This window comes from Giraffa tippelskirchi, chromosome 6, assembly GCF_054371585.1.
Source record: "Giraffa tippelskirchi isolate mGirTip1 chromosome 6, T2T-mGirTip1v1.2.pri, whole genome shotgun sequence".
NCBI classification, from domain to species: domain Eukaryota; kingdom Metazoa; phylum Chordata; class Mammalia; order Artiodactyla; family Giraffidae; genus Giraffa; species Giraffa tippelskirchi.
In genome coordinates, this window is record NC_137280.1 from 68822000 (window position 1) to 68893163 (window position 71164).

The following is a 71164-nucleotide window of genomic DNA, read 5'->3' on the forward strand; positions in this document are numbered from 1 at the left end:
TATTATTAAAATTCATTTCACTTGTCTCTTTCTACCTTTTTTAATGTGACTACTTGAAGATATGAAGTTACATCAGTGGTTCGCATTGTATTTTTATTGGACAGTGATGCTCTGAAGGATTCCAAAGGTGAGGGGCATGTGGGCAGGAAGCCCCAGGTAAGACCCATCTCAATGCATGATGTCTCAGGTAGGGGAAAAACACACAAGCCACTGCAAAGTTACAAATTTATTGGTCTGGAAATAAATACAAATATCTCATTAAGAAACTCTTCTGGAAAGACTTGTACATAACAGCTTCTTGTTCTGATTCAACCATTTCTGCCTCCCAGGTGGTAGGTGACAGGTAAACTGAGTCATAATCCCCCAAGCTACCTAGAAGGCTTGACTCCTTCCTCCCAGTAACCACTAGGCCCCAGCAGCTGATGCACGCTGTTCCATTCATTCTGATCAAAACTTCCTATACCAAGATCCATGGTTAGCCAAAATGAGATCGAAAGGCAGTAAGTAGTACAGGAACTCGACAGCTATGTTGACATTGCCCAGAAATGTCAGTGGTGCCACCCCGTTCAGGGAGAAGTCAGAGGGGCAGGGAAGAGGGGAAGGCAGGAGAGAGAAGGAAATCCCATGGAATACACATTTCCGAATCTGTACATCTTCTGGGCCACCACTCCCCACGTGAATCCCCACCCCCTAGCTGAAGATCCTGGAAGGTCTCCAGGTCAGAAACCTTTGGCAGTCAAGTTCAGATTCACCCCCTCATTGTCAAAGATTGGAAGCAGGATTTAACTTAATCACACACGATTCCTGGAAACCAGATGGGATCGACTGAAATCACAACGGCACTGGATTCCATCACAACCACAAGGAATTCCTTACATCTAATCACCAAAAATACCACCCCACCCCAACAGCCCTGCCCCGGTGCTACTGCCTGGAGACACATCACAGCCAGGCCCAGCTGTTTGTAATCTTTCCATCTCAGAGAAAACAGCTATAAGTCTACACACTCTTCCCCATGAATGAAATAACCACTCGTTCATGTATTAGGGGTGGGAAGTAGGGGCGATGGAGGGGGAGGCAGGCAGCTGATTCAAAGCTTTAAGCACACAAATACCAAACGCCTGCCAAAACCGTTTCTTTGAAAAACTGGAAGATTTTGTCACCTACTTCTGTTGTCCGTTAAAAAATGCCAGGAAAACAGGTTTGTAGGCGTCGACCATAAAAAGTGTATATATGCACAAACGTTAAAAAAAAAAATCTATTTCTTCAAGTTAACTACACAGATTTGCTTTTTCCAAATACTTCGGAGCCTCTGCGTCAATTCCACCTCTCTCCCTGCTTCCTGTTTGGCTTTTTTTTAAAAAAGAGCTTCCCACCACTCCCTCCTCTCCCCTCCCCAATCAGAAAGGGTTGGTTTCCAGAATCTGGGTCTGTTTTTTCTTTAGTTGGAGAGGAAACAGGAAGTAGGTGGGCTGGGCTTCCAACAAGGTGTCCCTTTGTGCCAGGATGCTCCGGCCAGGCTAGCCTTGGATGGATCAAGTGTTTACTCTGCGCTGGTTTCTGGGAGTTTGGCGTCTCCGAAGGAGGGTAGGAGGGTGGCCTCTCAGCCCCTCGTTCGGGGGGACACTGAGGTGCATCTTTCCCTCTGGTCCACCCTGCCCTGCCCTCACTGGAAAGGGCGACCCCATAAACACCCAATCTCACCGTGTCATCACCAGAGCTCACTTGTACAAAATAAGCTTTGGATTAATACCAAGTTACGAGTTAACGTGCGGCTGGCAGGCAGGGGTGGGGAGGGGGGCCGGAAGAGGGGCAGCTACAGCGATTGATCCCAGAGTCTAGGGGCGGCCGGCCGGCCCTGAGGCTGCCTAGCAGGACACCTCCGTGGAGTTGGGCCCGGTGCTGCTCCCGGGGCCGCCAGAGTTGGGGATGATGTCCAGCCGCGTGCCCTCGCTGGTGTGCGAGCGGCTGCGGGCGCCCTCGCTGGTGTGCGAGCGGCTGCGGGCGCCCTCCAGGGACGTGACGCTGGAGCCTGACGCTGTGCGAGACCTCATCAAGCGGGTCATGCTGGCAGAGGGCACTGGGGAGAGAGGAGAGAGCCCAGTGAGGGGGTGGGCGAAAGCTGGAGGCGCCCGCACCTTGGCAACGCGGCCTGCTGCATGCCCCGCCTGCCTGGGGAACCTTTGCTCCTGTCCGTCCTCACAGCCATCCAGCCGCTGGGCTCCCCATCATTTCCATGCCCACTCACAGAGGTGAAGAGCCAGGCTCAAGCTGGGTGAGGACTGACTGGTCCCACCCTGGTATGAACCCCCCAGCTGGGTCTCGATTGCAGCTGTCTGCTACTCGCTTACCAGCTGTGGGACTCGAGGAGCGTCCCTCTCTGAGATCCCGGCCCCACGTGTAAAATCAGAATACTACCATGGACCCCCGGGTATCAGCGCCCCAGTGCGTGCCCACCACCCTGTAATGTCAACAGTCTCTGGAGTCAAGAGGATGTTCATAGTTGGCCCGGCTAATCCCTGCACGCCACAGGCTGGAAACTGAGGCCACACAGAGCAGTCAGCTGTCACCTCTTCCTGCGGGCAACCTGTGAGCTCCCAGGAGCTCTTAATGGCACTGTCCATTCTGAAGGACTTAAAATGCCCTTAATCGTGGCAGGTGGCTGAGAAGGTGGAATGAAGACCTCCACCTGTACTGGGTTGAATAGCACCCTCCCAAGTTCATGAGCACCACAATCTCTGACCATGACCTTATTAGGAAATAGGGTCTTTGCAGATCTATCTAGATAAGCTGAGTTCATCCTCGGTTAGGGTGAGTGCTAATGCAATGGCTGGTTTTCTCCTAAGAGGAGGAGACAGACGCACACCCAGGGAGCAGCCGTGTGAAGACAGGGCAGAGGTCAGAGTGATGTGGCCACAAGCCAAGAGCTGCTGGCAACCACCAGAAGCTGGAATGAGGGAAAGAAGGATTCTTCTTAGAATCTTTACAGGGAGCATGACCCTGCCTACATATAGGTTTTGGACTTCTAGCCTCTAAAACTGTAGTACCGTGAGAGAATAAATTTCCATTGTTTTAAGCCGTGCAGTGTGTAATTTGTTATGGCCACCCTAGGAAACTACTACATCAGCCGATTGAAGCCTCTTCGTCAAGATCACATTGAATAAAAGATGCCACACACCGAGGCAGTGATAAATACACATGCATGGAGGGGTTATGTTATTGGCTCAGTGGGCATATGTGTTGGCTTTCCGCCACAGACACCGTCAAACAGAATTCATCCTTGCATACTGAGTCTTCTTCTTAAAGAGCTAGCTCCTGAATCCAGGAAAAAAATCGGGATCTATCCCACACCTGTTGCTCACATACTTTCTCTGAGCCCCGCTGTTCCTTGATCCCACATCTGGGGTCTTACTGACCCTGAAGGGCTCTGATAACCCTACCATGGAGTCATGGATGCTAAGGGCTCGTCACACTGGCCCACGGCTGTGAGCAGGCACTTGGGAAATAAACGATTCCTTTCCTCATCTTTGGTGGATGCCGCTAGCTCTTTCTGTTGTCTTTCCCTGTGATCTGCAGGCTGCCTTCTGGAAAGAGAAGCCGACGTAGTGGGTGGGGGGAAACAAGGCTGGCCTCCCACTTCCTTTCTCCTCAGAATGCACTTTCAAAGCAGAAATCCAAACCTATGGCAGGTTCAAGACAAACAAGTTGCAATTCATGCCTGCAAGGTAAACAAAGCCTTTCTAGAGCTACTGCCTTTGCTGCACACTTTCCCAGAGGGGCAAAGACCCACAGGCAGATGTTTTCTGTTGGAAGAGGGCACTTTGGGACATGAATTCTGCCCAGAGCATGAAAATCAGGCTCGTTTGCTCTCAGCTGTGCTAAAAACTAAATGTGGATGAGGCCAATCTGAAAACTGCGGTCAGCAGACCAAACATAACATTACTATTTTAAATGAGCAAACAGTTTAAGACTCAGGAAAAAAAAAAAGGAAGTGACTAGACATTCAGACTTCTTAATTAAGATGGGCACTCAAATTAGAAATCCAGGTAGCAGAGAAAAAGAGCAAAACAAACCACATCAGGGCTGAAACTGTGGCTGACACACCAACATATACCAATGGTGGATGCTGCCCAGGAGTGTGCTTGAACTTGGGGTTGTCTGTCCCGGTCATGGGACTGCATTGCTGAAAAGGGGCTGTGTGTGTCTGTGAATAAACTGAAACCATAATGCAAGAAGCTACAGGTTCTTTAGTTATGCTGCTATTTATCCTTCAGTTCTCAAATCTAATGATTTAGCAGACACACTCTGCCTTGAATATGAGTGACTTCATCACCCATTTGCTCGGAGCTTTGCAGTTTTCGAAGAACTTTCACAGATCCCTACTCTGCTTCTTGCTTAATTTCTCAAAGCCTCAGTTTCGTCATTTGTAAAATGAGGATAAGAGTATCTCCTAGGAGTACTGTGATCATTAAATGAGAAAAAAAAGGACTTAATGATTTTCCACCACCACCATTACCATCACCACCATCACCCCCAACACCACCATCACCATCATTATCATCACCACCATCCATCCTCACGTCACCAGCACCACCACCACCACGACCACCATTACCGTGCTCGCTACAAGTCTCTTAGAGAAGCATGTAATCAAAATTAAAAAAGATTTTCATGGTTTCATGGTTTGTTGTCTTCTTGGTCCTCAGAGGGCTAGTCCTCACCCACACCTTAAAACATTCCCTGGTGTGAAACAGCTTCTGTTCAACAACGGAGGGAGAATGAGCCACTAGGGTATGAGGAGACACTGGAAGCTCTGCACTGCGGCCCACCCTCCACGCATCTAAATACTTCTTCCCTGACATGCCCGGCATGCAAAAAGCTAAAGCTGCCCAAGGTAACCCAGAATCCTCGACCCAATTCATTTCCAGTTCCCACGGCTGCCCCTCGACCCACCCCCTGCTGGGAAAGGCCATACTCACTGTATCCCATGCCCTGCACGAAGTACTTGAAGGCCTCGGCCAGCTTGGCTGGCTGCAAGAGAAAAGAGGGAAAGCGCAGTCAGTCACCGGAGGTCCGGATCATTCATGGCCACCGGGAGCCAGCCTGTGGTCCCCTTCATTAAAGAGCTTGGCAAAAGACGGAAGGCCACCACGTGTTGACAGGACAAAAATACAAAAGGAAAGGAAAGGCTGGGATGATTATGGAGAACAAAATTAGCTTCGGCCAGGAAGAAAAAGTTCAAATTCACTACATAGTTGGGGGAGCTTAGTGAAGTTACATGACCGGTCTGAGCCGGTTTTCTCACCTATATAATATGGGCAAAGTGCTACACCTGCATCTGAGGATTTTTGTGAAGAATCCCTCATTGGATAAACTGATGTGTCCAACTCAGCGTCTAGAAGGTAATGGTCACTCATTGTGCTAAGGGCTTTGTAGCACTCTCTCTTCTTCTTCCAACAATGACTTTACGAGGTTAGTGTCATCTTCATATACATTTCCTAGCTGAACAGATTTAAAGAGATAAACAATCCGTCCAAGGTCTTCTGGTTAATTAGTGGGCCTGCACATTAACCCAGGGTTTTCCAAATCCCATAGCAGCTTACTCTCGCCCCAGTAGCAGGCAGGCTGGTGGCTGGCTGGATGAAAGGATGGTGGATAAATGGATAGATGAAAATGAAAATAAGTGGATGGAAAGAAGGAAGGAAGATGGATAGATGAATAAAAGAAGGATGGATGGTCTTAAAGAAGGAAGGATGCAAGGATAAAAGGAAAGGAAAAATGGAAAAAGAGAAGGATGAGAGGATGGATGGATGGGTGAATAGACAAATCTCTTAATCAACTGGGCTACTTTAAATAAAATGAGTTGGGAGTGCTGCAAACATACCCAGATTGACCAATTACTCTCAAAATTTAACCTAAACCGGGAGGTGAATGTTTGGGTAAGTGTCATATTTGAAGGCTAATTAATTCCAACTCTCAAATGTAATGTCCTGGGTCTATTCGCACACCTTTTCACTTCCTTGGTGAGCCACCATCAGAGTGGCCTTGCCACCTCCACGAACACCTGCCACTGTTCTCAAAGAGCCAGGTGACATTTAAAGAAGAGTCTGTGCTGAAAGTGCCCTCTAGGAGTCGCGGGACGATAAGATAAGAACAAGAGTTGCAAGTTGGAGCTGCAGAAAGCCAAGGGCATCTGTGTTCAGCATGGTGGACAGAAACAAGAGGACAGGCTTGGAAACGAGATCTTGGCCCAAACTCGGCTCCCCTGCGTGCCCATAGGCAATCTCGTCCGTCTGATAGCCTCAATTCCCCTTCTGTGGCTGCAGTAGAAGGCATGTTCTTCCTCTCTCTAAAGCTTATTGCTGGGATTGAATAGAATGAAGGATGGGAATGCCCTTTGTAAACACACCCAACTTGCAAGGGCAGGAGAGGCGGGATTACAGAGCCATTGGTTCTCACTGGGCTGCTCTCCTGAGGGGCTGGGCTAGTTCAGCTCCTGCTAGGACATTTAAAATGTGTTTTGGCCCAGAAGGATGGGATGGGGAGGAAGGTGGGAGGGGGGTTCAGGATGGGGAACACATGTAAATCCATGGCTGATTCACGTCAATGTATGGCAAAAACCACTACAGTATTGTAAAGTAATTAGCCCCCAACTAAAATAAATAAGTTTATTAAAAAAAATTAAAAAAAAATAAATTGTGTTTTGGGACTTCCCTGGCGGTCCAGTGGTTAGGACTCTGTGCTCCCACGGCAGGGGCCACAGATTTGATCCCTGGTTGGGGAACTAAGATCTCACACCAAAATAAAATAAAGCATACTTTAATTATAGCTAGGGTTAGAGTCTTCTCATTTCAAATAGAGAAAGGAATAAAGGAGGGAGAGAGGAAAGAATAACGGTGCCCCTTCTCTCCAGCCAATTTAAGTTGCACTGTCTCAGCAGGGTGTCAAGCAGGCTGCGTGGATAAACAGCCCATCACTAGTGTGCAACTATTGACTCATATTTACATCTAAGCAGGCTCGACTGGGAACCCATCCGTTCCTTCGGAAACTGAACCATCCCATCCTTCTCTGGCTACTCCCAGCTATTAAACAGGCAAAACCCAACAGCAGATATGGACTTGAAAATACTTTGTTCTTTGCCAGTAGAAACAGAGAGGGACACTGGAAAGGGAGGCTAAGAGAGCCACCCAAGGCCACTTGTGCCTGATTGCTGCTGCATGCACACACACACACACACACACACACATGCGCGCGCGCACACACATATACACGTGTGTGCGCACACATACATATACACATGTGTATGCACAGAGACACACACACATGTACACACATGCATGTGCCCGGACACATACATATACACACATGCAAGCACACACACATACATGTGTGTGTACACAGAGATATATGTGCATGCACACACATACATATGCACATGTGCACGCACATGCACACACACACACGTGGGTGCACACAGACACACACATACATATACACATGTGGATGAACACACACACATGTGCACGCACACACACACACACACACACACTTTGGCCTGTCTCCTCTCTCTGCTCCTTGCTCTGGCCTTGGGCTCCAGGAGCCTGTGGCTACGGCCTTTGTTCTTCGGGGTCAGGCACACCTAGATTCTGGTCCATGACTGCCAAGCTGTGTCTGCTCAGCAAATCCCTTCCTGCCTTGAACCCAGTATCATCTGTTCAGGATCTGATACGTCCTGATGTGCAAGCACTTTTACAAACGGTAACAGGTCCACAATGTGTCATTAGTCGTCACGGTGCGGGGGTGGGGGGGGAACAGGCAGTGAGGTTAAAGGGGGTAACAGGTCCCAGAGGCCCATGCCATCCACCTGGGGAGTGGAGACAGGTGTGACTCACCTGAGAGATCTGTGGGAGGCCACCACAATCTGCCATCTAGGGGAGAGAGGGAAGCCAGTTAGTGCAAGGCCTTGGTGGAGGGCATGCTGACTCTGTGGACTGGCTGCAAGTGGGCATCCACTCTGCCCGCTGCCCTACCCCGGGTCCTGCCCTGCTGAGGGGGCCTGGGCACGTTATGGGTGGGGAAACCCCCACCTCACTTGGCCAGGCTGCTTTGATTACTATCTGTGTTGGCACTGAACTCTGCCTTCTCGGCAACCATTACTTGCAGCTTATGAGAAGCCAGGCGCTGTGCTAGGCCCTGTAGGTGGTCTCGCTCTGTCCCTCAAGAACCCTGGATGGCTGTCCCACTTTAGAGGCAGAAACTGGGCCAGAGAGAATTACAGGAACCTGCAAAGTTCCAACTGGGGTGTGTCTGACCCGAAAGCGTTCACTGCACAAGGCCCCATATACATGATCTCTTTAAAGACCCTTTGGAAGAGAAATGCAACATTCAAGCCTTCAGGTCTAATGAGGCTACTGGTTGGCCATCCTTGGTAAATGCTGTCGCTTCTGAAGGTCCTATTAAATTACCAAATCCAAAACCATCACTGCTTAAAGCCATTTCAGGCAAGTGTGAAGATTTATTCAAAGCCTAGGGCTCTGGAGCACGTGGGCAGGGAAATGAGGATGGGATGAGGGTGGGGAAACAGAGCTGGAAGGTCTCCGTGAGAGTGAGTGAAGCTGTGGCCAGCCTACGGTCCAGGCTCAAGGTCAAGGTCAGCTAACCCGGAGAGGCCCTCAGTCTAATGAGGATGTAGTGACAAGGCAGGGAACTGAGCTCCAGGGGCCCATGAAGCAGGGCAGGGTGGTACAGTGGGCAGAGTCTGTTTAGAATCGGGCCCCGCCCACACAATTCCTGTCCATCCCTCTCCAGAGCACCACAGCCAGAAGCCCATAAGCTGCTGGAGTCCCATACATAGATCCTTTCATCTTTGCAGTCTTGGGTTACCAGCCAGCACTCAGTAGATGTTTGTGAACAAACAGCCATCATTTCTGTGGTTTCTGACCACCATTTATACTATAATCAGGCACAACTCAATTCTGCAGAAAATTTTTGGGGTTTCTAAGAGAGAATAAATGCAACCCCTCATCGTTTTCCCTGTACCTTGAGGAGAGTGGTCTTTGTTGGGTCCAGTTTCGAGTTGCACTCCACCTGGATGGGAAGAGGGAGAAGAAATTTCTAATTTCCTACCTGGAGCCAAAGTCATAAACTTTACCCCCTCCCTGCCACTCTGCTACCATCATCAGAAATTCCAATATTCCTACTGGCATGGAAGAAAGAACACAGGCTGTGGCATTAAATAGATGGCTTTAAATTCTAGCCCTGCTATCATGAGCTGTGTGCTCTTGGACAAGTTACTTAACTTCTCTGAGCCTCAATTTCCTCATCAATAAAATAAAGATAGTATCTTTTTCAAAGGGTTGTTATGAAGATTAGCTAAAATGTAGAAGGTGCTACAGAAACAGTCACTAAATGAATGGGCTTCTTTAACCAGCTGCTGCCAGTGATTCTTCAGATTCAACATCCCCAGTCCTGACAACTAGTCTTCAAATGAAACCATATCCACAAAACTGGTTTCTTTCTTCAATTTCTCAGTGATCCTCTTAAAAGTGCATCCAGAAGTGGGCAAAATCCTCGCTTGTGATATCCAGAGTGCCTAAAGTAGAATTATCACCTCTTAATGTGAGCAATGTATCTTTATTGATACATCCTATGATTATGTCCAGTGGACTTAAGGTTAAATGTTAGTTGCTCGTCGTGTCTGACTCTTTGCGACCCCATGGACTATAGCCCTCCAGGCTCCTCTGTCCATGGAATTCTACAGGCAAGAATACTGGAGTGTGTTGCCATTTCCAGTGGACTAGACTGCAATAAATTCATGGTTCACTTGGATACCCCAGGTCTTTACTAAATGAACATTTGCAGACCCTACGTTAGCTCACCTCACAAAGCACATCACCACTCTAGACTCTTCCCAACAGCCCCTAAGTCTCCCATGTCCCCAGCTACAGTGATGTTGGGAAGACAGAGTCCTTGTTTTACCTTCACAACATCACAGGTGGGAATTAAGGGGTGAAATGAGCCAGAAAGCCTTTCCTAAGCTCTGCTCCCCAGGTACCTTTCTGCCCTGCCAGATGATAAGGTTCCAACCAGGTCTGAAAGTGCCACCTGACTCTCAAATGAGCAGAGAGTCTCCTGGCCAGGAATTCGAGTGGCAACATGCCCATATAAACAAGACAGTGGGAGGCAGCTCGGCAGGTGAGGGGGCCTGGGAGAGGAGTTAGAAGGCCCACTGCCAAGTAACTAGAGCTGGCGGTCAGCAGGGAAGGCAGCCAGTGGCTGAGCCCTCTGCCCAAAGTCCAATACGGCATCCAAAAGATGTCACTTTCCCTGATGGGAGCAGAGGAGGGGCAGAGGGTGGGCAGGGAGACTTCATACAAAGTCGATCAGATCTGGACATCGATTTAAGCACAGAAGCTACTGGTGATTTCCACATACCACAGCATCCACAGCAGGAGAACTGTCCCCAACCACCAACAGAGCAGGACACCTGGGGGCAGGGAGAGATGGGGAGTTAACACAAGGTTCATTTAAAGATCCTCATGTCCCCACACCTGCCAGGTTGGGACCAGAATTCTTAAAAAAAAATTATTTTGTTTTCCCCCATACTCTTCGCTCTTTCACTGCCTTCTTTCTCCACCCTCTGCTTTTAGTCTTAGGATAAAATGGGTAAGTAGTCATTTACACTCTAGTATGAATTTAAGCCAGAGAATTTCTATGCCCTGATATTTTACTTTCAAGTACTCCTCAAGGAAGGATGAGCAAGACTTTGCCAGTCATCAAAAACAGAGACAAAAAGGACACACCTAATTAAGGAAATGGCATGTGCCAAATTCAGGTGTCAAATAATATGGTTCATGTAAAGAACTATAATAAGACATAGTCATTACTGGTGGAATCCAATTGGTCATACCCACGACTGTCTTTTCCTTCTAGTTTTATAAAGCACTTAAAGGTGGGTCCTGTGCCTTATTTGTCTCCAGACTCAGTGAAGCAAAGCCTCAAACAGTTGGGCATAGAGTAGGTGTTTCATAAATTCTGTCAGGTGTGGTTATTAGCATGCTTTGTTTGAGATCTGAGGTCCCCCCAACCCTAGGTCTCAGGGACACCCTACAAACCAAACTCCTGCACAAGGAGATGAGTGAGGCTGGGTCATGCCAAATCCCTGGGTAGAATCCACCCAGGTCTTCCCCACTGGGCTGTCTAGCACCAGGCAGCAGTCCTGCCAAGCTCAGGACTAAGACGCTGCCAGCACTGGCCAGCAAAGCTGAAGAGACAGTGCAGGGAGGAAGGGCAACTCACTGCAGGGTGACTGTGTGGGCTCCAGGCATCGGCCGCTCGATCTCTAGGTCCCGCCGGCTGCAGACAAACAACAAACAGATGCACCATTATAACAGCATACCCCCCACTGGAGGAAGCCCCCTTGCACCCAGGCAAGCCCAGGAGTCCTGCACTGGCCACTCTGGCAAACAGCCACCCACATTCCATGCTGTGTGGGGTCCCACCCCAGCCTCTCTGAGTCCATAGAGTGGCTTCAGGGACAGCAGGGCTCATACATTTCCTGTGGACTCCACCTTATTGTCCTCTGTTTTGTTTTGTTTTGTTTTTTCCTTTTATGCACAAATCACATCCTTCTGTGGAGCCTTCCTCATTCCCACCTGTCCCCCAAGCCACAGCCTTCACCTCCCAAATGCTGTCCAGGCTCTTCTTTTAGTCTGAGTCTTACTCTCACACCTAACTTGGAGTCCTCTACACAGTAACCAAACCATCTCTTTAGAACTCAGATCTGATCCTTTCTCTCCCTCCTTTTAAACCCTCCTATGGTTTCTCACTGTATGGATGGCCACCAGCCTCTCCCTGCCTGGCACCTCCCAGCATGAGACACCCTTTCCCAGCCCACAGCCCGGAGCCAGTCCAGCTGGATTCAAATCAGGCTCCTCTGCTTGCTAGCTGTGTGACCTCAGGCAGGGTGCTGAACCTCTCTGTGCCTTCGCTTCCTCAGCAGGAAATGATGGTGAGGGCACCCTCGTCATAGAGTTTTAGGAGGTGAGGCATCAGTTCTTTCCTGCAGCGTGTGGGGCTGCGGGGAGCTGCTATTGGTTTCCTCAGTGCCCACCACCCAGTCAAAAGCCTGCCCACTCCAGTCCTCACTAGTGTTGGCTGAATGAATGGGTGCTCAGCCTCCGTGTCTTTAGCTACTCGCTGTGAGTATTACCTGGCCCTCCATCACTGAGAGGCTGGGAGGAAGGTAGGTGGGAAGGGACACGGATGCCCTTCATGAAGTTGAGTTATTAACATGTGAAGAGACACACAGCCCGGGAGGCTTGTCCCTGACCCGTCCGTGGAGTGGGAGACTGAGTTCCCTGGGGATTCTAGAACCCCTGGCCGACATCAGTGGCCCCGAGCTGTCCCCTTCCCTAGCTGAGCCCCAGACTGTCACCCAGGTATGCTTGAGAGGGCTGCATCCTTGCCAAAAGCCAGGCTCAGTTGCTCCTTACCCTTGGAATGAGTCCCTCACCTCCTAGTAGCCTTTCTGGATTCCCCTCCACGTCCCTCTCAGCTCTCCCCACCTCTGGTCCTTCTTAGGGTCAGTCTCAGCACAGGCACACACTTAAATCCATGTGCAAACCGTTTGCCATGTGACTGTTCCCACTCATGCTTGCACCCTTGGTGATCTGGAGGGGAGTTAAGCTCCTTGCAAAGTCTATGTGTTCTCAGTCGTGTCTGACTCTTTGAGACCCATGGACTGTAGCCCACCAGCCTCCTCTGTCCATGGGATTCTCCAGGCAGGAATACTGGAGTGGGTTGCCATTTCCTACTCCAGGGGATCGTTCCAACCCAGGGATCGAACCCGCGTCTTCTGTGTCTCCTGCACTGGCAAGGTGGATTCTATACCACTGTACCACCTGGGAAGCCCCCTTGCAAAGGATCAATACTCAAAACTCCGGGAGGCACCTGACTTCCCAGGGCCCTTACTGGGCACCCAGGACTGCATCTTATATTAACTTTATGCTCTCCCTTCCCTTGCCCCATCTTAGTTCTGGACCCACAACAGCGGCCATCGTGTGACCCAGCAGCACTGGGTACCTGTTGTAGGCGTTGATGAACAGGTGCAGGTTGCTAGGGTTCATGTCGTTCACAATGTGGTGGCGGTAGGTGTGGACCACCTCCACGTTGTTCTGCATTTCCTCCTGCACAGAGAGAGGAGAGAATGTCATTTGTGGGAACTACGGCGCTGGCTGGTAACCACCTTCACCAATCTTCGTTTTGTTCAGGTACAAAGTGAAGACAGTAATGCCTCATCCACAGGCCTGCTACGGACCCAAGGGAACCTTTGGGAAAGCAGAAGCTATACCCAGAAGCAGACTGATGTCTGAATATCAGCTGGGAGGAGAACAATCGCAAAGCTGGAGGGGCAAGCATGCCTTTCTGGGCTCAGACTTTGGGAGTTTTGATCTGAACTCAGTCCTCCTGGGTCTGAACTTGGCTCCATCACTGTCCTTTTATTGTACAAGTGTTTTACCTCTCTAAGCCTCAGATTCCTTTAAAAAAAAGAGTGGGAGTGACATCACCTACTTCATCAAATTGTAGGATTTAATAAAGGTTGGGCTGTCTGGAAAGCCCACTGTAAACAGTAAATACCGATGCGACTTTAGCAATTACTATTATTTTCTTTTTAATGGAAATAGGTGAAAAGTTTTTCATGTTTGCAAAACAAAACCAACCCATGCAATGGGAAGTTGCCGGAAAGAAGCTCAATCTTGATTCCCTGGAGGACCAACCAGACCTTTGCAGAAGGCCGGCCTCAGCCTTCTCTCTCCCTGGTTTCTTTCTGAATGTGATTTGAGACAAACAAGTTATGAGCTTGTTCTGTTTCTCATTTGTACAACAGAGGATGCTGCAGTTTCATGAAAGGGCCTGATGTAATTGACGACAACCAGATCAAGAGTAGGAGGGAGCAAAGAAGGGCCAGTGTCGGCCCAGAGCTGTGTCAAGACAGTCCACGGTTACTGAAGCAACAGGGACCAACTAGCTGTTCTCCCAGAAAAAGTCGGGAAAGTCACACTCTGAGGAATTGTGCCGGGGTTACAGATCAAAACAACTGTGGTGATTTGGGGGCACCAACAGACACCCCAAGGAATTTCAGGTACAGTCAGGCAGTTCTCACTCTATACTTGACACCCCCCTTCCAAGAAAACACAGACATTGGCTCTGATCTTTCCTATATTCCTATGAGGTTCAGATTATACACTCAAGGTGGAGAAAATGTAATGGAAACTGAAACATAAAAAAAGAGGACTTTGGCGGGCTGAGAGGTTGTCCCAATGATATGTTCACATCACATTCCTGGACCTTGTGAAGTTAACTTATTTGGAAATAAAGGTCTTTGCAGATGTAATTAAGTTAAGGATCCAGAGATGAGGTCATCTTGCACTATCCCGGTAGGTTCTAAATCCAGAGACTTAGAACCAGCGTCCTTGTAAGAGAAAGGCAGAGGGAGATTTGAAACAGATATAGAGAAAGCCGTGCAAAGCTGGAGGCAGAGACTGGAGTGAGGAACCACCTGCCAAGGGATGCCGAGGCTACCGGAAGCCGGAAGAAGCAAGGAAGGACCTTCCCATAGTCCCATTGGAGGACTGTGGCCCGGCTGACACTGATTTCAGACTCCTGGCCTCCAGAAGTGAGAGAGAATATATGTCTGTTATTTTAAGATACCCAGCTTGTGGTACTTTGTTACAGCAGCCACAGAAAACTAACATGAGGATGAAACAAGATGCACACTGCAGCAACCCAGCACACATCTGCTTCCCTGGGTGTCATGTGGTCACTCTCTCCAGCTGGGGAGCAAGCAGTGGTGTGTAGGCCACACACAGGGAACGGAACACATCACTCTAGGCTGGAGGGGCAACGAGGGGCACTTCAGACCCATATCAAAGCCCTCTCCCTCAGCGGGAGGTACAAAGCCAGTCAGGGGCCACATTGGCCGGGGGACAGGGTAGAACCACGCACCACTCCCGAATCAACAGGGGCTTGGCTCAGACCAGCCTCAGTGGGGGACCTGCACGACAGCCCATCTGAGAGCCAGGTACCAGCAGAGGCACAGGTGGCCAGCATCCCGCATCGGTTAAGGAACCCCCGCTGGAGCCAGACTCATGGGTTCCAATCTCAGTCCCTCTCGCTGGCTGTGAGACCTCACACAGGTCACTCAACCTCTCTGGTCTCAGTTTCCTCATCCACCACTGGGGGGAAAAATATCCATAACTGAGAATAAAAAGTCTTTCTCACGCAGATCACAGAGTACCTTAGGACTGAGCCTGACACACTCCATAGATGTGCTTGCTGTTGGTTTTGTCATAGCCCAGAGCTGAAAAGAACCCAACATCCATCAATAGGTGAATGGAGAAGCAACCTCTGGTCCATCCACACCACGGAACACCACTCAGCACGACAAAGGGATGAACTCTCGATATGCTCATCAACACAGATGGCTCGCAAAATGATTACGTGGACTGAAAGGAGCCAGACTGAAAAATTAAGGAGCCCATACCGCGTGATGCTGTTTACATAAAACTCTAGGGAATGCCAGCGAACCTGCAGTGACCCAAAGAGGGTCAGAGGAGGATGGCGAGAAGGAAGACCGGGCGGCCCCGGGGAGGTCCTGGGGGGGAAGGTGTGTTGTTAGTCACCTGGGCTTCAATGATGGTTTTTACTGGTGTATACGAATGCCAAAATCTGTCACATTTTATACTTTCAATATGTGCAGTTACTGTACTTCAATAAAGCTGTTTAAAAAGACTTCTGTTAAAGGGAGAGCGAGAGAGAAGGAATGACCTGACGACTGTGAATGAGTCACGACTGGCTATTTGAGGAGGGTCGGGGGGTCGCCCCTGCTCCGCGCCCTCTGTGCGGGGCAGCACATGACTGAACAACACAACACCAGGTCACACGCTCACCTTCCCGAAGAGGTGCGACACCACCATGTCTGGAAGGGCTTGGGTCCATCCGGAGATCTAGGAGGACAGAGGCAGGCAGGATTAGATTACAGGCGTTCGCAGCTGCCAGACAGGGTCAGCAAACCCCACTGCCCTGGGGCGCAGCAGCGGCGCGGGCTCTTCCGCATTCAAGTCTGGGGTCACCCCCACAATGGAAGGTAGTCACCTGTCTCCAGTTACCTACGGGGCCTGGAGCCCTGGAAGATGCGGCCTGGCCCCCCATCAGTTCCTTACGCTCAGAGCCCCGGGCACAGGAGATGTGGGGAAAATGTGTCTGAACAAAGACCTCACGTGTTCCCAGCCTTCACCAGGCCACAGCTCATCAAGTCCTCAGCAAGGGGCGGCGGGGGGTGTGGGGTAAGGTGTTGTCTGTTGCTTCCAAACACACACTGAGTTGCTGGTCTATACAACAGGATCTGTTTACACCCAACTATCCTTTCAGTGTCATCCTCCAGACTTTTCCCTCTCAAGCTAGTTTCCTCTCTCTGAATATTATGACCTTCTCTTCTCTACCTGCTTCCATTGACAAAGCTAGGTATACAGCAGGAGTTCCATAAATGCTAGGCATACAGCAAGAGCTCCATAAATGCTAGGTATACAGTAGGTGCTCCACAAATGCGGTATACCCAGCATTTATGGAGCGGTATATACAGCTAGGTATAAATGCTAAGTATACAGTAGGAGCTCCATAAATGTGTGTTGACCAACTTCAGTGTCAAGCAGGGACTGGTAGGGGAGAGAAGCTCTAGACCTGGGTGTTCTCCTAGCTGTGTGACCCTGGGTTTGGGGGGCGTGTCACAGAGCCGCTGGACCTCAGACCTCTCATCATAACCAGGGTGCCGGGAAGCTCAGAGTCACGAGGCCAAGGCGAGGGTTACATGAGACAACTACACATGTCCCAGGATCTGACCCCAGTGTCTGACACACACTAGACCCCCGAGAGAGAGCTATTCTACCAGGGCTGTGGCTGAGAAGGAAAGATACAAACAGTAAAACCCACAAACAGCACTCAGGCCCATGTCAGCCAATGGTCAACATCCCAGCCCCATGTCTGGCACAGGACAGCTACCAAGAAGCCAAACTGGCCCACTGCAGTGTCACTCCCTTTGCTGGAAAACAAAATAAAAAACAGGGAGTGTGTTCCGCTCCTGAATATCATGCCGGCGGGAGGAAAGGGCTCCCGTGTCCTGGCAGAATGTTCCAGGAAGAAATGAAATATCGGAGTGGCCAGGGTGGGGTGGGAGGTGTGTGGAAGGGCACGACCCCTTCACACTCCGTCCCTGACAGCCACCCCAACCTTGGCAAAAACACACTTTCCAAATGAGAAGCCAGGATAACCCCAGCTTGAAAGCCTTTGTCCTGTTTCCATTGGAACAGTTTCCCCTTCTCCTTGGCAAATACTGGGGCCTTTATGAAAAAAAACAATAATCATTTTTAAAAGATAAACAAGGAACCCAGCCAGAGCCGAGCTTCCCGAGACAGCGAGGGCCCTTGCCCGGGCAGGGATGTGTCCTGTTCTCTTTGCATTTCCTGCCCTGTGGAGCTTGGCTCTAGGTGGGCACCTGACACCTGCTGATGGAGGGGCAGGGCCCACAGTGAGCCCAGCTCAGAGGCGATCCTAGGACCACAGAGTCCAAGGGGTCCTGCCCAGCCCCAGTTCTCTCACTGCCTGGCTCTGTGCAACCCTGGACAATATCCTAACCCTGCAACCCTCAGTTTCCTCCTCCATAAAATGGTCATGACAATCCCCACTCCTGGGGTGACTGAGGACTGAATGAGGTCATGCGGATATAGCCACGGAGTGTAGAAAGAGAACCTGGTAAGTACTCAACACATGTTAGCTAATTATTATTGGCATAAAACCAAGTGGCATAAAATCAGTGCCAAATACGTATTTTTTTAAAATTAATCATATGTGGGTGACTGGTCTGACAGACATTTGTCTTGTTCATCTTTTTAGTCTCAGCATCTTGATATAAACCCAATGCGTGCTATGTCCCCAGTAGATACGTCTTAACCCAGGCTCTCCTTATCAAAGCTGGCTGGAGACCCACATCCCATTGGTATCACTGACTTGGACAGCAGTGTCTTGTTGAAATCCGAACGGCACATGGCTGAGGTCATGTTCACTGTTCAAAGCCAAGCAGAGGGAAGCTGCCTTCTTTGCTGGGGGGGGGTGGAGGGGTGGGGCAAGGAGAGGTCCCTTGCAGTCTGTCCTCCAGACAGAGTCGGGCACGCCTGGCCCTCTGCAGGTTGGGATACCCCTGGCTGACCCCAGGCCCCCAGGCTCACCTTGGAGGCCGCCCAGTCCATCCAGCCTTCCGCACACGGGTTCACGTTGATGAGCACAAGGCCCTCCACCATCTCGGGGTTGTTGAGCTGCAATTCAAAGCATGAGGTGAGAGAGACAACCCAGCCACAGGAGAGACTGTGAACTTTGAAGTCAAACTAAAGACAGAGAAAAGTCAAGAGGGTTCATGTGGACCCCCAGAGCAGGCTGATGCTCTGGATGTGCCCCCCACTTCCAAAACTGAGGTTCCAGCCTAGTAGACACTACATGGGACTTCTGAGAGAGTGGAAAGAGGAAACTGTAGGAGGAGTAGAAGCACACATGATTGGCAGACCTGCCTGGGACACGTCACTTCACTCTGCTGCCCCTCAGCTTCCCCAGCTGTGAAATGGGTACATTATACTACGGACTTCATAAGTCAGACAAGGTAACTGGCTCTTCAGTAATCAGTAAGAATCCTCTTACTTCTCAGAGATACGGAGATAGATATCTAAGATACAGTTGAGACTGTGTTTTATGGGCTCAGAGCCTAGACAGCCAGACCATTTTGTATTCATGCTAGCATTCTTAACCTCTAGAAAGTCCAGCAAATAATAGGCCGTCAGATTACATATGGTTGAATAAAATGAGCATCACTGCATTTTGAAACAATTGTCTGGTCAGGATACAGAGGACCTGATAGCCCCTGATGTGGACCCCTAGTAATGTCAGTGACATTCATCATGCTAACATGCGCATCTCTGATTAGTTAAGCATCAGTCAGGGTCCAAGACTTTCCTGACTACAAAAACTGTGCACCTGTCACAAAGAAGTGCCATAACAGGACACTCAGTGATGTGAGGACCTGGCCACGATCAGGACGATGATAAAGGAATCTGTTTAGTGCGGCATTTCAGTGAAGGGGAAAGAGACACTGCTATGCACCTAGGTGTACAGCCCTCACATGCCACAGGCAGACACAACTCTGGACCACACACCCCCACGTGAACTGCGGTTCTCCCTTGGGAAATGGAATTACGGTTCATTTTTTTTTTCCTTTTGTGATTTTTTTCTTTATTTGCTGTTTTTACAATTTTCTGCCTTAATCTTGAATTAATTTTATTTAAAACATATTTTTAAAAAAGTTTCTTTTTAACCAACAAGGACCTACTGTACAGCACATGGAACTCTGCTCAACATTATACAGCAGACTGGATGGGAGGGGAGTTTGGGGGAGAATGGATACATGCATATGTATGGCTGAGTCGCTTCACTGTTCACCTGAAACTATTACAACATTGTTCATCGGCTATGCCCGAATGGGGGCTTCCCGAGTGGCTCAGATGGTAAAGAATCTGCCTGCAATGTGGGAAGTTCCCCTGGAAAAGCGAATGGCTACCCACTCCAATATTCTTGCCTGGAAAATCCCTGGACAGAGGAGCTTGGCAGGCTACAGTCCATGATATTGCAAAGAGTCGGGCTTTACTGAGTGACTAACACACTATACTCCAATACAAAATAATAAGGTAAAAAAACAAAAAAACTCACAGCAAATCGAGTGAGGATGTAGGCACCTGCTCCAGTTCCCATTCCAATGATGCTCTTCAGCCTAGAAGCAGAAATAAATATTCACATCCCAGATGAGGGAGCGATGGGAGGCCATGCAATCCTCGCCCTCTGTCTTGAGGAGGCCCGTCTCCCCCAGCGTCTGTCCTGGGCATCCCTGAGCGTGGCTGGCACCATGCCATCTTACATGCCCTGGAGGACCTGCGATGCCAGGTGCTCTGTGGCCTCACAGAAGACCACGACCTTGGGAAGACACGTCCTTTCCCCTCATTCTGCTCCTGACTGTGGTCAGGCTTGGACAGCCCGATGGTCATTTATGGGAAGGCCTAGTCCCTGGACTGCCTCTTCCCACTCTTCAGCTGTATTTTGGGTTCTAAAATTTGGAAGGCAAGTGAACTGGGCAAGAACTCTGAGGCGTTATCATCACATGAAAGGCTCAAAGAAGAAGGAAATGAGCACTGAATAAATAAGGGCCTGGAGGGAGACGTGGAGGGCTTGGGCAACCAGTTCCAGAACATTCCATGGGAAAGAAAAAGCAATAAGAGAAGAGAGGTGAGGAAAGGGTGGGTCGAGTGGCTGCCATCATGGGGTGGATTCACTCAGGAAGAAGAGTCCGATTTGCAAGAAGCACAGCAGAGTAAAGAGTCTGTTTGAAAACCAGTGCAGAGTGTGACAAGCTGATTTCTTCCCTATCTTTAAACATCCACCTCGATTTCAGTGGTGGGGCCAGGTCAAGGCCCCAGGAGAAATAGAAGCTAGAGGTCACTTTTCTCTGCAAGCTCTTACCCAAACTGCTGCAGGACTCCAGGGAGCATCTCAGCCAACTGGTCCATGGACGGATACATGTATCTTGGGGGAAGGCACACAGAGGCAGTTAGCGAGAGCGCGGACCCCGGCAGAAAGAAACAGCGCAAACTGGAACACGCTTGAAGGGCAGGGACAGTGTGGCAACCTGCCTCGTGCACCCAGACCCCTCAGTCTAGTCCCTCCGTGGCCCCCATTCCAGGCACCCCACAGTCTACACAGCCTGTTCCTCTGAGGGAGGATGCTCTCTATCCTAATCCCCTCAACCCTTTACTTTGTAAAGTGGCTCTTTACAAACTGCTTCCTATGTTCCAGGTCCCACACCGAGCATTAAATGAGCATTGTAAACTCATTTGGGCTTCCCAGGTGGCGCGGTGCTGAAGAATTCCGCCTGCCAATGCAGGAGACGTAAGAGATGCAGGTTTGATCCCTGAATCAGGAAGACCCCCTGGAGTAGGAAAAGGGCAACCCACTCCAGTATTCTTGCCTGGAAAATTCCATGGGCAGAGGAGCCTGGTGGGCTACAGTCCATGGGGTCACAAAGAGTCAGACATGAATGACCACAGCACATAAGCTCATTTAATCTTTACAACAAATCTCTAAGGTTGCTATGATTTCCCTTGTATAAAGATTATAAATATCACTGAAGCTAAGAGAAAAGTGATTTGGTTTCGTAGACGAATGGGGACTTGGAGCTATTAGGATTTCAAAGGAGATGCCCTGGCAGCCCTGCCAGGAAGTGTTCCTGATCTTAGGAAAACCTCTCTCTTAACTCCTCTCCCCAAGAGATGCCTGGGACACAAGGTGGAGAACGCAAAACACCCTGATAGGGTGGACACAGTGGGCTAATTCAGCTTCAAGAAAGGAGACCTGGGGGAGTTTAAGGCACAGAGATGCCTCAATTCACACATCCTCTGGGACCACACCTTTCATTTAACAGAGGGCTGGAGGAGCTCCCCTTGGTTCAAAACTGGCCGATGACAGCAGGTACAGTGGAGGGTGATGGTGGTGAGGGCTCACACTGGGGCAGTTAGGGAGCCTGCTCCAATCCTTTGGCCACCTGACACAAAGAGCCAACTCATTGGAAAAGACCTTCATGCTGGGAAACACTGAGGGCAGCAGGAGAAGGGGGCAACAGAGGATGAGATGGATGGATGGCATCACTGACTCAATGGACATGAGTTTGAGCAAACTCCGGGAGATAGTGGAGGACAGGAAAGCCTGGCGTGCTGCAGTCCATGGGGTCACAAAGAGCTGCAGTCCCTGGGGTCACAAAGAGTCAGACACAACTCAGGACTGAGCAACGACAACAACAAGGAGCCTGCCGGCTGCCTGGGTCTGACTTTAGGGCGAGGGCGTCTCCTTTGCCAGATGCAGGAAGCAACAGAGGTTCCCATCACCAGCTCCTTAGCAGGGCCCGGAAGGGGTCTCTTGTTCCCACTGTGCCCGCCTTTTCAACGGGGACACAAGTGGTCCAACCCCTGGTCCCACACAGAGCCACTTCCCAGCCTGGCTCTTTCCCCTCGACCAGCAGCATCCCCTGCCCACCATGTCACCCTGAACCCAGGTTCTCCTTCCGATTATCTCCCATTTCGAGGCTGGCTTTGCCTCCCCAGAGCACTGTGCCCACACCTTCTCAGGGGGCACCCCCGTGTAGGAAGCTGACTCCAGACACAGGAGGGCCAGCCAGGGGCCCCCATCCCTGCTTTGCCAACTCAACCTCGGGATGAAGGGCGTGTACTCTGGAGGGCCGAGGAGACCCCCAACCACAGCAGGCAGAAAGGAGCCAGACCCATCCCCTCACCCCCAAGCCAAAGGCTGGAATCTCATGGTAACTTTGGGGAACAAAGACCCAGCACCTTAACCTCTAGGTCAACTGAATAAAAATTCCTGGGAGTGGAGTCTGGGTTTCAGAATATTTTTAAAATCTCCCCATCGGGAGCTAAGAGCCACTGGATCACCCTAAGTCTTTCAAACAATTTGGCCAAGCAAAGATGGATATGCTGACAGACCTCAGTCTTCATCTGCTGCTGTATTAAGAAGCTTATAACGTGTATGTTATATCTCCGGGTGTCCCTTCCCTTCCTCTCTGAGAAAGATTAATGATTTAAGATAAATCAGTGGATACATGTATATGTATGGCTAAGTCTCTTCACTGTCCACCTGAAACTATCACGACATTGTTAATCGGCTATACCCCAGTACAAAATACATAGTTTAAAATAAAATAGAATAATCTGAAATACGATGAATATATGTAAATGTGTAACTGAATCACTGTATATCTGAAACTAAGTCGCTCAGTCATGTCTGACTCTCTGGGGCCACATGGACTGTGGCCCTCCAGGCTCCTCTGGCCATGGGATTCTCCAGGCAAGAATACTGGAGTGGGTAGCCAATCTCTTCTCCAGGGGATCTTTCCAACCCAGGAATCGAACTCGGGTCTCTTGCAGTACAGGCAGAATCTTTACCATCTAAGCCACCAGGGAAGCCCCGACACAATACCGTAAATCAACTATGCTTAGTTGCTCAATCGTTTCTGACTCTTTGAAACCCCATGGACTGTAGCCCACCAGGCTGCTATGATGGGATTTCCCAGGCAAGAATACTGGAGTGGGTTGCCACTTCTTCTCTGGGGGATCTTGCTGAACCAGGGATCGAATTCATATCTCTAGCATCTCTTGCATTGGCAGGTGTATTCAATAACACTGTGCCACCTGGGAAGACCTGCAAATCAGCTATGCTGCTCCTGCTAAGTCGCATCAGTTGTGTCTGACTCTGTGCGACTCCACAGACTGCAGCCTACCAGGCACCTCTGTCCATGGGATTTTCCAGGCAAGAGTACTGGAGTGGGGTGCCGCTGCCTTCTCCGGCAAATCAACTATACTCCACAAGAAAAGGATAATTCAGAATACTAGTCAAAAAAGGAGATCTCTTCATGGAGACCAAGAAAGCCTCTTCTGGGAGACTTTAAACCCAAGAACCTGCTCCCACCTTGGTTCAATCACACCGTGGCAGGATTCTGCCTCCCCTGTGTGACCCTGACTGTCCAAGGCATTCATTAAGCCTGGCCTCGGTCTCACAGCCAGAACTGAGAGGCCATGCCAGCCACACACCGTGGAGGAGCAGGAAGTGTAGACATCTGGGAACAAGGTAGCCTGATGTTCTGAAGAGGGGATGAGCCTTAGATTCAGCAGACTGGGCTCAAACCTGATCACCCCCTCCTCCAATTAAACTAGCCGCAGAGCCTTGAGCAAGGCAGTCAACCTCTCCATGCCTCAGTTTATCCATCTAGAGAATGGAGCTACCAGCACTGGTTATATAAGGATTAAATGCAAATAACATTTTCAAATAAAGATGTTTAAGCCTGGTCACAGGACGCACTTCATCAATACTACTTCCAACAACGATCTCTCTTTTTCTGCCCAACTTTCTAGATCTTTCTGCTAACCATTTCATCTTGTCATGAACCTCTCCCATTTCAGTCCTGTCTGGGCTACAAACACCTATTAAAAAGTCAGCCTAAACAGGCTGCTGTGAGGCCGGGGGTCAGGGGGCCGACAGGGGTGGGGGATGGGGAGTTAGTGTATGATGCTTGTGGGGCTTCAGTTTAGGCTCATAAAAGAGTCCTGGAGATGATGGTGGAGATGGCTGTACCACAAAGTGAATGTACTTAATGTCAATACACTGAAAAATGGTTAAACATGGTAAACTGTAAGTTATATACATTTTATCATAATAAAAAAGAAAAAAGTTAAAAACCAACCTAAGGCCTCCCCCCACCGCCTGTTTCCACCCTGCACAGCTTTCCTGCCCCTCTCCCGGGGCCCAAGGCTCCCTGCTCTTACCCCGTGGGGAAGGATGCAGCGCCGTCCTGCTGGCCGGGGGCGTCCACGTGGCAGACGGCAAAGTGCTGGGTGATCTCCTGCATGTCCTCGGAGTTGAAGAGAGGGTTGTAGCAGGTTTTGTCTGGAGAAGAGGCAGGTGAGAGAGCAGAGGAAGAAGGTAGGAGAGAATGAAGTCTGCGTCCATTCTGTCTGTTTCACGCCTACACGGCAGTCAGAAGGAACTTTCAAGAATGGTCACCTTTCTTTCCCACTGTCCTCTGCTGATAAAAGGCAAGAAGCCCGCACACCACAGCAAAGAGTAGCCCCACTCTCTGCAACTAGAGAAAGCCTGCAGAGAGCAATGAAGACCCAGCGGAGCCAATAAATAAAATTTTTAAAAAAGGACCTAGTATCGGATCTGGTACAGATGGTTATGGTTATGGGGAGATGTGGGAAAAGAAGAGACTGATAAAAGAGGAATGAGAGCGAAGGAGAAAAACAGTTTTCAGTGACTGACATCATTCCTAGCCTCAAGGTACTAAGAAGTTATAGTGAAAAAAATGTCAGTCGGACAGTCTGCTGATCAAGAATTGAGCAAACACCCAGCTTGCAACACACACTAGACTAGGAAGGCCTATAAGTTCCTTCCTAATCGTCACAGTACCATTTCTGCTTTCTGTAACTGTAATATTAAGTTGATCTTATTCTGGGCCCCCTCCATCAGTAAAAAGCCCACCTTTGGTAACACTTCCTGGTAATTGTAAGAATTCGCGGTCTAAACATTCACAGCAGCAGCATGCAGAACAGTCAAAAGGTGGGAGCAGGGCAAACACTCAACAGCTGAGAACAGATAAGTAATCTGTGATGGGTCCACACCTCGGGGTCTCATTCAGAGAACAGAGTACTAATACATGGTACAATGTAGACAAATCACAAAAAGAGCCAGTCAGAAAGACCACATTTTGTGTGATTCCACTGATAAAAAAATGTCCCAAATAGGCAGATCTTAGAGACAGAAGGTAGACTAGTGGTGGCCAGGGCCTGGAGGGTATGGGAGATTGGGAAGGTGACAGATAGAAGGACAGGCTTCCCTGGGGGCTCAGACAGTAAAGAACTTGCTTGCAATGCAGGAGACCCGGGTTCAATCCCTACATCAGGAAGATCCCCTGGAGAAGAGAATGGCTACCCACTCCAGTATTCTTGCTTGGAGAAATCCATGGACAGAGTGTATAGTCCAGGAGGTCGCAAAGAGTCAGATATGACTGAGCAACTAACACTTTCACTTCACTTTTCAAAACTGCTCTGAAATGGATTGTGTTGGTGGTTGCACAATCCTGTGAAAATACTAAAATCCACTGCATGCTTTCATTAAAAGTAGTCACACAGACTGACAGCGGAGGGCTCCTGAGTCCCCAGCATCTCCACGCCCCCCAGGCAGCGCACTCCAGGCTTGTCCAGTCTGTAGCAAGAATTCTTCCCAGAACATTTCCAGGAAGTCCTCTGCGTTGCTAAGTTGCTTCAGTCGTGTCCAACTCTTTGTGACCTCATGGACTATAGTTCATCAGGCTCCTCTGTCCATGGGATTCTCCAGGCAAGAATACTGGAGTGGGTTGCTATTTCCTGCTCCAGGGAATCTTCCCAACCCACGGACGGTACCTGCATCTCATTAGGTCTCCTGCATTGGCAGGCAGGTTCTTTGTCACTAGCACCACCTTATCGAGAATTCTTCCCAGAACAGTTCCAGGAACTCCCAGCAAAAGAGAAAGAACTGGACACCCCCCCCCCCCCGCCCTTCCTAGCTGACCGTGTCCCTCAACCCTGGTGGGAACTGGCTCACCCAGAATTCCTCGGAACTTACGGTTCATCCCAATGTCATGGTAGGTAAGGATGACGGGCCGGTTCCCCTTGGGGGTCCCACACAGCGTGACGTGAATGGAGCCATGCAAAGTTTCAATGTCCTGCTCCTGGGAAGAGAACAGACAGACGGGCCTGTCACATGGGACCAAAGCCACGTGTGGCTGGAATTACTGCCTGCAGACACCCAGCGTGTCCCACTGTGGTTTGCAGAAGCTTCTCATTTGGTCCTGGGCGTTGAGTGGCAAGTCTCTCTGGTCAGAGAAGTCACTCGTAGAAGCAGAGATGGAAGCGGGGGGGACCATGGAAACCCACCCCTCCCATCCCTTTCGGTCACTGGTTGCCAATCTGAAGACCTTGACTCAAAAATGAAGAAATACACCCCAATTCTCAGGTTCCTCCTCAAGAGCTGAAAAGCTCATTATCTGTGCTTTTAACAAAAACTCTCTCCCTTCTCCATCCATCCCTGGCTGAGTGACGCAAGGACTCACAGGCTTCCACTTTGAAGACACCTGAAACATCTCCTGGGCTGTACCCTGCTTCTGTGAAATGGGAAGAATAATAGAGCCACCTGGGGAAGGGTGAGTGCTTTACAGAGGATGGTCCCGGGTATATCAGGCTCCCTGCTAGTGCCCAGGCCCGCCCTCAGCACAGGGGACCCAGCCTTATGCCCCCCCCCCCAAATGAGTCCCCCATTTCCCCAGCCCTCTCTTCCTCTAAGTGCCTGCATTACAAGCACTGGAAAAATCCACAGAGGATGGAGTATGGTTCCACCCCGAGTGGGGGCCACAGGTCATCTGCCGGGTCCAGCCCTGGCTCTGAAGCCACAATGGGAACAATGGTTCATTGTGGGGGCCGCATTCTCCATTGTCTCTTCAGCAGACCCACACGGTGCCCTCTAAAAATAGGCGAGGCTGGGCAGTGTCCCCACTGGCTTGGGGCATCAGGGTTCAAACGCAAGCTCGGCCTTTTCCCAAGCCCTCTGAGACCTGGAGATCCATCTGTAAGACAGGAGGGAGCCGCCCACCCTGGGTTCCTCAGCAGAGGAGATAACCTTGGATAGGGAAACAGTGCCAGGTGAGAGGGGGCTGTCCCAGACACAGGGCAGAGGAGTTAATGTCCTCTTTCTTGAAGCATCTTCTCCAGGGGCACATATCTGCTTCTTAGCCACCTCCCCAAACAGACTGCAAATTTCCAGGGAGAAAGGGTGACTCCGCCCTGGACAGGGTCTGGCCTGGAGGAGGCACTTAGAGATTTACGCAAAGGAGGTCAAACCAGTCAATTCTAAAGGAAATCAACCCTGAGTATTCATTGGAAGGATTGATGCTGAATCTGAAGCTCCAATACTTTGACCACCTGATGCGAAGAGTTGACACACTGGAAAAGACCCTGATGCTGGGAAAGACGGAGGCTGGGAAAGGGCAGGAGGAGAAGAGGGCGACAGAGGATGAGATGGTTAGATGGCATCACTGACTCAATGGACATGAGTTTGAGCAAACTCCAGGAGATAGAGAAGGACAAGGAAGCTTGACATGCTGCAGTCCATGGGGTCCCAAAGAGTCAGGCATGACTGAGCGACTGAACTGAACTGTAGCCAAGGGTGATCAGAAGATTCAGTTCTGGCTAACAAAATGTCAACAGAAGTTTCTGGAGCTTTGAGGAGAAATTTTTTTAAAGACTCAGACTTGGCCTTTTGAGTTTTTCCTTTCACCCATCTACCTGCTTACTACTTGGAACACGGATGTGATGCTTGGGGATTCAGTAGCCATCTTATGAACATGAGGACAAAAGCTCCATGCTCAGGATGACAGAGCAGGAAGCTGGAAAAAGTCTGAGACTGGGTGACATTTATAGTCTGCTGTACTAGTCCTTCTGGGTCAGCAAAAATATCAAACATTATCCTCTTTAGGGCACTGTGTGTTGGATGATATTAATTCCAATGCTACACTCATCCTGTGACCCTGGCCAAGTTACCAGACTTCTCTGAGAATTCCTTCCCTCAGCTGTAAACTGAAGTCAATAACAAACCCATCTGCTTATGGAGATGCTCCTAAAACTAAAACCGTCATAGGGACTGGTAATTGCAATGTGTCTCTGCAGGCTGGCTGTTCCGGTTGCCTCCCCAGAGACAATTACTGTCAAGCTACAAGGACCAGCTCCCAGGGTTTAAATCAACTGTCCAGATGATCTAGGAGAGCTCTGAGATCTGCTGCTGCCACCTCCCTCCATAATCCGCCTGCTCAGCAGGCCCTGGGGAGACGCTGAGCGCTCTGGACCCTAAGAGGATGACACAGTTACCCAGGCTCTAAGTCAGCTGGCACTCTGGGCTGCCCCTCCCCTGTCTAGCAAGCCTCGGTCAAGGCATGGTCTGTGGATGGAGGGCACCCTTGGGAACAACAGGCAAAGAAAGCTGGTTTGGGGCTCATAAGATGCAGCATTAAGTCAAGGCTTGTTGAGGCAAGAAAGCCAGATCATGAGAACAGAGGCTCAGGAGAAAATGCCAAGCGCTGGCCCTACCAACATCTTTCTGTGAAATAAGGTACCCTCCCCCCATCTTCCTGGTTCCCTGCCTGGGCACACAGTGGGGAAAGGTGGGCCTGGCTGAGCCACTGATCTCGCCCTGCCCATTGAGTAAGGAGCACGTGAGTTATGAAGACTGACAGGGGAGGGGGTGCGTTGTGGAAGGAACGCAATCGTGTTTGCACAGAAGGACACGATCTGCTACTGAGAAAGCTCTAAAAAGCCAGGTCTGGACCCTGTGCTCCTAGGACAGCCGTTTCACAGAGGACAAAAGCCAGTCCCAGGGGCTGAAGCCTAGCACCCAAAGGTATACAGCTGCATGTCACTGAGTGAAGATTCCCAACAGACCCCTGGGCCTCCAAGTCCTGATCTCTGGCCCAGTGGGACATCTGGAAGAGAAGAAGATCTCACAGAGGTCATGCTCCCTCTATTTCTCAGTTTTCTTTAATGTTGTCATCACATCGAGAAACAGTCAAGAAGTTAGTCAGGAAATGATCTGCAGTGGGTGAAAGGGCGACAGCCTGGGAATTCAGTGGGAGTCTCCAAGGAGGACAGCCTCTCTTGGATTACAGAATGAGGAAGAGGGGAAGGAGGGCCATCCATGGAGAGAGGGAGGCAAGGAGGCCCGAGGGACTTCCTTGATGGTCCAGTGGATAAGAACCTGCCTGCCAAAGCAAGGGACAAGCGTTTGACCCCTAGTCCCAGAGGATCCCACATGCCACAGGGCAGAGAAGCCCCTGAGCCAAAACTACAGAAGCCTACAAGGAAGAGCAGCCCCTGCTTGCCTCAACTAGAGTAAGCCTTCGTGCAGCAATGAAGACCGAGTGCAACCAAAAACAAATGATCAGTTCAGTTCAGTCGCTCACGTCCTCTCCAACTCTTTGCGACCCCGTGGACTGCAGCACGCCAGGCTTCCCTGTCCATCACCAACTCCCAGAGCTTGCTCAAACTCATGTCCATCGAGTTGGTGATGCCATCCAACCAGATGATACATACAACAAAAAAGATTCTAATATATCTCCTTTCAAAAACTTTTATAGTCAAACAGAATCCTTGGAGTTGGTTCTTGGACATGAGTCTGCCTCTCTTCAGACTGCTGGTCTCCTGAATAAAGCAACCTTTTCTTTCCAACCAACCCTTGTCTCTCAAGGATTGGCTTTTGAATGGCAAGCAGCCGAACACAGGGTGCTGAACCTGTGTTCAGTAGCAGTATCACAGCAGATTTGTAAAACTTGATTTATTGCTCTGTTGCTCTCCTACTCTCCCCAATATGCAGAAGTTAGAAACATAAATTAATAAAAAAAAAAATAGCTTATGTAGTCACTAAAAAAAAAAAGATTCTAATACATCTTTAAAGAAAAAAAAAGGAGGTGTGCACGCTGAGTCTGAAGCAGTGACAGAGTGCGACAGTCATGACACCTCGGGGACAGTGCGTCTGCCCCATTGTTACAGATTAGAAGACTGAGCCCCTAGGAGGTCAGGCGATGAGCTGAAGACACAGGGCTAGCAGAGGCAGAGCTGACCCGCACCTGCTCTGCCACCACACCTAGTCCTTAGGACCAGGAGATAGGCGTGTACACAAGGTCAGTCTGTTGGCCTGGGCTGGACAGACCTGGCGAGCCGATCCGAGCCCCACCACGGGGCTGCTGGCGGGTGAGGCGCTCCCGACCCCTCCACCGGGACAGCGTTCCTAGGAAACCCGGGAGGAGGGCAGAGAGGTTAAGCCTCACTTGGCGCTGACCCAGATGCGTGCCACTGCCATCTGTCACGCTCAGTCTCAGCGGCTTCCTCGGAAGTGAGGCTGGGGGCAGGCGGGGACGGGAAACCGTGGGTTGAGGATTTCCAAACCTCTGAGTTCTGCCCACCTTCAGTCAGGGGGCAGGAAAACAAGAAGCAATTGTGTGCAAAGAAAGACATTCGTAAAAGGTTTCCATTTTTCCTGTGAGTTGATCTGCTTCCAAGAGATGGGGGGAGAAAAAAAACCAATGCCCCTACAGGCAGGAATCAGACACCCTGCCTCTGCAGGCCCAGCTCCACCAGACCGGGAGCTCCAGAGCAGAAGCGGGACCCCAGGAGACCCTCCAGCCCCCCACCCCTCCTGCCCAGCCCCCTCCATTCCCTCCACCCGCAGGCCCTGTGGGTAACATCAGCTCATTGCCCGGAGATCCCTGGTGATCACACAAACACAGATTCCCATGGAAACCACAGCAAATCAAACCATCCAAATAACTAAAGATCCAGGTGGAAGGAATTAGAAAGAGCAAATCCACCAAGAGGGGCAAAAGGAAGTGACCCAGCCCCTGGGCGGGGGGAGCCACGAGCAGTGAGCTGAGATCTGCCACCCCCACCAACTCGAGGGACTGAGTCAGGCTTTGCCGTCTAGCTCATCATTGTGCGACCCTGGGCAAATCCCTTACACCCTCTCTGACCTTGTCCCTTCAACAAGGATGCCAACAAGACCTCCTGTAAAGGATTGTTTTGAGGGTTAAGTGAGATGATGCAGGAAAAGAGGTCAGCACAGTGTGTGACATATAGCTAGTGATCGAGACATCAGCTCTTACAGCGCCCAAATTGACAGACGGACCACCTTTAAGACTTATTCAGTGGTATCATCTGACCAGTTTCTTAACATCTCCAAACTGGTCTCTTACCTGCAAAGGAAGGGTCACTTCCCACCTTAGCAAGAAAGCCCTGAGACAATGGGCGGACATACCAATACCCCCCCGCCTCGGGGGCTTTCCACAAAGCCTCCCCACCTGCAGCAGAAGGGGTAGGGCTGGATCATTAAGCATCTGCCAGCTCTGATAGTCCTGGATTCTAGAATTCTAGCCAAAGAAAATAAATCAGAACTCAAAATACTTCCACTTTCCCCACTCATCAAATTTGCAAACACTACTGCCTAGGCTGATGCCAGAAAGTTCTCTGCAGAGCCAGATCAAACCACTTCCTTCCTGCAGCCCCAGCACCCCAGGCCAGCAGCCCACCCAGCTCCTCGCTCTGAGGGTATCAAAGCCCCTCTAAGTGAAGGACAGAGCAGGGTCTCAAGAACTGCTGGCAGAACATTACATGCCTGGCCAGGCACCCATCGACCTGCCCTAAAACAGCACCCGGGCCAGAACAAACTGCCCATCGAAGGTGACATCAGCCAGGATGAGATAAGGCCCAGATGCCATCTGCTCTGGTGGCTAAGCCGTCTCCTGAGATAGCAGCCGTGAGGCTATTTGTCACTGAGGACCTCTGGGCTAACGGTGTGTATTTTGATTCGTGCACACACACACACAAAGTTCTTGACCACTTTGGGAAGGGAAACAAGTCTGCCCCCATTTAACTAAAATGCTGAGGCACCAAATATTTCTCGAAAAATAACACTGCTTTGGGACACTCACAGTGAAGAAGTGTAGCCTCCTCCAACTCAACCCCCAAGAACTGCCCAGAAGGGACTCCATTCCATGAGCCTTAGGGACCAACTAAATGAACACATAAAAGTGGACTGCCATTAAGGCACATCAATGCTTCAGTCCTTACATCAGGTCCCCGTCCAGGGTTTAAACATAAACCCACAGGAGCACTGTTTGGATTAGCTACCCGGCCAGATCTTTTCTGATAAAAAATTGCAAAGGTGAACTGGAACCTAGTCCATAAAACGTAGATTGGCCATTCCGGGGTTAGCCCTGCATTAAGCGTCCCGGTTGGCAGAGTCAATTGGGGGCAGAGTTGGGTTCAATGGGGCCCCTTCACAGCTCCTGGCCATGGGAAAGCCTCAGTTTCCTCATCTGTCAGGCAGGCGTGAGGGTGCAAGTCCCAAAAGATTCCAACAAAAGAGCCTGAGAAGGCCTGGGCCTGGCCTGGCTCATCAGAGAAGCTGAAGCCCACCGCACGCAGGAGCCTCTGTGCGGATCTGAGGTCAGGTTGTGCAGGCAAGTGCCTGGGCTGGGACGCCCATCAGCTACCCTTGAGCAAGGCACTGTCAGTCTGCTCCTGGTGCTGTGAGCAGTAACCCATCAGGACCCAGAGAAGAACATCAGCTTTTACAGTGCGATGCATCTTCTGAAGGACGCCCTTCAGAAGTGGCTCACACCCATGGTTTTAGAGACTGCTGGAAATCTGCGGGAAACCTTCATAAACATTGTGAGTCAACTGGATCCAGGAGCCAAATCCAAATGAATATAGTTTTATCCAAAGATCTTTTCGGAAGCAACCCTTGACAAGGTGTCACTTGGTACTCGGATTTAGCTCAAATATTGTGGTTCATTGGTAAGGGGGGCTTCCCTGGTGGTCCAGTGGTAAAGAATCTGCCTGCCAATGTAGGAGACGCAGGTTCAATCCCTGGGTGGGGAAGATCCCCCGGAGAAGGAAATGGCAACTCATTCCAGCATTCTTGCCTGGAGAATCCCATGGACAGAGGAGACTGGTAGGCTACAGTCCATGGGGTCACAAAGAGTTGGACATGACTGAGCAAAAAATTGGTAATGTGGAGTCTATCAGCAGCTGAGAGGAAGAAGACTCAGAATCCAAGCCAAGGGGCCCTCTGCGTGTGCTGTCACCTCTGCACGGCGATCGGTCGCTACTTTCCTGTCACAGGAGTCCACCTTTCCCTCAGGTCACAGTCCAGTGTCACCTGTTCCAAAAGCCTTTCCTGACCCCTCAGCCGAAGTCCTCACCCGAAGTCCTCACCCGAAGTCCTCACCCCATCATGGCAGCCTGTGCCATCGTCCTCCATGCCCTGATGGTAGCCCAATTTGTCATTTCGCTCAATCGATCACGGGTGCCCCACTCCACCCCCTCGGCTTCTAAGGGCTCAGGAGGAGTGGCTGCAATCCCAGCCTTATATCGCTTGCACCCCGTGACCTCAGGCAAGTGACTGAACCTCTGTGCGGTCAGGCTGTCCTTCTGTCAGAGGCAGACGGGGTTCGTTGTGAGCAGTAGGAACGCCAAACGGGCAGCTCACTCAGGATGGTGCTGAGCAATATACTCCTTTAGAACTGACTTCCCTGGAAACAGGGTCACTGCCTGTCACACTCGCCCCTGTATCCCCAGCACCAAAGACGATGCCAGGCACAAAGCAGGCCTTTGCAAAAGGAACAAAGGCAAGCAGTCAGAAAAACGCCTCCAGCTCCCAGGAGAGCTCTGGGATCCAGTGGGAGGGCTCGGCCCAGGCTGATGAACCTCATCCTGCTTCCCTGGCCCCTTGCCCAGGCTTTCTCCCTCTGTGGTCATCAGGTCTTCACTCTGCTGATGTCCAGAGGATGTAGAGCACCCCCTCTGCCACTGTAGCCACCCTCAAGTCCACCGGTGCAGATGGTGGGGCCCACACTCTGGTTCTCCGCTCTGCCTACCACCTGTGCCAGGGACAGGAGCACATGACAGAGCTCCGCAAACTGTCACAAGTGATATAAAAGCGACAAATTATCTTCACAGAGAACAGATAAACTACGTCTTCGAGGTTCCTCCAGTGACCAAAATTTTAGAAATCTATGGCCGGCAAAGAGATCAAACCAGTCCACCCTAAAGGAAATCAACCCTAAACATTCATTGGAAAGACTGATTCCGAAGCTGAAGCTTCAATATTTTGACCATCTGATGCAAAGAGCCAACTCACTGGAAAAGACCCTGATGCTGGGAAAGACTGAGGGCAGGAGGGGAAGGGGGTCACAGAGGATGAGACGGTTGGATGGCATCACTGACTCAATGGACCTGAGTTTGAGCAAACTCCAGGAGATAGTGAAGGACAGGGAAGCCTGGTGTGCTGCAATCCATGGGGTTGCAACGAGTCGGACATAACTGAATGACTGAACAAGAAAAACAACAATACCACAGGACCCAACAATTTCCCTTTTGGGAACGTCCCAATAGGACAGAGTCAGGAATGGCTGCTGGACACCCGTGTTCACAGTGGCACCAATCACGACACCCAAAGGACAGAAGCAACCCAAACGTCCACTGGTGGATGAAAGGAGGAGCAAAATGCAGCCTAGACATACAACAGAGCAGGAGTACCCAAGCTTAAAAAGGGATGGTGTGCTGACACTGGCTACAGTGTGGACGAAACGTGAGGACATTACATTAAGTGAAACAAGCTAATCACAGAGGACAAATACTGTACAATTCCACTTATATGAGGTACTGAGAGTAGCTAAACTCCTAGAAACAGGAAGCAGAATGGTGGCTGTCAGAGGATGCAGGGAGGGGAATGGGGAATCAGTATTTCATGGGGACAGAGTTACAGTTTTGCAAGATGGAAAGAGTTCTGGGGACTTCCCCGGTGGTTCACGGGCTAAGACTCTACACTCCACACTCCCCATACAGGGGGCCTGGGTTTGATACCTGATCGGGGAACTAGACCCCATGTCACAACTAGGAGTTTGCATGCTGCAACTAAGACCCAGCATAGCCAAAGTCCATGGGATTTTCCAGGCAAGAATACTGGGTGGTTTGCCATTTCCTCTTTCAAGGGATCTTCCCAACTCAGGGATCGAACCGATGTCTGCTGCATCTTAAACAAATAAATATTTCAGAAAAGAAAGATGGAAAGAGTTCTGGAGGTTGCCAAGGGGAAGGAGGTGGGGAGAGGGATGGATTGGGAGTTTGGGGTTAGTAGATGTATACAACTGCATATATAATGGATAAACAACAAGGTCCTACAGTATAGCACCAGGAACTACATTCAGTATCCTGAGCGAAACCATAATGGAAAGGGAAAGAAGGTGAAAAGTCACTCAGTCGTGTCCAGCTTTTTGCAACCCCAAGGACTATACAGTCCATGGAATTCTCCAGGCCAGAATACTGGAGTGGGTGGCCTTTCCCTTCTCCAGGGGATCTTCCCAATCCAGGGATTGAAGCCAGGTCTCCCACATTGTAGGCAGATTCTTTACCAGCTGAGCCACAAGGGAAGCCCAAGAATACTGGAGTGGGTAGCCTATCCTTTCTCCAGAGGATCTTCCTGACCCAGGAATCGAACTGGGGTCTCCTTTACTGCAGGTGGATTCTTTACCAGCTGAGCTACCAAGGAAGTCCATAATGGAAAAGAATATATTAATAAAAAAAGAATATATATGTTTATAACTGATTCACTTTGCCGTACAGCATAAATTGACACAACACTGTAAATCAACTATACTTCAATAAAAATATATTTTTTTAATTTTTTAAAAAGAGTTCTGTAGATGAATGGAGGTGATGGTTGCACCATATTATGAATGTACTTCATGTCACTGAAGTGTGTACATTTAAAAGTGGGTTAGGATGGTAACTTTTATATTATCTGTGTGTGCGTGTTCAGTCACTTCAGTCGTGTTCAACTCTTTGCAACGCTATGGACTGTAGCCCACCAGGCTCCTCTGTCCACGGGATTTCCAGGCAAGAATACTGGAGTGGGTTGCCATTTCCTCCTCCAGGGGATCTTCCCAACCCCGCATCTCTTGCATCTCCTGGATTGTAGGAGAAGTCTTTACAGCTAAGCCATCGGAGAATCCCTATGTTATATATGTATTTCAACACAAAAAAAAAAGTTGGAAAAACCGGCTGCATTACTGGGCCAACACTGACTGGGAAACATCACACCAGGTTCCCTCTACACAAGGTGGAGTCTTGGTCCCCATGTGCAGATGGGGAAACTGAGGCCTGAGGGAGGTGAAGCATCTTGCTCTGGGCCATGCAACCAGGAAAGGGCAAACCTGGCTCTCGAATACGCCGAGTCTGGGTGACTCTGTGGCCTTGACCCTAGGGGAGACAGACATCACAAAGCTGCCGTAGGAAGACAAAACCACAGACCTGATGGCGGCTTCCTGCGAAAAGCGGGGCTGTGGACAAGAGCTAATATTTTAGTAACAGAGAAAGTAGATTCATCTTCCTGCCCAGGGCTCCCCAGCCCAGCCCCGAATGATCAGCCAGACCCTGGGACTGCAACTCCAGCTCCACAGCCCTTGGAGCCCACCAGACAGCCAGGGCCACGGCTGCTGTAGCTGTTGCGTCTTTCCAGCCCTTCTGCCCTGTGACCCTATTTTCACGATGGTGGGAAATGACCAGACGAGGATCCGATGCCATCTGTTAGCTCCCACACTGCACAGCACTGCATAAGCGATTCCCCTCTCTCTGTCCTTCAGTTTCTCCAGCTGTAGAAGGAGGGTCTGGATGAGCTAAACCTGGGACGCCTGGAGACAGTCTACTCACCTCCCCCTGTCCACAGTACCCCCACGTGCTCAGTGTCCTGAGACAGAGACCAATGGACGGAGCTCTGGCCCGGGGATGGGGCAGACAGAGACCTCGGCCTGTGAACCACACAGTAAGAGCACAAGCTCCCTCTCTGCTTGGACAGATTTGGGAGTGATGCCCAGTCCCACCCGCCAGCCTGTTTCCCCATCTGAGTGATGGGGATAATGGCACTGCTGCTTATGCTATTGTTGAGGTGTTAAGTGAGATACTGGCTGGGGAGCCCTTAGCAGAGGGCCTGGCTCACAGGAAGCATCGCTAAGCCAGCCTCATCAGGTGATGCAGAACAGGAGGCTCTCAAAGCTGGGAGAGAGAAGGCCCGGGGTCTGGTGCCACCTTCCTGTCATTGAAGGGGGACCTCAGGCAAGCGACTTCCCAGCCCTGATTCTCTTCTTAAACTAGTGCTATAAAGAGCACCACTGGAGGCCATGTCCCATGAGACCATGCGCTCCTTGAGCACCAAGGTCTGTGTACTGGGTACTGAAGCAGCTAGTGAAGTGATGGGTTCAGGTCTCCCCACCCTCTGATGGCCTAGCAGGGGTAGGGAGTCGATAGTCTGAGTCACAGTGGGACAAAAGAACCAGACACGGCGGGTGATGGTGGGGGTGGATGACTAGCCTTTGTCCCAGGGCCTGAGCTACTCACAGCCTCCACTCCTGGCTCAAGTCTCAGATCTCAGACCCTAGGGAGCAGCCCCACCCATCCCAGGGCCCTCTTTCTGTTCCTCTGCACAAAAGGTGGCCTGAGCCCACCAGGTGGCCCGGCTTCCAGCTCTAGAGGGGGTGCAGATTCAGCCAAGACCACCCCGCTGACGTTCCCACCTGCAGTGACCCCAGAGGAGAAAGTATGCCTGGAGGTCTGATCACGTTTCCTCCCACCCCCCTCCCCCAGGGACGTGTGCTGGAGGGAGCTGGTGGCTCAGGAGGTCCCCAGACCCCAGAGTCTAACGGTCACATCCACACATCCATCCATGCCTGTAACCTACATTCTTGCAGAGAGTGTGGCCTCTGCTTCCTGAGCAGTAAACACAGCCATGAACAGCACTGAACAGCACTGGAGTCTGTTCATGGCTGAACTCTCCTGGAGTTACATCCAGGAGAGAGGGGAACATGAAATCCAGGGGGCCTCCCTGGCTGCATGACTTGGAGGCACTGCTCATTTGTAATAAGATGATAGCAGAACCTCCCCCGCCCCACCACCAAGCAGGGCTCATATGAAGAGTAAATGAACATATTTGATTAATAAGGCACTGTGCTTAGAACAGTGCCTGGCACACAGTTAGAACTCAAAAGCATCCATTCTTACTGTTGTGTTACAGATGGCAGGTAACTGGCTCAGAAGTTCTGAGTAACTTGCTCAAGGGCACAAACCTTGAAAAGGTCAGCTAGAATTAAATCCGGCTGACCTGACTCAAAAAGGGTAGGGGGAAAGACGCTTTTGTTCAGGATGCCACGATGTCGCAGCTGTAGCCTGATCATGGCAAGTCTCACTGTCTGGGTGGCTCAGTTTCTTCATTCATAAAATGGGGAGATGCCAGCTCTGGTCTGGGCGCATCCACTGCAGAGGTACCGAGAGGCTGGGATAGCAGCGATGCTGTAAACCCAGGCTGCTAAGTCAGGGAGGTGCTCCTGAAGGATGAGAGGGTATCTCTAGACTCAGCTGCTTTTAACCACAAACTCCTAGGGTGGAAATGACCTGTCCCAGCCCAAGCTGTCCCTGTGGCCTGCCCCAGACACCCGTTGACAGCAAGGGAGGCTCGAGGGCCCCAAGCTGGAAGGACCTCCCTCGGGCAGGGAGCTTCCCTGCCAGCTCACGGAGTCACCCTCAAGCCAAGCCGGTGCCCCTCTGAAGTAAATGGCACATGGTGGCTGCTAACTGTTGCTCAGGCCTCCTGCTCATAGCCCTGACACAGACGCTACCAGGAGGGTGTGAAAGCAGGTTTCACAGTCAAATTGCAAAGAGCACGGTGCTAGCTGTGCAACCACAGACCAGGCACAACTAACCTCTGAGCCTTAGCTTCCTAAACTTTAAGAATGAAGACAGTGGCCCCGGCTGTCTAATGCTATTGGGGTTCAATGGGGTGTGCCTGCAGACTTCAGGGGCCACACGTCTGCCTGGGTGTCCAGGGCCTGGTGCACAATGATAGTGCAATCAGTGTGTTCTGAACAGGGCAATATAACACAGTGGGATGTGCTGGCCTCAGAGGACAAATGGCTGAACGGAAACCAACACCTCGGCTACACCAGGGGTTCCTGGGGCCCAGGGACAGGGTGAGCTGCAGGCACAGCCAGGATGACCTGTAAACACTAAGACCCACGCACCTCACCCGTGCTCTTTGCATTCGCCTCCCTGACTTCACACCAGCCAGTGTTCCCAACCCCACTCCCTCTTTCCCCTTCCTTCCAAAGACAACGCCAAGATTCACAGCCTCTGATGGATGGAGGGCCAATCACTGAAATACGAGATTCAGGAAGACCAGTGAGCTCTTTGCGGGGAGGAAGGAGGTGAATGGTATGATGGAGTCGCAGGACTCAGGACGGGCCAGAAGCTGGGGTACCTGTGTAATGCGCAAGCAGAGGGCCAGGTGAGCGTGCCAGCCTGTGCCCGGCCTGTATGAGGCCCTGTCTTCTCCAGGAAGCCCACATGACCTGGATGTGCTCAGGCTTCTGGCCCCGCCCCCAGGGCCCTGCATAGTGTGGGGGCCTACGCAGCTTTGGAATAAGGAGTCCAAGACTTACAGTTCCTGAGGTTCTGACCCACCCCTTGGCCAAGAGAGGTCAACCCCCTCTCCTGAAAGCTTGTTCCTGGCAAACCTCCAGAGGCACCCCCCCCCTCTTGCTCCATGCCAACCTGGAGCAGAGAGGGAGCCAGAAGACCACAGCGAAACTGGTTTCACTTTCCTAAGTGAAGCCAAGAACATCAAACCTTTGCTTCCCCCATCCCCTCGCATCACAGGGTCCCAAGCCCACCCAACATCTCGCCATTTCCTCTGCACTTGCCTCCCAGCTCTGCCCAGCTCTGCAGGGTCAAAGGGGCTACTGGATCTCTGTCCGGCTTTCACAGAGGCTAACTGGCTCCTGCTTCCTTGGTCAGAACTCAAACCCACTTCTCTCCGGGGAGAAGAAGCTGAGTGCAGGGAACCGGCTGAGACCACTTTGTCTCTCCCCTTAGCCCTAACGTCTGAACACGGATCTAACCCATGGAAGAAAGGGGGAAGAAGACAGAAGAGGGGCAGGGGAAGGGAAGCCTTCTACTTGCCTGAACATCAAACTCTTGCAGGAGGCCGGTGATGGTCTGTGGAGAGACAAGAGAGATGGTCAGTTTCATCACTTTCCCAGGGCTGAGAAGTAATGTCCGAACACACAGACTTCTCCATGCCCTGAGTCTATTATATCGACCCTATGTCCTCTGTGGAGCCTAATTCTTTCCAGAGAGACTTTTTATCTCAAAGAATAGTTAGTCCAACAGAAAAGTAGACACAGTAGATGGATTCCTCTTTGACTAGAGCCTTGGTGAAAAAGATCTGAAGGTCTAAGCTAACCACAACTGCCTATAAACTGGCCTCTGTCTCCACCCATGTGCTACACTTTTAAAGCTCAAACTTGTTCATGTCACTGTCTTTACATTTCTTCCATGGCAGCCCACCATCTGGATTAAAATCCATCTCTAATGGGAGGAGAGCAGAGCATTCCCCACCATCCAACAATCCTGAATGTCTAGCCCAAATTCCATCTTTCACCAGAGTTGTCAGTGGCAGGCCTGGCCCAGGAAGATGGGAAAAGGGCTATTGTCCCCCGGGTAGCAGTGAAAGTACAGGTCAGAGTTGAGACTGGAGCCACCCTCGGCCAACACTGACACCTTTTCCTCCTAGCTCAGGATGGAGTTCAAACACCCCCTGAAAGCTGAGCCCAGCTGGATCCACCACCACCCACGATGAAAGAAGACAGCTCAGCATAGCAAAAGGAAAAAGAGGTGCTGGAAAGGGGCATGGGACCCCTTGGAACAGCCAAGGGGCTGGGAGTTAAAACTGTAACACCCAACTGCTGAAGGAGATTAAAATAAGGAGGGGGATGGGGGTGAGCATGAGACTCAAGAAGGAGATGATATATGTATAATTATGGCTGATTTGCATTGTTGTATGGCAGAAACCAACACAACATTGTAAAGCAATTTTCCTCCAATTAAAAAATAAATTAAAAAAAAAAAATATATCAATAGCTTCAAACCTCCTAGGGCTAGGGTTAAGAACAGAAGGGAGTTTGATAAATTCAAGTGGAAGCAAATGGTGGCCAACATACTTCTGTGCGCGCGCGCGTGTGTGTGTGTGTGTGTATTGATAGGAGGGAGTAGAAAAGCTGCTTCGTACAACCCTAATCATCACAATGTTAACAAGAGTGCAGAGGTCATCCCGATGGATGATGGACATCAGGAAGGACTTCCCAAAAGCAAATCTAATTAAAAACATTTTGTTGAGTCAGTCTAAGGAAATGAAGGGCTTACTTCCATCTAAACCTGGAAAGAAAAGGCCAGTATCTACTTAGAGACAGACTGACACGTAACTTGGAGTTGATAACCTCCTAGATGTTTATTTCAGAAATGAAATTTTCCAAGGGCAGCACTAGGCTGCCTATAAATGTATAAATGCTGTGTGTAAACAGGCTTCCCTGGTAGCTCAGATGGTAAAGCATTTGCCTACAATGCAGGAGACCTGGGTTCGATCCCTGGATTGGGAAGATACCCTTGAGGAGGAAATGGCAACCCACTCCAGTACTCTTGCCTGGGAAATCCCATGGACCGAGGAGCCTGGTGGGCTACAGTCCATGGGGTCACAAAGAGACAGACACAACTGAGCGACTTCACTTTCACTTTCACTTTCAAACATGCATTTACCCTTGGACTTAGTGATGCCACTTGGGGAATTTATCTAAGACCTGCACGTGTATGAAATGACGAACATGCAGGATCCAAAGAGTCTACGAATACCTGCGGCTCTGCTGGCAACAGTAACATGGCCCCAGGTATCCACACACAGGGCCCTGGTCAAATAAACGTGGTGGAAGACTGTGATGCTGGAAAGACAGAAGCAAGTGTCCTATGGACTGATGTTGGAAAGGTGTGCAACATATGTGATTAAATAAACAAAGCAAATGTGGTATACTATTTCATATGGTTTTGCAAAAGGGGAGGGATAAGAATATGTTAATATGGGGCTTCCCTGATGGTTCAGTGGTATAGAATCCACCTGCCCATGCAGGTGACACAGGTTAGATCCCTGGCCCGGGAGGGCCCCACGTGCCTCAGAGCTGCTAAGACCATTGCCATAGCTACTGAGCCCATGCTCTAGAGCCCAAGAGCCACAACCACTGAAGCCTGTGTGCCCTAGAGCCCCTGCTCTGCAACGAGAGAAGCCACTGCAATGAGAAGCCCACACCGCAATTAGAGAAAACCCCGGGCGGCAGCAACGAACCAGCACAGCCAAAAGTAAATCAAATAATTAAACAAAATTATTTTTAAAAGATGCTGATATGTATTTGCATCACCTGGGAGTTTTTGTTTCTTTTTTTTTTCAAGACTGTGTCAAAGATGCAGACAGAAAAGGAAATGGATTTGAAGCATACATAGTGAGCAGTATTCGAGTTGGCAAACTGTGGGCCTCTACCTTCCTCCACCTTCTTTTTGTAAATAAAGTTTTACTAGAACACAGTAAGCCCATTGGCTTCCATACTGCCTAGGGCGGCTTCCAGGCTGTAACTGTAAAACTGAGCAGTTACATCAGAGACCATGGGTCCTCAAAGCCTAAGACACTCTCCAACTGGTCCTTTACAGAAGACATCTGCAGACCCCTCGTGTGGGAATGATATCGAGGATTCTGCACCTTCCCCTGGTCTGGCTTCTAATCCTATCCAAATGACCTTGGGAAATTCTCTTCCCATCAAGATGAGTTACCATTATCTATATAATGGAAAATAGAAAGATGCGTCTCACCTTCATAAAGAAAAGTCCATGACATGCACACACTGCTATATTTAAAATGGATAACCAACAAGGCCTGTATAATACATGGAACTCTGCTCAATGTTACGTGGCAGCCTAGATTGGAGGGGAGTTTGGGGGGAAATGGATACATGTATATGTATGACTGAGTTCCTTCCCTGTTCACCTGAAACTATCACAACATTGTTAATCAGCTATACCCTAATACAAAATAAAAAGTTAAAAAAAGAAAAGTCCATGAAATAATGGACCTAAGACAGAGCAGCCACGTGCAGAGTCATAAAGGAATTAAATGAATAAGTCCGTTTACCAATGGCAGCTGGCCTGAGTTTGGCTCCACATCCCATACTTTGTAACCATGTGACCGACAGAGAAGGACAAATTAACCTCCAGGAAACTCAGCTTCCTCTTCTGTAAAATGGGAACAATCACAGAACCTAGTCTCTAATCAACCACAGCCTTATCCTTTAATTTAGCAGGAAATAACCTATGACGTATGATTAGTCCAGAAACTGGCATGCAGGGCGTGGCTCATGTATGTTAATTATTACTTTTGAAAGCATTTAGTTCACTTCAAAGTAACCCCACTGTTGAACCCAAGCTTTACATTTTACAACAGGTGTCTCATCACAGGCAGTTACAAAACTCAGTGAGAACTGGGATATGAACATAGTTTAAAAATACAGTGTCAACTGTGCAAATGAAAAGGTTTTTCACATCCACCCACAGCCAGTCCAGGACGGATCATGCCAGGCTAGGCTATACGGCAGGGGATTCTGTTTCCAACAAGGAGGTCTTGTTGACTTGAAAGGTTTGGCCAAAAAAAAAGAGGGTGATAATTGTAGCAACAAGAGAATGTGAGCATAGCTGGTCCCCTTCAGGGTGGACAAGGTTCTAATGGCTCCACGTGAATTAACCCACTCCATCCTCACCCTGGCCCCATGACACTAGTCCTAGGGTCACTGGTTTTTAAAGTTGGGGACCTGGAGCATGAAGAGGTTGAAGGATTCACCAGTGGTCACGGAGCAGCAGAGTGTCACAGGCAGGACCTGAACCCAGGCAGTCTGGTCCCTTAGCCACTAAGCTATGGGGCAGGCAGAGCCAATGGGCAACGGGCTTCAGGTGGCAGGTTTAGAACACAGGATGTCAGAGGTGGAGGTGCTTAGAGGAATTCTGGTTCAATGCCCCTCTCTTTACAAGTGAGATCAGTGAGGGCAGAAAGGCCAGAGGTGGGAGAGGGGACTTAGCCCTTGCGAGCCAAGCTGGGACTTGAACTAGAACCTCCTGGCCTTTTGCAACTGGACAAGGTGACCTGTGGAAACCAGGAAGCAGTGGACATGTGCGTGTGTGTGCACATGTGTGTGTGCACGGATGCATATTCCTACTGTGCACACACATATGTCCACGTATGAGTGGGGATGGGAGGGAGTGTATGCAGGCCGTCTCCACTCACCTCCCCTTTCTCCACCAAAGGCTTCACCTCAGCGAGGTCCACATCCTGCAGCTCCCGAGACATGTCTCTGCTGTCACCTGCCTGCACAGAGACAGAGGCCAGGGGGTTAGCAATTCCGGCTGAGAGGTGTTTCCAAACAAAAGCAAAACCGAGGCCAGAGAGGGAGCCCTCACTCCCCAGACCAGCAGTTTCTACCTCCCGCCCACCATCCCCCGCCCCGGTCTTGCCCCTGGGGATGGTGGGAAGTCTGTTTCCTGGGACAGGAAACTGAGGCTTTTGGACAACTTAGTCGGTAAAGACTCCACCTGCAATGCAGGAGACTCAAGTTCAATCCCTGGGTCAGGAAGATCCCCTGGAGAAGTGAATGGCAACCCACTACTGAAGAATCCCATGGACAGAGACGCCTGACAGGCTACAGTCCATGGGGTCACAAGAGGTGGACACAACTTAGCCACTACGACACTCAAAACCAGGCCCTGACACCCAGGCCAGGCCCACCCACTGCACCAAGGACAGATGTTTCTCTCTGCCCTTTAGAAGGAAACCCACGTCACTGCCACATCCCAAAGTCAGACAGCCTCAGCTTGACAAGCAAAAGGGGACAGAAGGTCCCAAAGGCTGGCCACGGGTAGGCATGGCACTAGCTCCCTCCCCCTTCATGCCCACACCAGTGGGACGTCCCCAGCAGATGGACGGCCACAGAGATAGCCCTGTGTTCATTTCTGGGCAGGGTACTCTGCTCCTTGCTGGGGGCGGAGAGGAGAAGGGACTGTCTCAAGCCAAGATGACAGGACTGAGCATTTGGGAAGACTTTGAAAGAAAAAAGATCTTCAAGGCACAAAGCACTTCATGAGCCAGAGCGGGGGCAGGAAAGCAGGGGTGGGGGGAGGGCTGGGGGCAGAGATCGGGGCCAGAAGGGGACCCCCGGGCTCTGACGCCAGGGAAGCTGCAGGAGAACCACGAGAGCAAGACGGAGCAGAGTTCCAGCAGTGGAAACGCCACTGTAAGTGATGCCCTGGGGACTGAGGCTTGGGGGGTGACAGGTCCTGAGCACACTCCCTCTTGGGGAGCTCAGTCAGGGACCTGGAGGCAGCAACATTTCTTCTTAGGGGTGAAGAGTCAGCTGGGAGAATGAAGCACCCCCCAGTTTTGGGGTGAGGTGCGATGAACCCAGAAGGAGGGGTAGGTGCTGCAGGCAGAGCTGAAGAGACAGAGTGAAGGAGTAAGTGACAGGAGACCAGGGACCCCCACCAGGTCACAGACCCAGACCTTCTAAATCGGGAACTGGGTGAAAACCTGCTACTTTCCAGAGTGGGGACCTCGTCCCAAACTCTCCATGGCGCCACAGATGCAACAGCCAGACCAAGAGCACAGGTCTCTGAACTTCTCAATTTCAGCTCCTCTGAGGACCCAGCTCCCTGCAGCCACAGGAACCTTCTTTGTAAAACACCTCTCAGGTGTCAGCGCGTTGCACAGCAGGGCCGCCCCGCATCCCCTCCCACCAACGCCAGCACGTGGTGTTCCGTGGGCAGATCCCCTGGGACGCTCTGGTCTGGGGCCCCAGTAGATAACCAGCCCCACAAGAATGCCTTTATGCAGCCTCTGGAGTCTAGGCTCCAGAACATTCCGAAAACAAAGTCGGTTTTATATTTGCGAGCATTCCTGGGCAGCTGCCAGCTCGGAGGCAGGAGGCATGAAAAGCCAAGGTCTGCCGGCCTTGCTAACTCAGCGTGTTCATGGTCCCGAGACTCTGGCCGTGGGACACCTCGCCTACACAGGCCAGGGAGCCTTCCAGAAGCTCAAGGCTCTGGCAACGCTAAGAGGAAAAGGACTTCACGTGTCACACGGGCTCCTTCAGAACTCAGGGGTGAAGTCAGGGTCTCTGGCTACCCCTGGGCCTCCATCCCCACCTGCCAGCTCCCCAGGACAGGTAGGTAGCCTACTTGGCTCATTCCCTTCCGTCCCTGTAGCCCCTAGCATCACAGCAGACAGAATGAACAGACAGATGTACAGCTTTTATGCAGCTTCACAGCAACCGATCATTCAGTCGTGTCCAACTCTGCAATCTCATGGACTGTCGCCTGCCAGGCTCCTCTGTCCATGGAATTTTCCAGGCAAGAATACAGGAGCGGGTTGCCCTTTCCTCCTCCAGGGGATCTTCCCAACCCAAGGACTGAACTTACATCTCATGCGTCTCCCGTGTTGGCAGGCAGATTCTTTACCACGGCGCCAACTGGGAGGCCCATGTTTGTATTTACATTCACTCTTCTGTGGTTTAGTAAACCACAGGAGTGAAATGTCTTGAGAACAGGTCTACATGTATAAGGGTCCAAGCTTTCAGGCTGCCGCTCAGCCCAGTGTGGTCAGGTCTCCTTGGCTGTCTTGACTCCAGCGTGATCCCACTGGAGGATCAGCCTTCACCCACCCTCTCAACCTCCCTCAGAGCCAGAAAGAGTTCAGGTCCAGCTTTCCTGGCTTCCCAAACATGCTCCTGGAGAAATCCCTTTACCCCACACCTTCTTTTCCCTCTTACAACTCAGCTTCCCAGACCCCAGGAGGCAGTGGCTTGAAAACTGGTGAATCTCCCTTAAACATCAGTATTTGAGAACTGCTCCTTTTTGGAAGCTGGAGGTGGCCTCAGGGAGCCCCCATCCCTCGTGTGCTCAGGGCCCTGGGGAGACTCAGAGAGGACAATCCCAGTTTTTTGTCCAGACGAGGGTGATTCTGTTCCCCCATCTGGCGATATCCGGAGACATTCTTGATCGGTATGACTGGGAGATGCTACTAGCATCCAGTGGATGCAGGCCAGGGCAGCTGCTGACCACCCCACAGGGGCACAGGGCACCCCCACAGCAGAATTATCTGACCCCAGGAGTGAAGGGGCTGAAACGCCCTGGGCCTAGACCAAGAAGCAGCCAGTGAGAATCCCAGGGCTCTGAAGTCTGCAGGGAGACCAGATAAAGCAGAGGACACTCCAGTTTCTCCTTGTCCCCTGGGAGATGGGGGTGAGTGGGAGGTGCAGTTCCTGCAGGCCCAGGGCAGCCTGTAGCTGATAACTGTAACTGGACACATCCTGACAGGGGAACTCAGCTAGGACCTCCAGCCAGGTCACTGCTGGTGATTCCCAAGACCACCCAAATGGGCTGTAGAAGGTGCACCTTGAGCCCCGACCCCCCCCAGGCTCCCCACCCTCCTCTCTGAGTTAGGGTGCTCTCAGTCCAACTCTGAAGACTTAGGCCCCTTGAGGCCAGCCCTTAACCCCATCTCTGTTGCATCCATCAATAAACTTTGCGAACTTTTGTTTAAGAAGCTGGAGGTCTAAAGGAAACCTTATAAGGAATTTCAATATATAAAACTGTTTTTAAGAAGAAGGCTGATATGTTTTAGATGAAGCCAGGGACACCTCCCAGCAGCCCCTCGTGTTCCCCCTCCATATCGTCTGCCCCCCAAGAGGCAAGAACAGCCCTCAGAGCCCATCTGAGCTCCACGAAGCATGTACTGTAGGACAGTTTACTCGGAGGGAGTTTTCCTGCACAGCAGTTGTCATGTGCCAGACACTGAGTGAATCGAGAAAGGACCTGTAACAGCTCTGTGATGAGACCCGACTATGCGACAAGTCAGGCGCAGACAGGAGGTGACCTGGTGTGAGTGCCAGGGCTGCTGCCCCCATCCCTGTCCCCTTTAGGCTCCACACAGAGGGTGCCCACATCTGAGGTCACCCTTCATAACAAACCTGCAGCCCCGCTGGGCTCAACAAGCTCTCTCCCTGGGTTTGAGCCCAAGCACCGGATGCCAAGCCTGCCCTTCTCCACCGCCTCCTGGAAAGTCCCAGCGCAGGATGTAGGACTGAAGAGGGTTGAGGCAATCCTGCAGGCGGCAGAGGGTTGTAAGTGGAAGTCCTGCAGGGGGCCAGGCCGCACCGGGCATGGTGGTGGGAGCCTGGGTGTCTGACTCCCAGCCCCCCACACCATCCTGTAGGGTGGACTCTGTCTCAGCACAGAGGGAAGCCACTCCACACAGGAAATGAGGTCGGGACAGGTCTCCTTCTGCCAAAACCCCACTCAGTGCACACAACAGGGTTCCAGGTCACAACGCCAGCTGCCAGACTGGTTTATACCACTTCTTCCTTTCCCACTCGCCTGCCCAGAAGGAATTCTGAGAAAATCAATATTGCAGAAGTGAAAGGTAGTCAGGAGTTAGTGGGGAGCGGGGGGAAGACCTGAGGGTCACATCACACCTAAGCGTCACCACTGATTGGCTCTGCGAGCTACCTCTGAGCCTCAGTCTGCTCATCTGTAAAATGGGCATAACAACTGCTCACGGGGGGTAGTGGGGGGCCTTCAATGCAACCATGGCACACAGAATCAGGCAAACAGTTGCTTCATTAATCAGTGTACTTCCCTGGTTGCCTCAGAGACCCAGGGCCATCTGTGGGGACACAGTCTGTATTTTAAACATTCTCAGTCCCCGAGTGGCCCAGCAAGGAGGGGACACAGAAATAACGTTCAGCAGGTGTCATATGTGTTTGCAGCAATCAGACCCAACGCGCCACCACTCGGGTCAATGAGTAACAAAGGCCCAAGAGGCGGGGGTGGGGAGGGGGCAGGCAAATACCTTTCCAGTTCAACGGACCCAGGAGCCAGTCAGCAATGAGCTGGACTCCATGAATTCCAGCAAAGCCAAGACTGAGATTTGCTTGGAGGAGGGAAGAAGGTGACCTCGGGGACTTGGAAGGCAGCAGGCGGAGGCATCTCAGGCCATGAGGCCATGTGAGAGCTGTTAACCGGTCACCACGAGAGCGAGCGGACACGCACAGCCTGGGATTCTCAAAAGCCCTGATGGAGCAGCAGGAGCACTGTTTAGGAGCCAGAGCGTGGGAACCCTGCCCCTTTCCAGCCACATGACTTTTCCCAAGTCATTCATCCCCTCCCCGGGCCTCGGCTTCCCATCTACAAAATATGTGGCGTGTGTTCTATGGACACCGTTGTTCTCGTTTAGTCGCTAAGTCGTGTCCAGCTCTTTGTGACCTGCCAGGCTCCTCTGTCCCTGGTATTCTCCAGGCAAGAATACTGGAGCAGGTTGCCATTTCCTTCACCGGAGGATCTTCCCGACCGAGGAATCGAACCTGTGTCTCCTGCATTGGCAGGTGGATTTTTTATTGCTCAGCCACTTGAGAAGCCCTCTATGGACATCACATGGTCCCCAAAACTCAGGATGGATGGGAGCCCAGGGAGGAAAGTGCTGCATGCAGACAAAAGGGAGGTGCAACCTGGGGTGCTATGAGGGCCTCTTGCAGCATGGCTCTGCTCAGGTCATCTGCCCTGGGAACCTGGCGGACCCCTCTTCTCCCAGCCTGGACCCCCTCCCCATCCCTAAGACTGGAGTCCTCCACCAGCTCTGGCATTCCTCCAACAAGCCCCCTGGAGGGGGCATTTGCCCTTCCTCTTTGGCAAATTCTGCTGGGCCCCTAAAGCCCCTCCAAGGCAGGGGCGGGGGGCATCTAGCACAGAACACCCAGGGTGTGCTCTGGGAGCCCCTGGCTGCACTCACCCTCTGCAGACACAGAACAGTGACAGCAACAAGGACTTCACGGTGCCTCCTAGGCTCCAAACTCCATCCCTCCTTTGAGCTTTCCAGTAGCCCTACAAGGCGGACCCCCACCATGTCACCATTCGAAGGGGAAATGGAGGCACAGAGAGATTAAGAAACGGACCTCCAGTCACCAAGCATCAAGATGGCACAGTTTAAAAAAAGCAACGTTAAAGGGGACAGTTGACCATGAACCCAGCTTGCTCTAAACAGAAAAACAAACCGAGTGCCCAGCCCCAGGCAGGAGGTACTAAGGATGGGCCCCGTGTTGCCGGGAGACTTCTCCCGTGTGGATCAGCTGGCGCAGTCACGTGCTTCTCATGCCACCACGCACAGCCCCCTTGAGTCACCACCAGAGGCCCAGGCTGCGGGCAAAGTCCACATCTTAGACGCTCTCCCCTTACAACGTGCAGAAGGGATCCGCCATATTCAACACATTGGAAAAAAGATTCATTGCATTATTCTCTTTGTTCCTCGAGGAGGTCCCTGGGAGAATGTGGATTGGATCACCCTGGCTTACAGGTGGGTAATCTGAGGCTCAAACGCCAAGGCCTGTGTGACTTCCTAAAGGCCTAGACTCCGTCCTTCGGAGTGGGTGCAGGTGGGTAGGGCAGGGGTGGGCAGGGCAGGGGCGGGAAGACCACAGCCTCCCGGAGTCCTCCAGTGAAGAGAGAGAGAGGGGAAGCAGGAACGACTGTTGATAAGCTTGCATCGACTGTGACTGTCAGCCACTGGCCCAGATTTTGTCCCCTCCAGAACATGCCTGGTTTCCAAGCCACATGAAAGCAGTGTTTTTTTCCAGCACACTGGGCTCTTTATAGAACAGAATTTAAAAGGCAGGCAGGGGATCAATGGATGCTGCTGATGTTCGCCATAACATCCTCCCGAATACAGTCAACTCCAGAAGGTTGGAGAGAACAGTGCCCGTCTGCATTAACCTCCAGGAAGGTAGCCTTGGGGTACACCTTGCCTCCCCGCACCTTGCTATGGACATGTCCGTTGATCCTCTTTGCCAAAGAGATTCTGAAATCAAGCTATTAGGCAGTCCATGGGTTCCCGTGGTGTTTTCCGGACCTTCTGAAACCCAAGACTCTGAGGAGGGTGAAGAAGTTGGTGGCCTTAACTCTCAATGTTTTTCTTACGTAATCAACCTAGTAAACAATATTGCAGAACTCACTGGACCTTCCAGGAAGTTCCCTAGTTGAGGGGAAGGGAGGTAGAAAACAGGGCTTTCAAAAGTCAATAAAATGAAAAAAGATGATCAGACAATCAGAATTCCTTCAGGAGGCCCTGGGTGCTTTTGCTTGGAGGCTGAACCTCAGCAGCATCCAACAAACTGTCTGATATTGAAAGAATGAAAAAGAAATCACTAAAGAGAAGGCACCCACCCAGCTGCATCCATTCTCTGGGTACCAGGCTGGAGACCAAAGGCAACTTCTCTGTCTTGGGCCAGAGCACAGAACTAGCAAGAAGGTCGGGCGTGTATCTGGGACACAATAGCAGGAAGAGGGAGGGGCCCGCACGTGGTCCTCACCCCACCCTCTTCTCCGCAGCACTACCCAGGACCTTCCTGTCGGTTCTCCGTGGAGGTCTAGCAGCCCAGCAACTTGTCTGGCAGAGAGAAGACCAGACCATCTGCGGGGACGCGCAGGATAACGGAAGTCTAAAGGAGGATGCTGGGTGGGTGAGAGGCTTTTTCTGTGAATCTGCAAGACAAACACAAGCGGCACTGGATGGTCTGTGAGATAATGTGTGGAAAGCACACAGATGGAGCCAGTATTCGCATGGGACGTGGAGGCAGATTCCTCCTACAAAACCCTTTGTCCCCGAGATGGGACGATTGCCACGCTGACAAAATCTTTCCCCGAATTGGTCTTGCTGCTCTTAACCTCTGGATGACCTTCCGATCTTTCCTACACAAGAGGGCCCATGGTTATTTCCTTAGTAAATGGAGGTATCCTTTGGACCAACATTGCTTCCCTAGTGGCTCAGACAGTATAGAATCTGCCTGCAATGCAGGAGACCTGAGTTCGATCTCTGGGTCGGGAAGATTCCCCGGAGAAGGGAATGTCTACCCACTCCAGTATTCTTGCCTGGAGAAATCCATGTACAGAGGAGCCTGGCAGGCTACAGTCCATGGGGTCTCAAGAGTCAGATATGACTTAGTGACTAAACCACCACCACCTACTCCAGCATTCTTGCCTGGAGAATTCCATGGACAGAGGAGCCTGGTAGGCTGCAGTCCATGGGGTCACAAAGAGTTGGACACTACTGAGCAACTATACTACTACAACTTGAACCAATATTAACAGATTGCCTACTAAGTATAGGGTCTCGGGTCTACAGGAAAAGGGTAATTAAGCCGACACAACCCAGAATGATCCAAGAAGGGCACCCAGTTGGCCTGCCTGGAGGCGAAAGTCAGGGAGGGCTTTCTGGAGAAAGCAGGCAAGTTTAATGATTAATAAGAAGAGGGGAGGAGGGGGAGGGTTCCCAGCTAAGAGAGTCCTCAGAATTTTCTACCTCTTCGGAACGACTCCCACACTCACATTCAGAGAGGGCTGCCCAGAACCTTCTCAAAGCCAATGAGTGGAGTCGGGGGTAAAGATAGGGGAACAGAATGGAGCCCTGTTCTTCCTTAAAAAGGGTCCCCATCCACCTCATTAAGCAGAGCAGCACACGGGCATAACGTTTATATGTACAGAGTTTTCCACAGGTTTAATGAGGAAAAAAAAATCTAAAAAGATGAAGCCCCCAGACTGCTAAGGAGTCCCACTTCCTACCACCTCAGTTGGAAGAATGCCTCCGCAGGACTAGAAATGCCTGGAGACAGAGCCTGGGTGGGAAGGGGTTGGCAGGTCTTCAGTAAATATACGGTATGAAGATCAAGACTGGGTGGAAGAGAGACCTGTGTGTGAATCCACATTCTGTAACCGGGTCTATTCGGCAGTGCCAAGTCAGGTTGCCAGGGTTGCCAGGTCTCTTCTCACAAGGCATCTGCCCTGGAGCACTGGGCTCTGCACATTCACGATCAGAGCCCCCCACTCCTCCCGCACACCCTGCTCCAACAAGCCTGGACTGGCACAGCAGGAGTCAAGCGAGTGTCCAGGGAATTGACCTCCACCGGCTCCGCAGTAGAGACGGCCAACCTGCCTGTCTGTCTGCAAACTTAAAGAGAAAGAAAGGGCAGGGCTGGGCCCAGACTGGGATCAGGGAGGTAGGAAGGGCTGCCTGAAATGAAGCCAAGAAACCAAGTCCAGATTCCAAAGACAGATTGAGGAGGGCCTGGGCAGTCTCGAAGGATAACGCTGCGGGGAATGGTCCACGGTGGATCACGGGGAACAGAGCCCCATCACTTGATTCCGGACAAGCAAGGGACCTGCTCAAGCCTCAGTCTTCTGATCTGAGAAATAGCAAGGATGTCTCCTGTCTCAAAGGAACAAGGCAATGCCTTGAAATCACAAGGCACTTTAGCCAGATAAAAGCTACTTACTCCATACTCTGGAGATATGAGAAATATGGCGCCCCCTTTCTTTTGCTCTCCCCCAGCCATCATTCTGGGGCAAATATCCTCCTCTCTGACAGTACACTCTAGCGCAATCCAGCCCAGGAAGCTTTGAAACAAGGCAGATCCCTCGCCCATCCCAGTCCTACCAGGCCTGGAGATCTGCATTTCAGACAAGGTTCCATTATATTTTTATGCAATCTGCATAAGCCTAGCTTTCTAGAAAAACTCCAAGAAGCAAAATATGAATCCAGCATTTGCAGGCCCTCCCACTGGTCCAGGTAAGTTGAGAACAAAGGTCTCTGCCACCAATTGCCCAGGAAATGCCTTGAGAATGCCATTTGTGGAAATGACTGACCGCAAGTTCCCTCAAGGTGGCCTTGTGGGCAAGTACTGTTCTCAACTCTTGCCATAGATTAACTCAATTAATATTTACATGTCCCAATGAGACAGTATCTGTTACTCTCATTTTTCAAGGGGGGAAACTGAGGCCAGAGATCTGGCTGGTCTCTCTGCACTTTTCACTCAAGCCTTTTTGCAATCACCTCAACGTGCCATCATGAAAAAAGAACATAGGCTTTCAGGTCCGACGCTCTGGGTTCTCAGCCTGGCCCTCCCACTTTCAGTCACATGGCCCACAAGCAAGTCCCTTAAACATTCCTGGCCTTGGTTTTTCCATCCATTCAATGGAGCCAAGATAGCGCAGGCAGAGCTATTGCAAGGATGAGAGGGGCTGTGGGATACAGCTGCTGATTCGGAGAGAGAGAGAGGTCCTGTCCCTTTCCGGCCCCCTCTGCCAGACTCAGGGCCCCTCCCTCCTAAAATCTTAGATGCTGAGTCATCATCCTGGCTTCCCTTCTGAAGCACAGGGCTTTTTGAGTCACCCTTTGGATGGGATTCTCTGGATCCCAAGGAAGAACTGCAGCTTCAGGCCATCAGAAAAACACAATGAGATCTTTCTTCCCCATCCATGCTGAGGCAGCTCAGGCCAGGAGATTTCAGTGCATGGAGGGCAGGGGAAGTGTGTGTTTTGGGGGCAGGGTGGGGAGAGCTTTGTTCACATCTGGGGTCCAACCTGGGCAGCCCAAATCTGGGCCACCACCACTCAGCAGGGCTGCAGCCCTTTCTCACTACGCTGATTCTGCTCCTGTCTCAAGAACTCGTGATTCAGACTGAAAATCAATTGATCCATCAATCACTCACATTCTGTCTGGAAAGTTTCCAGATAGAAACACAGTGAGGATCCAACTCATTTTCTGACAGCAGAAAATACACCTCTCAAGACTGAGAGCCCCGATCACCACCTCCCATCACAGCCAGGAGACCCAGGCTGACTTCCAGGTTTGTTTGGCTCCTCCTTGGGAAGTCATTCCCCGCCTTTGGGTCTCAGCTTCCATCTGTAAACTGGGCAGAAGTTGGACCAGGAACTTGTGTGAATTTTTAATTCCTCCAAATTATTAAACCAATGGATAGCAAGCCTGGATTTGCTTCTCAGGAAAAGAGACCCCAAAAGATCCTCCAAGGTCTCCTTGGAAAGCACAGTCACATGCTATCACCAAAAATTCAACTGCCTCCTGGGGAGGCTACTTGTGGGATCATAGGGGAATGGGGCCTTTCAATTGATTCAATGTCTGTATTTGATCTCTTCCCAAGGGCCTGGCCAGGTGCCAAAGCGAGGCAGGCGATGCCTTCCTTCTCACTCTAATGAGAGACAAGGTGCCACAAAGCTACAACGTCCCAGGTCTGGGGACATCCGGCTTCCCTCCTTACCCCAGAGCACTGTCCCTTTAAAGGTATCCTATCACTTCGTGACCACCCCTGGGTCCCCTCCTCCCCTGACCCCCACCCTGAGCCACCCCAGCAGTTACCACCACAGAGGGCTGGGGTCTGCGCCCTTGTCTGCATTTCTCCCCTGGCTGTGGAACCCCTTGAAGCCAGCTGCTGGGGGTTGCACTCTCTGTATCTTGCTTATTGCCATTCACCTTTGTGAAACTCAGTCAAGATTCCAACATTTCTACACAGGAGGAAGCTGGGCTGGAAGGTCTGCCTTGAGACTGCATTTTTCATGGCAAGAACACACTGTTTAGATATTCTGTCCTTTAGGAGGTGAAGTATGGCTGATGGCTAAAGCCCTCCTGCCTGGCCACTGGCTGAACTCTCTCTGAATCTTGCATCTTTCCCAGTAACTCAAAGGAACCAAACAAACTCAAGTGCCCAGGACATCTGGGAAGAAGAGATGGTCTGGGCACAAGACAATCGCGCCCTCCCCCACTAGGTTTGCCTCCCTCACCAGCTGCCGGGCACCTCCCCCCATCCCCTGTCCAAGCCACAAGTCGGTGCTGCCCCAGACCTAGAGGGATGCCTGACAGTAGAGGCGACAGACGGGCGAGTGGGGGAGGTGGAGCGGAGTAAGGCAAATAGCCACTAAATCCCAGCTTCAGCCACTAATGTGACCCAAGCGGTGACAGCGCGTTTCCCCCGGAGCCCACCACGGTGCACACGCCCTGCCCCCAGCTGAATCCGAGACCGCGGCGGATCTCCCAGGAAGGGCCGAGCAAATCCAGCTGTTCTCCTGCCCCGGGAGGGCAGAAGAGGAGGGCCCGGGAGGCAGGGGAGAGAAGGAAAGCTGGGGAGAGTGGGCGGAGGCCAAAATGACGCCACTCGAAGCCCCAGCCAGCGCAGAGCGGCCAGATGCCACACGACTCCGCTGGTCCAGGCCACCTCTTGCGCGCCGCCACAGCGCCCACCCCGGGCCACCTCGGGGGGCGCACCCTGCCCAGCGGCGCTCGTCAACCCTCGCTCCCGCGCGTGTCGCACGCGCTGGAACACTAGGACCCTTCCCCAACACAAACGCGGGCACGCGCGCGCGCAAACACACAAGCGTGCTCCACCCCGACTTCCAGGCTGAATGGGCCCCCGCCCCTCAGACACACTGGTTCGGAGCGGAGTCTGGGAAGCAGACACACCCACGTCCCCTTCTCGAGCCTCGTCCCTAGCGCCGCTCACCCCTAGCCATCTCCTTTCTACAGGCGCGCTCAATCCTTCCTTCCCCAGACACCCCACTCCAGGGACACACCCCACCTCCACCCTTAAACACACACACTCCTGGTCTCGCCTCCTCCCACGTCCAGCGCACCCTCCCGCCCGCGGCGCCAGTGTGAGCCGGGAGGGCCTTGGGAAGCAGGGATCAAGGTGTTAGGGCTCTCCGCTCCCCACCCCGACCCTCAGGATACCACTTCCTCAGCTAGGGGAAAGGTGAACCAGGACCTTTTTTTCCCCCCTCTTGTGGCTGAATCAAACACCCTCACTCCAGCAGTGCTCGCGCCCCCAAAGCCCCTCCTGGAGCTCGCCCTCGCGCCACCGGGGAACCGAGCACTGGCAGCTCCGGGAGTAGGGGGTGGGGGCTGGCCACAAAGGGCGGTCCAGCAGAGGCAGGAGCACCCACGGCCGACCGATCCCTCCCCTCCTGGCGGGAAGAGGGCGTCGGGCTTACCTAAGGCCGAGGGAGAAAAGCGAAAAGGACCCGGAGCGAAGCTATCGGCGCCCAAAGGGAGCGAGGAGAGCGGCGAAGAGAGGCGTGCGCTCCCGGGCCGGAGCAGGGAGCCAGGCGAGGTTTGTTTATGCCCGGGAGGAGGGCGATTTTATACGCGCCGCGGCCCCGCCCCCCCCCCCCGCGCCTCGCCCCGCCCCCGCCCCGGGGCCCCTTCGCCGCGGGGACACACCCCTCGCCGCTCCCTCCTCCCGGGCGCTCCTCCCGCTCGGTTGGGCGCGCCTGGCCGTGCTGGGGCAGCGCGCGAGGGGCGCCAGCCGAGCCGCCGCCTGTTGCGCAAGCCCGCGTGGAGGCGACGCGGGGAGCGGCCCTCCCGGTCCCGGCGGCCGTTCCGCGGCGCTGTCTCTTTCCTCGTCCGGAAGGCCGGGGCCTGGGCGTGTGCAGCGGGCGTGTGTGCACCGGGGATCCATTTGGGCGCGGGTGCGTGTGCTTGGGCGCGCTCGCGCTTGTGCGTGTGGACTTCCGTGTGTCTCTGTGTGACCGAGTGGCCCCCATCTCCATCTCAGAGTTTCTTCTTCCGAGTCTCCTTGCGCCACGCCTGGACATCCCTTAGGAGCGACTCCCCTACTTCCTCCGGGTCTTAGATCCCAAGTCCCGGGTAGCTGCCTCCTTTGCTTCCTGGAGACCCGTTCCCTGCGATTCTCACTCCGTGACCCTTGTTGCAGCAGCTTTCTGTTGAAATCCAGACTCTCGCTTAATCATGTCCATCTTGCTCAGCCCGTCCTAAAGCTTGGGCACCCTCACCCAACCCCAGTTCCCGACTCCCTAACCACCTCCCTAGTTCTAAGCCCACCTGCCCTTTCCCGCCCTGCATCCTTCTGACCGCCCCCAAAACCCTGGCAGGAAAGGAAGGTTCTCACTCCTTCCTCGCCTGGTTCCCAGAACTTGTACTGAGCACCCTTTCCGCGCTTAGCTGCCGTGTCTACCGTCTGGTTTGTGACTCATGTTCCCGACCCGCTCTGCTTATCAATATCCCCCCGCAGAACTTTTTTTTTTTTTTTAGAAGGTAGGGGCCAGGGCTCCATCCCAAGACGATTTGATCAGAATCTCAGGGAGTGCAGCCCAAGCGTCTTTTAAGAGCTTCCCAGATGGTTCTAATGTGCAACCCGGGTGAGACTCACTGCACCAGGAGAATATTAATTTATGGGTGAAGGAAGACTCTATCGTTGTCCCCAGGCCCCTTGCCCAGACTAGTGTTTGCTTGCATCTGCGCTCCTCCTCTAGCCCTGTGCCTGATTGTGGTAAACCTCTTCCCTCCACCAGCCCAGGCTTTGCTCAAGACAGGGCCCTGGTTCTCCTTTGTGCATCCCACTGGCCTCCAGGGGCCCTGGTATTTACCTATTCTGTCATTCCACAAATATTTATTGAGCCACTGCTTTGAGCCAAGTTCTGCGCTCAGCTGCTGGGGAAAAGGACTGAAAAGCCAAGGAGCCCCAAGGTTCAGTTTCCCCATTCACCCAAAGAGAAGGTTAAGCTGGGCTCATTTCCTGGGTAACTGGATTGAGCACCTACTCAGCTTCTGTTGTATACACTGGGGGCATGCTAATGAACCAAATTAAGCCAGATTTCTTTTACTCCACTCACACACATCCATTTTCCCTTACCTCCCCTATTTTGACTCTCAGCGTTTATTGAGCCACTCTGTTTATTACCTGGCAAAAGATGTAGAGGCTCAAGTTCAAAAGTGGAGTAGGCCACTACTTCCTCAATAACAAATGGGAGCCCTGGCGTGTGGGCTGGAGAAGGGCACTTTGCCAAGATAAGCCACTTCCACCCCTTTTGAGGAAGACTTGGGGAGTGGAGGACCTGGTGCAGTCCAGACCTGCAGCGGGCCCTGCCCAATGGCAGGCGGGGCTTGTGCTTAGGAACCCAAGCCTTCCGGAAGACAATGAACAGAGAACAAGCAAGAGGATCAGGGAGACAAGATAGCAGAGACAGAGGAGAAAAGAAGAATTGCACCAGAGTTGGGGGTGGGGCAGGGGGTGGGTAGCATTTTCTGAGACTGGTGGCATTCTCCAACCAGTGTAAAAGGAGATCATTGCAGAGCCCAAAGCAGCTCGGAAAAGTTCTGAGGGAGGTGTCGTTTGGATCCCAGATTCCCTCTCATGGGTCCAACACAGCCAGTTTTTCCTTCAGTGCTGCAATACTTTGCTGTTTCTGCAATGCGCTGAGTGCTCGGATGAAGCCGTTTTGCTGCATCCACTGGTAGGAAGGAAGGACTCAGTGCAACCCTGGATGGGCACCGGGTAAAGGTGCTCCCCCTGTGGAGCGGCCCCAGGACACTGAGAGCTTCGTGCACCACTGGTCCCCCAGTCGAGGCCAGCTGAGACAGCAGAAGCTCTGGTAGCCCAACGTGGGTGCAATTGTATTGAACCGTTTAAATTATTTCTCTTTCTCTCTGGTCAGCAACAGAATTAGATTTGCTTAGTAAATGCACACGTGGTGCAGATCCATCACCGAATGAGATTGGATTTTCTGGACTAACGTCCCTGGAAATTTCTAGTTAGCAGCACAGAATTTTTTTTTTTTTTTCATAGACCGTTCACACTAGAAGGACCAGAGGCATCATCCATTCCCAAGCTTCTTTCTTGGAGTTCATGGGTACTTGGGATTGAGAGATACCCAAATATAGAGTTCATGGGAAGAATGCTTGATTTCTCCACCTTGGTGCTGTGGTTCCTTGGGCAGTTACCCCACCTGTCTTGACATTCATCACGAATGTGGAGAAGATGGGTAAGAGGAGCCTCTGGACCTTCTGAACACAGAGTATGAGCCCCCTGCTGCGGTTCCATGTTTTTTAAGATGAAAAAGGGTCCCTGAAAAGCCAGCATCCCTTCTATCTAGTACTGGGTTCCCCTCCATATCTCCCTCTCTTGTGAATCATTCTAATCAACAAGTACACATTGATAGCAATCAATGACCCATCCTAACAATCATCTCTTACCCCAAGTTCCCCTCCAGTTACTGTAGCTTCTTCCTCCCCAAACTTCTCTAAATAGATGCCCATCCACATCATCTCCACTTCCTCATCTCCCCTTCCTTTAACTTTTTAGTGTTTAATTTATCAAGTTCCTTAGGAGTCAGTCCTGGCTTAATAAATCTACAAAACTCTTTGAGGAAAACAATAGCCTTCTCTGCATCCACACACTACCTCCCCACCCCTCCCCGATCCTCCCTCCTCCCCAACCCTGCCCCTCCTCCTAGGAAGCTAGGACTTTCATCTCTGTAGATCATTTGTATCTTATTTCTGCTCTCACCAGCTTTTCTGGCCCTGGGCATGTTCTTTAATTTCCTCGGCCTCCTCGTCGGGAAGTTGTACAAAATAACAGAGCTACCTTCTAGGGTCGTTGTAAGAAATACCACGTAAAGAAAAGAAAGAAAGAAAGTGAAGTCACTCAGTCGTGTCTGAGTCTTCGTGACTCCATGGACTGTAGCCTACCAGGTTCCTCCATCCATGGGGTTTTCAAGGCAACAGTACTGAAGTGGATTGCTATTTCCTTCTCCAGGGGATCTTCCTGATCCAGGGATCGAACCCGGGTCTCCCACATTGTAGGCAAATGCTTTACCATCTGAGCCACCAGGGAAGTCATGTAAAGGACCTGTGAAACGTCCTAGAACAGTGCCTGGAATGTACAAAATCCTCGATAGAATGTTAGCCATGATCATCACCACCATCATCATCTCATCCCATCTCTCCTGGCATCTTTCAAAGTACCCAATTCATACAGAAAGCCAATAAATAGTGGTGGAATAAGTGAGCAAAGGCAAGTACTTCTTCCTGAACTCTCCCTTCTTTCTGCAGCCCTGCTTGGACTTCATGGGGAGGGGAAGGGATCTTTGTGCTTGCTTCTGGAGCCCAAGTAGAAGGTTCATATCTGTGGACCTCTGAACCTTTTCCCAGTCCTCTGAGAACATCCTTGATGTGTAATGTCCAGCTGTGAGCAATGGGGAAAATCTGCAAAAGGAAAACAATTTCACAGGAGGTTGGATGTTAGCCTTTGGTTCAGGGTACATAGTAAATCTTCCATTTTTAATAGAAATGAAGAGGTATATGTAATTTTTGGCCCATAAAAATCAGTTTCTCTTTGCTCCTGGTTTGTAATAGTTTGTCAGGAGTGCTGTAACAACTTACCACCAAAAGAGTGGCTTAAAATAACAGAAATGTGTTTTATCTCAGTTTCCGACGCCGGAGGTCTGCCATCAAGGAGTCAGCAGGGTCATCCTCCCTCTGAAGCCTCCAGGGTGGAATCCTTCCCCTCCTCTCCCAGCTCCTGGTGCTTGCAGGCAAGCCTTGGTGTTCCCTGGCCTTTAGCTGTGCCACTCTGATCTCTGCCTCTGTCATCACATGGCCTTTTTCCTTGTGTCTCTCTCTGTCTCTGTATCTCTCCTCATGAGGACACCAGTCATGTGGGCTGAAGGGTCTACCCTAATCCAGTATGACCTCATCTGAACCGCACTGATTACATCTACAAACGTAATCATCTGCATCTGTGTTTCCAAATGAGATCAGTCTGATGTTCTGGGCTAGAAATGAATTTGGAGAAGGAGTGATGACAGGACTCAACCCAGGATTTCGTTACTATGTGTTTACCAAATATTTTTCGTGCATTTGCAGAGAGACCTACTTACTGGCCTGCTCGGGGCCACCCTGATGAAGCTGCTCTCTGATGCTCCCGCGATAGCTCTCGCCAGGCTTCCCACCAGCCAGCCCACTTCCGTCAGCCCTTGCTTGGCTGACATCTTGAATAACCTAAATCATAGGTCCTGCCTAATTAAACATTTTACTGCTCTTGCTGCCTGCCAAGTTCACCACCCCTCCCCAGAGTGGCAACAGAGATGTCCGCTAACATGTCCAGACATTTTTCTCCCTCCTTCAACCACTGGGTTACTCACTACTTTCTCTCGAGCAGACCCTCGCGTCGGCACCTCTGAACCTTTGGCCAAGCTGTCTTCTCCTTCTAGAAGGTCCTCCCATGTTCCCTTCTCTGGAGTTGTCACTCGTCTGGGGAAAACATGGATTTAATCTTGAAAGGACCTGCCTGAGAACAAAGCTAGCGCGGAGCAGAACTGAGCACTGGAAGATACTGAGAGCTGAGATATCACTAGATCTTTCATCCCCATGTCAGCTCTTCCACTTCCTGCCCCTGCAATCAGGCACATGGGTATGACTTGCCCTGTCAATGAATGGGAGGGGAAGTGATTTGTGTCACTTCTGGATGGGGACTTTAACAGACGGCCTGTGATTCATCTCCTATCCCCATCACTCTTAACTCCGGCCACACAGACCATTCCAGATGATGGAGGGTCTGTCCCCGGAACCCAGAAGGAGGGAACAGAGTACCCAGCTGGCCAAAATCAACATGTGACAAGGGGAAAAAATAGACCTTGTTGCCATGTGCCAATAGGATCCAGAAGGGGGTTGTCACTGCAGCCCAGCACAGTCCATCCTGACCAGGTCACCCTCCTCAAGGCTATGGTAAACGTCAACTCTTCCAATAAACCTTTCATGCTCTTCTCCAACCAGATTCATCTTTTTAAAGAATTCAATACATAGTTGTTGAGCATTTAAAATCCATCAGACACTATGTGAGATGCTAGCAGTGAAGGGATGACAATGGCAAGACTATATAACTGGAGTTGTTAGAAGTGTTGTTAAGGACCCAGGGTCTTAGAAGACTATGCGACCCAAAATCTCACCTACTCTGAAAAAGGGATGTTTGAAACTGGTAGCCATCAAACTAGGCATGGATAAGCATGCCCTCACCACCTCCTGCCCGCAGAGCTTTGTGTGTTTTCCTTTCTTGTTATTAGTTAGAAATCTTAAGTGTATATGTAGCATAAACATAATTTCAAATGGCTTAAGCAACAAAAGGGGGGGCATACTTACGGGCTCACATAGCAGTAATATTCAGAGGAGGGTTAGCTTCAGGTATGGCTGGATCCAGGGCCTGATGTTATCGAATCTCTGCCTCTCCAGCTCTTAGTATCTTCCAGGTCAGGTTTACTCCATGTTACCTTTGTTCTCAGATGGGCTGTTTCTAGATTAAGGCGAAGGCTGTCAGTTAATTTTTGGTGACTTAGTTAGAGAACTCCTAAAGTCTGAAGAGGACAGAGCCCTGGGAAACTTCCCCCGTTTTCTCTGAGAGGTCATGGGAGCTTTGAGGAGCCCGCATGTATGTTTGGCAACCACTCATTCTGAAGTCGCTGGCCCTTCATGCTCCACCCACGTTCCGGGCTTGACTGTCTGTCTCCACCACCACCTCCAGCTGCACTTTCCAGCCTAACCTGCCTGCCTGCCCTGCCCATTCTGGCTCCTCATCCTCTGGGTTTTGCTTGTAACTCTGGCAGAGCTTCCCACAAAAAGGGGCAGCAACTTCTCTGACTTGGGACTGCACCATCTTGCACAGGACAGGAAAATCTTAAATAACATTTGCTCATTGAATGGAAGAAAAGAGGAAGGAAAGGAAAGAAGGAAGATGATTTGCACTTATGTACAGACAGTTGGCTTAAAACTATTAAAACCGAGCTGGACCCTATGGCCCTTCCCAGCACAGACACCCACCCCCCCACCACCCAAGTCTTCCACCTGCCTCTTGACTGTAGGAAAACTTTAGCCAAAGACTAAATTTAATCAGAGAAGTGAGAAAATCCAAAGCAAAGGAAAGCGATCAAACAAGACCAAATAATAGTGTATTCATTAAACAAAGTCAAAGACCTTTAGTTTCTCCTCAAGGGCCATAGATAATACTCTGAGCCATATTCTTTGAACTGTTTTACAGATACTAAAACTCCCATGAGGTGGAATAAGTTAATTATACTAAGGCTTTCCTGGTAGCTTAGCTGGTAAAGAATCCATGGGCAATGCAGGAGACCCCAGTTCAATTCCCGGGTTGGGAAGATCCCCTGGAGGAGGACTTGGCAACCCACTCCAGTATTCTTGCCTGGAGAATCCCCATGGACAGAAGAGCCTAGAGGGCTACAGTCCATGGGATTGCAAAGAACGACTAAGCACACATTAAGTGACCACAAGCACGTAGACCCCAGACAGGTCAGAACTGGAAGGTTGATGATATTGACTCTCGGTTACCTCATCACCAACCAATCAGAAAAATGTCCACGAGCTGATCACACACCCCACAACCCTCTCCTTGGCATGTAACCCTTTCCTTCTTTTCCCTATATAATCTCTGAGCAAAACGTGGAAAGTGGAAAGTTGATTTTGGGGGGACATGCGTACACCTTCTCCCCAGGATTGCCAGCTTCTCAGTCAAGCTGTCTTTTCTTTTTACCCTACAATTATCTGTCATTATCTGGATTCTTGAGCCAGGCGCAGCAGAACCTCAGTTCAGTAACATGACCATTCATCATCCAGGTTTAGGAGATAGGATGGTTCTTTGACATTTCCCAAACTTTAATCTGCTCTTCTTGCCTCCGAGGCTTCAAACAACTTATCTCTGCAGGTGCTCGCTGGCGTACTGGGTGAACCTTAGGATTGTCTTAGTTGGTGGAGAAGTTAGAGCAGGAGTTGCAGGGCCCCCTGGGGGTTCCTTTCTGACCACTCCCCCTGCCCCACTGCCACCTGGGACCAGGTTCAACAAATGCAAAAGGATTTTTTTGGGGGTAGCAACCATGCAATTTACTTCCCAGACAGATTAGAGAAGACATGTCACATGACTTTGCATTCCTTGTGTTAAATTAAATCTCAGTCAGCCCCCCACCATTGCTGGACCTAGTGGCAAATTCCATCTTGGTCAATAAATTATCCTGTCTGGCCCAGTGTTATTGCAATTAGGAAAGAGCGTTTACTGCTTTATTTTCACCCCTCACAATGCTGTCTGAAAAACCTGAAGGAGTGTTAGGTTCACTCCTTTGCTGGGAGCTTCTCAAAGCACAGCTCAGCGCAGCCCTGATTCTGCAGGGATTGTGCCTTACTCTTTCTGGACAGGGACTGAAATTTGCCCCCTACCCAAGCATTCAAGCCACGTTTGCCTTTGACCACCACCAGGATCACGTGCAAGATGAGGGTGCTCTGCAGTGGACCTGGAGGAACACAGTGTAGGCATTCCCCTTGTGAGCTGTAAGGAACCAGACGACAGATGGAGGCTTGTACCAGGGAGAGTGGGCTGGAGCAGGCTGAATCAGGTTATGTTCACGGTACAGGGCAGACAAGGCATAGCTGCCCCACTCCTAAGCAAAAGGCAAAGGGATGTAGTGGGAAAACCAACAAGCCTTTACTTAAAACCCAACCAGGTTCACCTGAGCGGGTGATGTATCTCGTATTCTTTCTACAAGGCTTCCCAGGTAGCACTAGTGGTAAAGAACCCGCCTGCCAATGCAGGAGACGTAAGAGACACAGGTTCCATCCCTGAGTCAGGAAGATCCCCTGGAGGAAGGCTTGGCAACCCACTCCGGTATTCTTGCCTGGAGAATCCCATGGACAGAGGAGCCTGGCTGGCTGTAATCCATAAGGTCATAAAGAGTCAGACACGGCTGAGGGACTTAGCACACACATTCTTTCTACAAGTGCAGAGCACAGACATATCAGAGGGAAGAGCACCTGTTCTGTGGGGAGTGTGGGTGCTTTTAGCCCCATTTCACAGATGAGGAAGCTGAGTTCCAGACTGATACTACAAAGCCATCTAACTCTTGGCCCTGGCCTGGGAAGGTGGCCCTGGTGACCTGCAGGCTGCATGATTGCTGGACAGGGAGCTGGTGACCTGAATTGATTGTCTCCAAGGAGGAAGACAGCCAGGAAGTGTCCAGAAAGGAGAAAAAGTGGCTGCCAATTACCTCCAGGCTTCCAGGGAAGCAAGGGACAGAGCCCCAGAGCCGTGTGGGGTGGTGCAGGGGTGGAGCTCGAGTTGCTCAGTCTGCCCACAGCGGACAACCAGCCCTTGTTTATATTAAGTCCAAATGCATGTTTGTCCAGGTAGATGCTGACTCAACCTTGGGCATGTGAACACCAGTGGCAGTGGACCGTGGCTTAATTCTGAGCCTGTTACAAACCAGGGAATGCTGTAGAATGGATGTTACTTCCAAAGTAAGAAACAAAAGATGTTTCAGAAACAAATAACCCATGTAAAACTACTAGAAAATTCAAAGAAACTCAAAATACACACACACATACATGCAACCAAAAAAAATAAGTTTAGAAAATTAAAATAAGCAAACCATGCAGAAATAATCCCTATTAATATTTTAGTGGGTGTCCTTCCATTTTACAATGAGTATGTGTGGGTAAATACCTATATTACAATTGTATGATAATGTGTGTGCGTGCTATGTCACTTCAGTCATATCTGACTCTTTGTAACCCTATGGATTGTATCCCACCAGGATCCTCTGTCCATGGGCTTCTCCAGGCAGGAGTACTGGAGTGGGTTGCCATGCCCTCCTCCAGGGGATCTTTCCAACCCAGGGATTGACCCGCGTCTCCTGTGTCTCCTGCATTGGCAGGCAGGTCCTTTACTACTAGCACCACCTGGGAAGCCTGGTATGATAACATTTAACGGCAAATAGATATTTTGATGACAGCATTTTAAAATGCTATCATAGGGTGAAGGGGACAACAGAGGATGAGATGGTTGGATGGCATCACCGATGCGGTGGACATGAGTTTGAGTAAGCTCCCGGAGTTAGTGATGAATAGGGAAGCCTGGCGTGCTGCAGTCCATGGGGTTGCAAAGAGTCGGACACGACTGAGTGACTGAACTGAACTGATATATATATTTATAACCTACTTTTTTTTTTTACAAAGCCATACATGATTAACATCTTTGCATTTAAAAAAAATCTACCCACACATTTAAAAAATTTTATTATTAAGTATAACATCATAAAACAGAAAATGCATCAAACACATGTGTGTGTGTGCATGCACGCATGCACATGCTCAGTCATGTCCAACTCTTTGTGTCCCCATGGACTGTGACTCACCAGGGTCCTCTGTCCATGGCATTTTCTAGGCAAGCATACTGAAGTGGGTTGCTATTTTCTACTCCAGGAGATCTTCCTGACCCAGGGATCAAAGCCACATCTCTTGCATCTCCTGCATTAGCAGGCAGATTCTTTATCACTAGTGCCACCTGAGAGGCCCAAACAAACCTAAGTGTACAGTATATTAGAATAATTATAAAATGAACTCCCAAGAGTATGGCACCCACACCATGGACAGTCCACCCACTACCAACCACCACCATCCACGAGGCTATGAGAGCCTTCCTAGTGACACATAGTATTTTTTCTATTACATGGAGGGACCATGCTTCATATAACATGTCCTACATTGATGGACATTCTGGGTGTTTCCAGTTGTCTACTGGGTTGACTATCCTTGTATGTGCTTCCCCAAACCCATCTTTGTATAAACTTCTGGGCCAACAGGTATGTACATATCTATGTACGTGTGCGTGCTCAGTCACTCAGTTGTGTCCGACTCTTTGTGACCCCATGGACTGTAGCCCATCAGGATCCACTGTCCACGGAATTTTCTAGGCAAGAATACTGGAATGGGTTGCCATTTCCTACTCCAGGGAATCTTTCTAGGGACCAAACCCATGTCTCCTGAATCTCCTGTATTGGCAGGTTAATTCTTTACTACTACACCACCTGGGAAACCATATATACACATATAATTTTTTAAAGGACTTTGTTCAGTGCTGTAAGCCACCTTCCAACAGGCAGTGTGAGGGTTGTGTCCCACCAGTTGTGTGTGGGCACATCCTTGCCCCTAGGACTATCTGCCCATCTGATAGGTGCACACTGGCACCTCATTGCTGTCTCAACGCATTTGCAGTCTTTGTTTGCTGACGAGGCCGAATGATGTCATTTATTTTATGTGTTTATACTTGGCCTCCCAGGATTAGAAGTGAGAGGTCCTATTATTAAGACATGTCATCTCAAGAGTTTGTCTGTCGCACCTCTGTGTTCATCCCTAAGAAATAAAAATCCCATCTCACCTCCTCCCTCTCTTACCCCATGTCCAGAGCCCTCTTTCAGCTCCCAGGCTTGAAGACAAACTCTGTATGATGACTTTAGGCCAGGTCTTTGGCTCTGCTAATGAGGAGCTGTGGGAACCAGACTGGTACCCCATCTCTGAGTCTCATGCTCCTCGACGGACAAACACTTAGCAGATGAGAGAATAATCTAAGTGGAAAAGAATTTAACTTGTTTTTTCAGAGACTACCTATTGAACACCTATTATATGCCAGGTACTGCATTAGACGCTATGTATTGTGCTGACCAAAAAGTTCATTTGGGTTTTTCAGTGAGATGTTACAGAAAAACCCAATTATTTTATTTCTGGTTTTTACTGCAAAGCAAGTATTACAATCTTCATTTTACACTCAAGGAAACTGAGGCTCAGAGAAGGGCAGTAACTTGTCCAAGTACCCACAGCTAGGAAGACTAACCAGTCTGGCTGATTCCCAAGAACCTGATGTCTCTGGAAGGCCTGGCACTGTCAGCAGCTCTGCTCAGTATGTGAAATGACCATCACTGTTAAATAGTGCCTTTGTTGATCAGTTGCTAAGTCATGTCTGACTCTTTGCGACCCCATGGACTGCAGCACGCCAGGCTCCTCTGTCCTCTGCTATCTCCCAGAGTTTACTGAAATTTATGTCCACTGAGTCAGTGATGCTACCTAACCATCTTATCCTCTGCCATACCCTTCTCCTTTGGCCTTCAGTCTTTCCCAGCATCAGGGTCTTTTTCAATAAGTTGGCTCTTTGCATCAGGTGGCCAAAGTATTGGAGCTTCAGCTTCAGTCCTTTCGATGAATATTCAGAGTTGATTTCCTTTGGGATTGATTGGCTTGATCTTCTTGCTATCCAAGGGACTCTCAAGGGCTTCTCCAGGACCAAATAGCACCTGGAAATATTATGCCTCAGTCTGGGAATTTTCTTGGAGAACCACATCTTTCTTCCGTGGTGTTACCATCACTACATCCAAGCCGATGGAGAGACTGCTTCATACCTGATGGAAACTCAGACTATCTAGCCTGAGGGCTCTTAGAAGGGAGAGAGGCTTTCAATGACTAAATGTCAATGCTATACCAGAGTCCTACCTACATCATCACACACAATTAGCAGTCTAACCTAAAAGAAGGCTATGTCTCCATTTTGCAGATGGGGAAGTTGAGGCTCAGATAAAATCCTGGTCCAAGGATTCCTGGCTAACGATAACAACTAATATGTATTCAACACACAGGCACCGGGGATTGTTATAGACCATTTGCATGGAGTAATCATAATCTTCAACACATCTCCAAGACTCAGGGTACCATTTTTGTCATGTCTACTTCATAAATGGAAATACTAAGACAGAAAAAAAATTAAGTAATTTGATCAGAACGGCCTAGCTAGAACATAATAGAGCTGAAATTCAAACCCAGGAGGTCTGGCTCCCAAATTTGTCCCTAACCACTATGTCTGGAGGGCTCCCAAACCCACATTCTTTATCCTAAACCACCAAGTGCCTTCTAACGCTAGGAGCCCTATAAACACTCTTTTATATTAATATAATGTTGACGGGGAGAGATGCTTGCTACTTTCTCCCAGTAGTTAGAGGATCTGACAACCAGAGAGAATGCATCTGGTCCTGGGTCCTAGACCATAGTCCACCAGGTTCCTCTGTCCATGGAATTCTCCAGGCAAGAATAGTGGAGTGGGTAACCATTCCCTTCTCCAGAGGAGCTTTCTGACCCAGGGATCAAACCCTGGTCTCCTGCATTGCAGGCAGATTCTTAACCATCTGAACCACCAGGGAAGCCCATTTTTGAATCCAGGCTTCCCACAATCCCAGCCCACACCACCTCTTCTCAAGGGGAGAGAGGGCATGGCTGATGATGTCATGCCTGCCTTGCCCGGGCCGCACTCTGGGAAGGAGTGATGATGTGTGTAATCATTAAGTGAGTAACCATGGGCAGCTCCCTCTGGCCGATTATTAATAGAAGCTGGGGAAGGTGGGCAGCCTCACTGCCGGGCCAGCGGTTTCTGGCGTCAACTAGATGATTCAGATTTTAGGTATCCCTTGACACATCTCCTGGCTGAGGGCTGGCCCTTGCACCTCTGGGACACCCCATTCCCAAGGCAAATTGCTGTCTCACCTTCCTCCGTGCTCCTTGTTTACATGATCTGTTCCTAGGCTGGCTGTAGGAACTGAAGCATCCAGCCCATGAGACCTAGGTTTAAATCCTGGGATAACTTAGCAAAATCACCTGACCTCTTGGAACCTTAGTGTCCTCATCTTTGAAATGGGCATGATGACATCTAAGTCATGAGACCTGGTGGAAATAATCTCATAGCAGACACTCGGGGAACCGCCACCATTAAGATGAACTAGTCTGAGGCTGCCCCACTTGGAACCTGGTTGCCACGGAGCTTAGTGGCCTCTGCCCTTTGCACAAACTGTTCCCTTTGCTGTGAATGTCTTTTCCTGGGCTCTTACTTTTTTTCTCCATGTGGGGCATTACAGTTTTATAAGGAAGTATAATTTATCTCGGGGCTTCCCTGGTGGCTCAGCAGTAAAGAATCCACCTGCCAATGCAGGAGATGCAGGTTCGACCCTTGGGTCGGGAAGATCCTCTGGAGAAGGGAATGGCAACCCACTCCAGTATGCTCGCCTGGAAAATCCCATGGGCAGAGGAGCCTGGTGGGCTACAGTCCTTGGGGCCGCAAAGGAACAGACACGGTTTAGCGACTGAGCACGCATGCATAATTTACTGCAATATTAAATAGTAGGAATTTAAAAAATTTTTTTAGTAAATTTCTAGGGGAAAAAACTGACTTCTCAACCCAGCATTAGGGTTCCTGGGCTTAAAGCAAGACACAGCCCTCACTGGCTTTTGTTTTGGTAAAGCCTGAAGCAAGTAAAATTCTGTACAAAGAACACCAGAAGGGAAGGAGAGCAGCTAGAAGGTGGAAGGGGGAGAGCTCTCTGCCTGGGTGGGGCCAGGGCCAGGGTTCTGTTAGTAGCCAGCACCTTGACCCCATGTCTTAAGGAGCGGGGAGGGTGGCAGATCCTCAACCTGCCCTCTC

The 71164-nt window shown here is 50.7% G+C and overlaps 1 protein-coding gene across 4 annotated transcripts; it reads right to left on the reverse strand.

The window, feature by feature from the left end:
- Positions 1-211: 211 nt before the first annotated feature.
- NDRG1 (N-myc downstream regulated 1) lies at positions 212-57258 on the reverse strand. Of its 4 annotated transcripts, none has more exons than XM_081505319.1 (16): positions 57072-57258; positions 44485-44565; positions 40296-40331; positions 26314-26419; positions 24477-24597; positions 20611-20673; positions 19807-19867; positions 18282-18368; positions 15951-16007; positions 13084-13187; positions 11299-11355; positions 10435-10486; positions 9040-9087; positions 7893-7928; positions 4980-5031; positions 212-2080 (listed from the first exon to the last, which is right to left on the reverse strand). In XM_081505319.1, the coding sequence occupies exons 2-16, from the start codon at positions 44545-44547 to the stop codon at positions 1869-1871; spliced, it is 1155 nt and encodes a 384-aa protein (XP_081361445.1). In that variant the 5' UTR covers positions 44548-44565; positions 57072-57258; the 3' UTR covers positions 212-1868. The 4 variants fall into 4 exon arrangements, with proteins under 4 accessions (XP_081361445.1, XP_081361446.1, XP_081361449.1 ...); XM_081505320.1 differs by lacking the exon at positions 57072-57258 and adding an exon at positions 45754-46028; XM_081505323.1 differs by lacking the exon at positions 40296-40331 and having other exon boundaries at positions 26314-26444; positions 57072-57194.
- Between the last annotated feature and the right edge of the window lie 13906 nt (positions 57259-71164).

Bases quoted from the DNA above. Each gene is read 5' to 3' on its own strand.
- NDRG1 (XM_081505319.1), bottom strand. From the start codon at position 44,547: ATGTCTCGGGAGCTGCAGGATGTGGACCTCGCTGAGGTGAAGCCTTTG. The intron at 40,332-44,484 runs GTGAGTGGAGAC...GTCTCTCCACAG, and splicing joins CTTTGGTGGAGAAAGGGGAG to ACCATCACCGGCCTCCTGCA. The intron at 13,188-15,950 runs GTGAGCGTGTGA...CTCTCTGTGCAG, and splicing joins TGTCGCACCTCTTCGGGAAG to GAGGAAATGCAGAACAACGT.